This window comes from Sciurus vulgaris (genome assembly GCF_902686455.1).
Source record: "Sciurus vulgaris genome assembly, chromosome: 1".
NCBI lineage: Eukaryota > Metazoa > Chordata > Mammalia > Rodentia > Sciuridae > Sciurus > Sciurus vulgaris.
This window is the reverse complement of record NC_136461.1, coordinates 169,887,202-169,959,290: the sequence shown is the minus strand read 5'-3', so window position 1 is coordinate 169,959,290 and position 72,089 is coordinate 169,887,202. Positions and strand designations below refer to the sequence as shown.

At 38.9% G+C, this 72,089-nt stretch overlaps 1 protein-coding gene and 2 long non-coding RNA genes across 3 annotated transcripts; 1 reads left to right on the top strand and 2 right to left on the bottom strand.

The window, feature by feature from the left end:
- Positions 1-26,233: 26,233 nt before the first annotated feature.
- LOC306655361 lies at positions 26,234-28,007 on the bottom strand. The gene is made up of 3 exons (XR_013762250.1): positions 27,619-28,007; positions 26,922-27,583; positions 26,234-26,811 (listed from the first exon to the last, which is right to left on the bottom strand). It is a non-coding gene; the product is annotated as an uncharacterized lncRNA (long non-coding RNA).
- Positions 28,008-39,357: 11,350 nt separating this feature from the next.
- LOC306647632 lies at positions 39,358-42,033 on the bottom strand. The gene is made up of 3 exons (XR_013760143.1): positions 41,738-42,033; positions 41,335-41,613; positions 39,358-39,766 (listed from the first exon to the last, which is right to left on the bottom strand). It is a non-coding gene; the product is annotated as an uncharacterized lncRNA (long non-coding RNA).
- Positions 42,034-42,351: 318 nt separating this feature from the next.
- On the top strand, positions 42,352-65,496 carry CFAP418 (cilia and flagella associated protein 418). The gene is made up of 6 exons (XM_079117105.1): positions 42,352-42,527; positions 45,762-45,849; positions 48,833-48,897; positions 49,440-49,505; positions 59,761-59,856; positions 64,356-65,496. Exons 1-6 carry the CDS (start codon positions 42,376-42,378, stop codon positions 64,507-64,509), a joined length of 621 nt encoding a protein of 206 aa, XP_078973231.1. The 5' UTR covers positions 42,352-42,375; the 3' UTR covers positions 64,510-65,496.
- Positions 65,497-72,089: the final 6,593 nt, after the last annotated feature.

Below are 72,089 nucleotides of genomic sequence, written 5' to 3'. Positions count from 1 at the left end.
AGAACCTCTTAATCCCTCTACTTCCTATGTATTTAAGTCCATTGTTCATACTGTAATAAAATACCAGAAGTTAGGTAACTTTGTAAAGGAAAGAGGATTATTTAGTTCATGGTTCTGAAGGCTGAAAATCCAAGATTGGGAGGCCCCGTTGGTTGAGCAATCTCAAACTCACTGTTAGGTGAGGGTCTAACAGTGAATGGTATCATGGCAGAAGCACATGTTGAAACAAGACAGGAAGCCAAAGAGTGATTCAGGAGTCAGGCTTCGGCATTTATAACAACTTTCTCTTGCAAGAACTAACTGGGGGTCCCACAAGAACTACCTTAATCCCTTCTAAGGGCACAAACCCCAAAACCCAGGTACCTCCCACTGGGCTCCACCTCTTAAAGATCCTACCACCTCTCATATCACCACACTGGGGACCAGGTCTCCCACATGTGACCCCGTGGGGAACAAACCATATTCAAACCATAGCACTGTGTACTGTCCCTTTCACCTCAGACTCTGGTATTAAGGAATCAGCTCAGGAAAGGTTCTTACTGCTCACGAATGAACACAAAAGTCATGAGAATGTCTTCCCTCCTTTTTTCCCTGGATCTTACCTTTTATTTTTCTTTCCTTCCCTCTCACCCTCTCACCCAGACCCCCTGTGCCTCTTCTAAGTCATTTTCCTCCTTGGTAGAGTCTACCTAACTTGATAATTCACATAGAAGTTAGTAGATAGTAGAATCTCAGCAGAATCTCATATGCCTATGAATCAACGGTAACCAGCCATTATGATAAGGTCACAGACATGGACGGGAGGTCTTCCAGCTGATGTCTGTTTCTCCTCATACAATCCTCCATGGATCCCTATTGCTTCTCAGGGCACCTCAGAGGTTCCACAGAAAACTATTTGCCAAGAAATAACAAATAAACTAAGACATCATGCCATTTCTTTGCCTTTATTAGACTTCCTCCTGAATTTCTGGTTTGGAAATAAAAGTACGGTGACTTGAGAAAAAGTATGAAAACAATGTATAGTCCAACTTTCCAGTGTTACAGATGAGTAAACTGAGTCCAGGGAAGACAAAGGAACAGGATGAAAGTAAGAAAGGTCCTCAGGATCTATTCGGCAAGACCAGGATGTGAGTAAAACTTTGCTACTGACCTTGAATTAGAGCCGAGACCATAGATTCATAGACTTTTATCACTTTGGGTTGAGGGTCTATAAAGACCATTTGGGGTCCCTGGGAATGCAACCTTGCCATGAAACCCATGAAGCACCCTTATACTGAATTGACTGCTGTAGGGAGCCTTAACAGCTCTGGTTCCTGTGTAAGCACATTCAAAGAGTCCTTATCTATAGTAAGAAAAACTGAAAGTAGCCCAGATGCCTGTCCATGGACAATGGAATATTTCTAGCAACAAAAAGGAGAAACACTTTAAGACTAAAACAGAATTATCTCCAAGGTACGGTTGTACTGAAAACATAAAACCAGGATGGTAAGTATGTGTTTATAAATACACACACACACACACACACACACACACACAAAATATCTCTAGAAAGCCATGGGGAGGGGAAACTGGTGCCAAGTAGAAAGGAGTAGAAGTCTTCTTTTCCTCATAAACCTTTTGATTTGCATCACATGAGCATATTTTCCCTGGTCGAAAAATAATTTCATTTTAAATTAAAAAGCCTCAGCTTCAAAATCTGCCTTGGATTTGTGTCTTTGTATCTATGACTCTTTTAAAATCTATAATTTGTTTTCTCTTTATTCTCCATGGGCACCTCAATTTCCGTTCCTTGACAAAAAGAACTCTTTGTCCCTTCTTCATTTGATTTTATAATAAACTTGCTGCTGGCTTTAAGCTCAATTGCCCAACATCCAATAAAATATCCCAGTCAGCATAGAAGATAACTGCTTCCTGACATTTTAAAACACTCAGCTTTCATGTTGCTGGCTCCCCAACATCCCTCAATCTAAGGCTGCCAGATCCTTCTTTCAGTGCTCTGTCCAAATGCAGAATAGTCGCACAGCGGTCCTGTCTAAACGGTTTTCCCAGGGACAATCATTAGGGCCCAGGATTCACAGCCTTCTAACACCCAGTCAGAATGCATCCTACATTCTTCAATTAAAACTTCCTTCTTTAGCTAATCACATCCAAGAGCTGAGATCTTAAATTTGTAGCTAATCTCTCAGCCAGTATTACTGTAGCTAAAATCTATTGTCGCTAAAATAGGTGTATTATATTCCATGCTTCATGTTCCAGTAACTTTTTATGGGCGGTGGCTCAGGGAAGAGCTAGGAATCTCGCCCTGCAGTGCCCCCTACTGGTCATAAAAGGCTAAGAGGGAATGGCAGTGGCTTTCCAAGGTGTGCTGAGGGAATGATCTATGTCATAGTGTTTTGTTTTGTGTTTCCACATACCTTTCAAACTGGGTATCGTTTTTGCACACATGCCATCCTGGTTATAAGCTTACAGAATGTCTCTGAGTCACATTGGTGACAACCCAGTGTCAACAGAATGAAGAAGCCCTTCAAACTACAGGGGCAATAGAAGAAGGTCCCTCTAGGGAAAGAAGCAAAATGCCTCCAATCTTCTAAAGAGCTCCCGGACCTTGCCCCAGCTCTAGAGACCCCAGCCACAACCAGACATCACTTGGGACTCATCTGCCAAAATCTCTGTGCTAAAATTCTCCTTTGGGTATTCTTCCCCCGCACCCCACCCCGTGAATTTTCTCCTTTTTTCAACATGTAAATAACAATTAGAGGTTTAACGTCATTGGTTTTGCATTTGTTTCAATGTGATTTCCTCCAACCAAATTGGTTTTGTCTAACAACTAATGGAAAATCCCTTGGTTTGGGGTTCATGAGGACTCAAGAATTGAGACTTCTATTAAGGAGTTCAAGCATGCACAACGAGGGGGTCCCGAGGCCTCTGGGTTTCCACGTATCCTGCAGGAATTGCCTACAATCCCACCTTTGTGAACACTTAGCCTGACCGTGGTGAACGCAGAATGTTCAAAAGAACTCTTCCCATCTCAGTATCCATAGCATGTCCCAAAGCTGAGACAACAGAGGTCAAGGCCACCCCTGCAGGGTTTGCCAGGGTAGAACCAAAAACATTGCTCAACAGATGGGAACCCTTCACCCACCCCTGACAATATGAAAGAAATGTCAGGATTCATTAGAAGAGGTAGAAGCCAGCAGGCAGCTGGAATTTTCTTGAAGAGAGCTGTGAATATTCCAAGATTCCTCCTCACCAAGGGAAAAAACTTGGTGCTGCCCACCTCCACACCTTACGCCAAGTGCGAAGTTCTTTAGAGGACAGCTTGAAGAGTCTGTCATTGGTTCCCTGGAGACTGCACACTGACACTGAGTCGACCCCCAGGTGTGAACGATGAGAGGCCACTGGACCACCCCACCTAGCAGCAAAGAGGCAAGGAAAAGGGAACACCAGCCTTTCCAGAGTTTGGTGGAACAAAGGCATTCACAAGTTTCCCACTGAGCAGCTATAAATCCTGTGGAAGAGAACCAGGCCTGGGTTGTCTTAAGTGGATGCCCTGGAGGGACAAGATGAACCCCAACAGAGGAACAGACTGCCAAGAGCTGGGGACTAGGAGAAAGCCAGAGCTGGCCAGTGCAGGAGCCACTGCTCAATCAAGGGAGCCGCAGGTGGGAAACTGCTAGGGACAAAGTCGCTGGAAACTCGCTGAAAGCTTCCTTCCCTGCCAAGAGTAAACAGCAGCTCTCCAGCATCAATCCACCCCGCTGCCCCAATGCCAGATTGCAACCATCTTCTCCAGGAAGGCCTCCCACCCCACTCCGGGTTGTCCTCCCCAACCCCACACAGGCTTCCTGCCCAGAGAGCCTGAGCTAAGGAAAGAAAAAGGTTAACTTGAGACTTTGCAATTGTTGTAATTATCTATTTATTTGTGATTAATAATGAAGGGAGAAAAACATAGGCACAGATTCTAAAGGTCTCGCATTTTGCACATGCCTGTAAATAGAACAGAAAACAGAAGCAGCCAGGTGTGGTGGTGCACACACCTGTAATCTCAGTGACGTGGGAGGCTGAGGCAGGAGAATCACAAGTTCAAGGCCAGCCTCAGCAACTTCAAGAGGCACTAAGCAACTAAGTGAGACGCTGTCTCAAAAGAAAAAAATTAAAAAGGACTGGGATGTGGTTCAGTGGTTAAATGCCCTTGGGTTCAATTCCCAGTACCAAAAAAACAAGACAGATGCCTGACATCCCACAAGGTACCTGATTTAATCTTCTAGGAAACAGGACTTGGGAAGAAAAATGACCAATATTTAGATAGCATTCTGTAAACCACATTCATATACATGCTACCACATTTAATTACCATCCTCAAGTCAGGTGTGTTAGCCCACATCTGTAATCCCAGCCACTCGGAGGCTGAGGCAGGAGGATCTCAAGTCCCAGGCCAGTCTGGACATTTTAACAAAACCCTGTCTCAAAATAAAAAATAAAAAGGGCACATAGCTCAGTTGTAGAGCACACCCAGGGTTCAATTGCCAGTACCTCAAAAGAAAATTACCATAATTATCCTCATTTCAAAGATGAGAAAACACGGGTTCAATAACTTGGCTGCAGGATCCAAGCATGCTAGTAAGTGAATTTAAATCTGGTCTATCTGACCCGGAAAATTCTAGGAATTCCCATGGGTACAAAGTGCAAGAGACACAATGTTTATGTTCCCAAAATTCATATGTTTAAATCTGCCCTGCCCCTAGGTCAGTGATTAGGAGGTAGGAATTCGAGGAGATAATTAGATCAGTGCCCTTACCAGAGACCCCTTCCTGAGGTTACCGTGGAAAGATAACCAACTAGGAACCAGAAAGTGCACTCTCTCCAGACACCAATCTGCTGGTGCCTCATCTGGAATTTCCCAGTTTCCAGAACTGGGAGGAAATAAATTTCTTCTTTATAAACTTTATTGTAGTTTGTTTACAGCCACCCAAACAGACTAAGACACAACAAATTTGGTATTTTATTTCATAACCACCAATCCATACATGTTACCTAGCAGCTAAATACTAGTAAGCCTTGCCAATAAAAGATTCTTAAAAAAAAAAAAAAAAAAATACTGATTTTTCTTGTGCCTTCTTGAATTTCCTAAAACATTCCTCCCAAGAATTGATCATTCTCAACTACTTAAAGTTCCCAGAACATCCCTTCAACCTTGACAAGCGCTACACCTCTAATTGTACCTTTTCCCAGAGCCTGTGCATTGGTCTTCTCAATCATTTTGCTGCACAGGCAATTACAACATCTAGAATGCATGTTTGTCCATAACCCACCGTCAGCTGTGGTCATGTCTCACAGCTGAGATAGGGTATTTTATTTAAAAAAAAAAAAAAACCCAGGGCATATTGTTCCCATAACATTCCCATTCCACTAATTTAACATTATATGTGATTTTCAGTTATTTAGGTCTCAGTTGTAGCTTTCGGTTTTTTGTTTGTTTGTGTTGGTGACGGTGCTGGTGTTTGGCAGTGCTGATGCCTGACCCCCAAGCAAGCGCTCTGACCCTGAGTCACAGCATGGCAGGTTTCATTGTATCAGATTGTAGGATTGTAAGATTTCTTGCATTGTGGGTGAGGGAAAGGGTTTCTGTAAGAAACTTATTTAATAAAATAAGCGCAGGAGACCATTATCTTTCTAAATCGAAGGGGCTGTGACGGATTGAGCCATGCTAAGCTCTGGCTTCTGACAGCCTGAAGGAGCCCACCTTCCCTTTATTTATAGTCGTACAGGTAAAGGGGGACCAGGAGGAGCTGCTTCTGTGGGGAACAGGATGGGGTGGAGTTAAGGAAGCCATTTGCTAGCAGGTCATCCCGGTAGCGTGAGCATGTCCTCAGGAGGTAGGCCACTCTGCACACAAGTCACATACCGCAGGCGGTCAAAACACTCCCTCATGACCGCCAGTTCCTGGGAGTCAGACTTCCGGGTCCCGTGGCTCAGCCAAGCCTGATTCTGCTAGTCATGGGTGGCTCCCCATATCAGATTATTGGCCATTTCCCTCTCTTTTTCATCAAGAGAAAAGAAGAATAGAGGGGAGAAAGGAAAGAAGATCCAGTCCACCGCAGGAGTATAGAAAAATAAACGCTTTTAAAAGGCAGGGAGGACTCTTACCTCCGTCCATTCCCCAGGGTACAAGGTCCCACTGATAGAACAGCATCTGTTCAGAGATCCAAGATGGCTGACTAGAGGGAGGCTGCGATCCTTGTCACTCCGGCAATGCCGGATTCAAGCAGAGGATATCTGTTTCTCGGTGAGGCAGTTTTTGCTGCTTATCGATCGCCTGCTCTTTACCCCATTTGTCTGCTGTGATCACCTGCAATCTGCCAGCATATTGACGCCTTTTTTGAGAGCAGATTGCTCACTGTCAGGCATCTATCATTTGCCTGCCTCTCCCTGGTCCATCGCCTGCCTTACCCCTATCCATCACCCAACGCTCGAGGTTCACCTCCCGATCGTCCCACACCTGCCAGCACACTGACCACAGACCGCCAGCGGAGAACCAGCTGCCTGCTGCTGCCTGGAAGTTCACTGTCACAGTACCTGCAGGTTTGATTACACGTGGCTGCCGCCATTTTGAGACAACAGCCAGGCCCTGTAGGACCCCTGGTCGGACTGACTGAGTCCCGTCTCCAGGATACCTCAGCCCGACCGATCACTCCCTGCCTCTGGGGCCCTCACATCAACTGACTGCTCCCTGCCACCAGGACCCTCAGACCAACTGACTGCACCCTATCACCAGGAACCCAGACTGACTGATTGCACACGGCCTCCTGGATCCCACAACCACACCAAACACACCCGACCTCCAGGACCACTGCCGGATCAACTGCATCCTGTCTCCAGGACCTCCAGCTGACCACGTCCACCCCTGAGCTGCAGCTCCCCATTTGCCAACATATTTGGAAGCCAGAGCAGCCATCTTGGATAATCCTGGAAGCCTTAGCTCTGATCTTCTGGTGGGGCAAATCCCATCCTGAGACGCCTGCTGGAGGCTTGAAGCTCATTGTCAGTACCTCTCATACATCAGGCTGCTGAACACTAGGAGGTTTCATTACTATATGACTGTTATACAGTAGATTTTCTTTTTTCTCCTTTTTAAAAAAAAATATTTAAGTTTTTATTTTTTTATGTTTCTTGCTTTCTTTTCCTTCTGTTTACCTGTTCCCTCAGAGTTGCTTTCTCCCTTATTTACATGCTCACATCCGATTTCTTTTGATTATACTCTCACCCTTTCTATTTTCTAGAACTTCTGTATATTCTTTTATGATCCCATTAACAGCCATATTCTTCATCCCTCTGCATCCTCTTTGTCCTCCATTAGAAACTGCAGACATTATTGTAAACCTGTTTGTTTTACCAAAGATAAAATTTGACCTCATTTTGTTTATTATGGCAAATTTGTTATTGTCCCCATAGGGGCTATTTGGTCTAGGATTGCATAGTGTCTGATTTGGGCACTGTTAATATTGATCTCCCCTTAAATAAAAGGTTTTGGAAACCTATAGAGCCACTATAAGCCTATAGGGGGAAATTTGCAATACCCCAAATCTGCAGCGCTAGAGGGGAAGATAGATGAACAACATGAAAAAACAAGGGAAGAAAATGATCCAAACAAATCTAGATTCTATAGTAATAGAATCCAATGACAGTATGTTAGAAGAAATGTCAGAAAAGGACTTCAGATTATACATGATTAAGATGATTCACGAAGCAAAGGATGAGATAAGAGAGCAAATGCAGGCAATGCATGATAATACCAATAAGCTGAAAGAGAACCTGCAGGAAGCAAAAGATCATTTCAACCAAGAGATAGAGATTCTCAAAAAAAAAAAAAAAAAAAAAAACAGAAATCCTTGAAATGAAGGAGACAATAAACCAAATAAAAAACTCAATGGAAAGCATCACCAACAGACTAGACCACTTGGAAGACAGAACCTCAGACAATGAAGACAAAATATTTAATCTTGAAAATAAAGTTGCCCAAACAGAGAAGATGGTAAGAAATCATGAACAGAATCTCCAAGAACTATGGGACATCATGAAAAGACCAAATTTAAGAATTATTGGGATTGAGGAAGGCACAGAGATACAAACAAAAGGAATGAACAACCTATTCAATGAAATAATATCAGAAAATTTCCCAAACCTGAAGAATGAAATGGAAAATCAAATACAAGAGGCTTACAGAACACCAAATGCACAGAATCACAACAGATCCACACCAAGGCACATTATAATGAAAATGCCTAACATTCAAAATAAAGATAGGATTTTGAAGGCCGCGAGAGAAAAGCATCAGATTACATATAGGGGGAGACCAATATGGATAGCAGCTGACTTCTCAACCCAGACTCTAAAAGCTAGAAGGGCCTGGAACAACATATTTCAAGCTCTGAAAGAACATGGTTGCCAACCAAGAATCCTATACCCAGCAAAACTAACCTTCAGATTTGAAGATGAAATAAAATCCTTCCATGATTAACAAAAGTTAAAAGAATTTACAAATAGAAAGCCTATGCTACAGAATATTCTCAACAAAATATTCCATGAGGAGGAAATGAAAAACAACAATGGAGGTCAGCAAAGGGAGGCACTACCTTAAAATAAAAACCCACTCAAAGGAGAAACCAAGCCAACTTAAAAACCAAAAATAAGCCAAATGACTGGGAATACAAATAATATCTCAATAATAACCCTGAACGTTAATGGCCTAAACTCATCAATCAAAAGACATAGACTGGCAGAATGGATTAAAAAGAAAGACCCAACAATATGCTGCCTGCAAGAGACTCATCTCATAGAAAAAGACATCCACAGACTAAAGGTGAAAGGATGGGAAAAAACATACCACACACATGGTCTCAGTAAAAAGGCGGGGGTTTCCATCCTTAGATAAAGTGAACTTCAAGCCAAAGTTAGTCAGAAGGGATAAAGAAGGACATTTCATACACTTAAGGGAACCATAAATCAGGAAGACATAACGATAGTAAATATTTATGCCCCAAATAATAGTGCATCCTTGTACATCAAACAAACCCTTCTCAATTTCAGGAATCACATAGACCACAACACAATAATTCTGGGTGACTTTAATGCACTGCTGTCACCACTAGATAGATCTTCCAAACAAAAACCAAAGAAACCATAGAACTCAATAACACAATCAATAATCTAGACTTAATAGACATATATAGAATATTCCATCCATCAACGAGCAGATTCACTTTCTTCTCAGCAGCACATGGAACCTTCTGGAAAATAGACCATATGTTATGCCACAAAGCAGCCCTTAGGAAATGCTAAAAAATAGAGATACTGCCTTGTGTTCTACCAGATCATAATGGACTGTAAATCAATGACAAAATAAAAAAGAGAAATTACTCCAACACCTGGAGACTAAATAATATGCTATTGAATGAAACATGGATAACAGAAAACATCAGGGAGGAGATTAAAAAAAATTCTTAGCGATCAATGAGAAGGACAATACAACATATCAAAATCTCTGGGACACTATGAAAGCAGTATTAAGAGGAAAATTCATTGCATGGAGCACATTCCAGAAAAGAATGAACAGTCAACAATTAAATGACCTAACATTACAGCTCAAAGCCCTAGAAAAAGAAGAACAGAATAACAGCAAAAGTAGAAGAAGACAGGAAATAATTAAAATCAGAGCTGAAATCAATGAAATTGAAACAAAACTAACAATTGAAAAAATTGACAAAACAAAAAGTTGGTTCTTTGAAAAAGTAAACAAAATAGACAAACCCTTAGCCACACTAACAAAGAGAAGGAGAGAGAAAACTCAAATTACTAAAATTCATGATGAAAAAGGACATATCACGACAGACACCACTGAGATACAGAACATAATGAGAAGCTACTTTGAAAATCTGTATTCCAACAAAATAGAAACTACCAAAGACATTGACAAATTTCTAGAGACATATGCTCCTCCCAAACTGAACCAGGAGGACATACACAATTTAAACAGATCAATATCAAGCAATGAAATAGAAGAAGCCATTAAAAACCTACCATCCAAGAAAAGCCCAGGACCAGATGGATTCCCAGCCGAGTTCTACGAGATCTTCAAAGAAGAACTCATTCCAATACTTCTCAAAATATTCCAGGAAATAGAAAAGGAGGGTACCCTACCAAACTCATTCTATGAAGCTAATATCACCCTCATACCTAAACAAGGCAAAGACACATCAAGGAAAGAAAATTTTAGACCAATATCCTTGATGAATATAGATGCAAAGATCCTTAACAAAATATTGGCAAACCATATCCAAAAACATATTAAGAAAATCCTGCACCACGATCAAGTGGGGTTCATCCCTGGAATGCAAGGATGGTTTAACATCCGTAAATCAATAAATGTAATCCATCATGTCATTAGACTTAAGGATAAGAGTAATATAGTTATTTCCAGTGATGCAGAAAAAGCATTCAACAAAATACAACACCCCTTCATGCTCAAAACACTAGAACAAATAGGGATAGTGGGAACATACCTGAACATTGTAAAGGCTATTTATGCTAAGCCCATGACCAACATCATTCTTAATGGAGAAAAACTGAAACCATTCCCTTTGAAAATAGGAACAAGACAGGGAGGTTCTCTTTCACCACTTCTATTCAACCTTGTCCTCAAAACTCTAGCCAGAGCAATTAGGCAGACTAAAGAAATTAAAGGGATACAAATAGGAAAAGAGGAACTTAAGCTGTCACTATCTGCGGATGACATGATTCTATATTTAGAGGATCCAAAAAACTCCTCCAGAAAACTTCTAGATCTCATCAATGAATTCAGTAAAATAGCAGGCTATAAAATCAACACACATAAATCTAAAGCATTTTTATATGCAAGCGATGAAACAGCTGAAAGGGAAATGAGGAAAACAACTCCATTTGCAATAGCCTCAAAAAAAATAAAATACTTAGGAATCAACCTAACCAAAGAGGTAAAAGATCTCTACAATGAAAACTACAAAACATTGAAGAAAGACATTGTAGTTTTCTACAATGAAAACTACAAAACACTGAAGAAGACCTTAGAAGATGGAAAGATCTCCCATGTTCTTGGATAGACAGAATTAATATTGTCAAAATGGCCATACTACCTAAAGTGCTATACAGATTCAATGCAATTCCAATTAAAATCCCAATGACCCAATAATGTACCTGACAGAAATAGAGCAAGCAATCATGAAATTCATCTGGAAGAATAAGAAACCCAGAATAGCTAAAGCAATCCTTAGCAGGAAGAATGAAACAGGGGGTATCGCAATACCAGAACTTCAACTATACTACAAAGCAATAGTAACAAAAACGGCATGGTATTGGCACCAAAATAGATAGGTAGATCAATGTTACAGAATAGAGGACATGGACACAAACCCAAATAAATACAATTTTCTCATACTAGACAAAGGGGCCAAAAATATGCAATGGAGAAAAGATAGCCTCTTCAACAAATGGTGCTAGGAAAACTGGAAAACCATATGCAAAAGAATGAAACTAAATCCCTATCTCTCACCCTGCACAAAAATCAACTCACAATGGAACAAGGACCTTGAAATCAGACCAGAGACCCTGCATCTTATAGAAGAAAAAGTAGGTCCAAATCTTCAACATGTCGGCTTAGGATCAGACTTCCTTAACAGGACTCCCATAGCACAAGAAATAAAAGCAAGAATCAATAACTGGGATAGATTCAAACTAAATAACTTTCTCTCAGCAAAGGAAACTATCAGCAATGCAAAGAGAGAGCCTACAGAATGGGAGAATATCTTTGCCACTCATACTTCAGATAGAGCACTAATTTCCAGAATATATAAAGAACTCAAAAAACTCTACACCAAGAATACAAATAACCCAATCAACAAATGGGCTAAGGATATGAACAGACGCTTCACAGAAGAAGAACTACAAGCAATCAACAAACATATGAAAAAATGTGCACCATCTCTAGTAATAAGAGAAATGCAAATTAAAACTACACTAAGATTCCATCTCACCCCAATTAGAATGGCGATTATCAAGAATACAAGCACCAATAGGTGTTGGCAAGGATGTGGGGAAAAAGGTACACACATACATTGCACTAATTTGCAGCCACTCTGGAAAGCAGTGTGGAGATTCCTTAGAAAACTTGGAATGGACCCTCCATTTGACCCAGCTATCCCACTCCTTGGCCTATACCCAAAGGACTTAAAATCAGCATACTACAGAGATACAGCCACATCAATGTTCATAGCTGCTCAATTCACAATAGTCAGACTGTGGAACCAACCTAGATGTCCTTCAATTGATGAATGGATAGAGAAACTGTGGTATATGTATTACAATTGAATATTACTCAGCTATACAGAATAATAAAATTATGGCATTTGCAGGCAAATGGATGAAATTGGAGAATATCATGCTAAGTGAAATAAGCCAATCTCAAAAAACCAAAGGACAAATGATCTTGCCGATAAGGGATGATGACACATAATGGGGGGTGGGGTGGGCAAGAATGGAGGAAGGAGGGACTGTATAGAGGGAAAAGAGGGGTGGGAGGGGTGGGGGGAGGAAAAATAACAGAATGAATCAAACATCATTACCCTATGTAAATGTATGATTACGCAAATGGTACGCCTTTACTCCATGTACAAACAGAAACAATATGTATACCATTTGTTTACAATAAAAATAAATTTAAAAAAAAGAAAGACCTTCCATGTTCATGGATAAGCAGAATTAATATTGTTATAATGGCCATAATACCAAGACAAATATACAGATTCAATGCAATCCCCATCAAAATATCAATGACGTTCTTCACAGAACTAGAAGGGAAAAAAAAGAAGTCCTAAAATTCATTTGGAAGAATGAAAGATCCAGAATACCCAAAGCAATTCTAAATCATAAAAGCAATACTGGAGGCATCACAATACCTCACTTCAAATTATACTACAGAACTATTGTAACAAAAACTGCATGGTTCTGGCATAAAAACAGACACATAGAACAACAGTGCAGAATAGAAGACACAGAGACAAACCCACACAGATACAGTCATCTGATTCTAGACAAAGCTGTCAAAAACATACATTAGAGAAAATACACCTTTTAAACAAATGGTGCTGGAGAAACCGGTTATCCATATGTAGAAGAATGAAACTAGATCCTTACCTCTCACCTGCACAAAGTCAACCTAAAATCCATGGGACATGTAGGAATTAGACCAAAAACTTCGACACTCCTAGAAGAAAATGTGGGGTCAACACTCCAACACATTGGCAGAGGTAACAATTTTCAAAGCTCAGGAAATGATGCCAAGAATTTCAGGGTAACAATCAGATGTCAAACATCAGAGTGAGAAAAAGGCAGTGCCTCTGTCCAAACTGGGAATACTGAAAAGAAAATTTAGTTTGACAGTTTAACCAGTGCCCATGTCAACATCTGATGCCTGCATCTCACTGGCACATAAACAAATCGTCTAAATTTTCAGTAGGAGTTAGGAAAGTCTAGAATCTATATCAGTAGCCAAAGAAAACTCTTGCCCTTCTGCTTTCGTGACTTTTCCATCCCGGCCTTTCCACCCTCCCTAACCCCTACACCTTTCCCCTGCAGGACACTCAATCACCATGAAGTAACCCTCCTTGGTCAGGAAACCAAACTCTGACCTATGTAGTCAGTAACTCAAAGTGTAATGAAATTCAAACAGCTGGCGGGGGGCAGGGAATATAGTTTGTCCACCTTGCTACTAATGAGATTTTTGTGAGAACTTATGTTTACAGGAAAAGGGGACATAAATGTCATTGAATTGGTAGTTATTTCAGTCCAGTAAAATGAAACAGGCTAACACAATGGATAAGGAAGAAAGCATGAACAGTACGTGTGTATATTTGTCAAATGCACTTATTCTAGGCTAAACAATTTTAACTGTGATTTTGTTAAAAGCCCATAGTAGTTCATTAAGGGCAATAATGCATTAGAATAACAAGGCAGTGGAATTTCTAGGATTGAATCAAACCCAAAATCAAAGTCAGTAGCTAGGACAGAACTGTACAGGGTTAAAGGTGGCACTCTCAGTAATGAAGTAGTAAGAATCAAGAAACAATGGACTCATTTCATGTTTATTGGGCACCTGCTGTATGCTAGACTCTCTTCTGGCAGTGGACAGCAAGAAAAATCAATCTCCCAATGCTTACCTAAGGCTGTGTTGGAAAATGGGAGCAACATAACTTTCCAGTTCAGGCAAAAAGACCCAAATGTTGTTAGGTCCTTAAAAGTGAAAGGGATGTAGTCACGCAAAAAATACTAATAAAGCATAAAGGACACTCAAATCTCCTCAATTGTATTGTAATAGCATGAGTTCATAGTGTTTTCAGGAGTCGTTATTTTTTCTTCTTTAAAACAAAATTAGCTTATCCCTTGATCTTAAAACTGTGAGAAATAAAGAACTGTTGTTTGAAAAAAAAAAAATAATTCAAGCATTTTTGTGGTGATGGAAGAGTTGATCCTGGTGCAGTGGTTACACAAATTCATAAATGAGAACGTTGCAGAGATCTAGTCACACACACACACACACACACACACACACAAATAAGTGCATATAAAAATGGTGGAATCTGAAAAAGATCTGTGGGTGGCACCAATGTACATTTCCTGCTTTGACATTGTACTCTAATAAGGCAAGATAGTATCACTGGGAGAAAAAAAGATGGTATCAGAAGGGGAAACTGGGTGATGGGTACGCAGGGCCTCTCTGAACTATTTTTGCAACTCTCTGTGAATCTATAGTTATTTCAAAAAAAAATCTTAAAGCAATTTAAGAGTAAAGTTGTTCTATTGTAACTTGGATTCACTCAAGACTGAAGGTGGTCTGATTCTAGGACCAAGGTCAGAGTTCTAGGCACATCCTTAGAGGAGGGAAGGATAAACTTTCCAGTTTTCTTGGCATCTTAGACACCAAGAAACCAAGTCTCCCTTTTGGCAGCTCCCTTAACCAACCACAGGATGCCCACACCAGAAGCATACATAATAGGCCACAGCAAACACTGGACTCCGGCTCAGGGAATTCCTCCAGAATGCCTCCCATGGCCTGCTGGGGCCTCCTCAAACATCACATGGGATTCTCAATCCTCTCGGCTTCTCATCTTGGCTCCATCTTTGCTTGTCGCCCAGTCTGGAGCTGGTCAGACTCTTGGCTCTAATCTGGAACTTCAGGGGACAAGACTCAGGCATCACCCCCGAGCCCCAAGTACTCACACACCTCTGAAAAATTAGTCTGAAGCCATGTGTCCTAGAGACCAAAGGAAGCAGCAGTGCCCTCTGGTCTCCTGGTCATCCACACCAATGAATATTCTTACCTGTCTTTGTTCTGGTTGTACATTCCTCTAGCAATAATTTGGCCTTTTAAGTGGATTTGCTCATTGGAACAGAATGACCAAAGGAAGTAACCAATGTTTATTATCATTGTTATTACATCTCTCAGAGTTAAGTACGTAAATCAATTTCTACTCTGGCTTCAGCATGAGTTAAGTCAGTCCCTCAGTGGGATATAGTAGTTAAAAATTCAGAACAGACTGGAGATATAGCTCAGTTGGTAGAGTGCTTGCCTCGCAAGCACAAGGCCCTGGGTTCAATCCCCAGCTCTGCAAAAATAAAATAAAATAAGATAAAATAAAAATTCAGAACAAGTCTGCCTGGGTTTAAAGCCTACTTGTACCCTCCCCAGCTCTAGGACTTTAGATATTGCCATTTACTTGCTGTGGACCTTAAGCAAAAAATTCATCTCCCTGAGGATTTTTCTGTTTCCCCATCTGTGAAGTGGTTGTAATAACAAACCTATCTCCCAGGGCTGCTAAGAGCATTATATGAAGTAATATATCTAAAGCACATAAAGCAGGGTCTATGTGCAGCAAGGGTTATAGAATAGCCATTATCAGTGCCTGGAAGTTATCAAATAAATTTTGAAGTCTGTACATATAAGAGGCAGACTCCATATGGGTAAAGAACTAGGTTAACCTCAAGTATGCACTAGCAGGCCCAACTGAGACATAAGCCAGTCTCAGAGACTTCTTTTGCCCCCAAGTCCCTGTAGAATTCGTAGGTAGTTGACTTGGTGATAAAGGGCACCGACCTGTGGTAAGTTTTGCCCTTCAGGTACAAAACCACCCAAAAAGTGATTCAAGGCAGAGAAAACCTGCTCTGCTGCACTGATTCACACACAAAAGAAGAGATGCAAAGACAATCTATGTGAGGGTACCTGAAAACATCTCAGGTAGCAGAGTTTTAAGAATTTCTTGGGAAAGACCCACAAGCAATGAATACTTTGCGTGGAGTTAGGAGAAGTAACTGTTCAAGGCTCTATCTGTGATAGCAGACCGATCAACTATTCAAGCAAAGTTGACTGATGGAACAAAGAAATCAATCATTTCATTCAATTAGGTTGCAAGTTTAGTGAGTTAATTTTGTGTTCAGTCATCTCACCCCAATTAGAATGGCTATTATCAAGAATACAAGAAATATGATAGGTGTTGACAAGGATGTGGGGGAAAAGGCACACTCATACATTGCTAGTGGGGTTGCAAAGTGGTGTAGCCACTCTGGAAAGCAGTATGGAGATTCCTTAGAAAATTTGGAATGGAACCACCATTTGACTCAGCTATCCCACTCCCTGATCTATACTCAAAGGACTTAAAATCAACATAATACAATAACGCAACCATATTAATGTCTATAGCAGCTCAATTCAAAATAGCTAGATTATGGAACCAACCTAGATGCCCTTCAATAGATAAATGGATAAAGAAACTGTGGTATATATACACAATGGAATATTACTCAGCCATAAAGAAGAATAAAATTATGGCATTTGCAGGTAAATGGATGGAGTTGGAGAATATCATGCAAAGTGAAATAAGCCAATTCCAAAAACCCAAAGGCCAAGTGATTTCTCTGATAAGTGGATGCTGATACATAATGAGGAGGTAGGTAGGGGGTCAGGGAAGAATGAAGGAAGGATGGAGTGTGTAGAGGGAAATGAGGGGTGGGGAGGGGTAAGGGGAAGGAAAGATAATAGAGTGAGACAAACATCATTATCTTGTGTACGTGTATGATTACATAAACGGTGTGACTCTACTTCGTGTACAATTAGAGAAATGAAAGTTATGTACAATGAATCAAAAATAATAATAAAAAAATTTTTTAAAGTGAGATTATACTGAATGTAATCAGTAAAACAACTTTTCAAAAATTAAATGTTGCTCTCTATAGCTGAGATTTGATATATAATTATACTTCATTCATACTTATTTTTTTAATAAAGAATTCAATTATATGAAATAATTAATTAATTAATTTAAAATAACTTAGAAAATCAAGCTATAGCATCTGCCAGTACCATTATATTTATGGTTGCACCAAAACCTGATTCTGACTAAATGGCATGAACAAAAAGACAGACACTGAAGGCTGATCAGAGCACAATTAATAAATACTAAAGTAATGGCTGAATCCAAGAAGGTAATGGGGGTAATTAGGCAGGACATGTTTAGGGTGATGATTCTCACTGACCCGTGAGTCCGTGGGGGGAGTAATACAGCTATTTCTCTAAAGAGACATAGACATTGTGGCGATCTCTGTTGTTTTCCTGCCAAGAGCCTGTTGGCCCCTGAGAGTTCCAACTGCAAAATTCTGAGCCTATTATGCATAGATCTCAGGAGCTGCCAAAACAAAACCAGAGATATGAGGGAAATGATACAATTCCAAGGACTAGTGTGGCCTAATAAAACTCTCCTACCTTCAAGAGATGGGAGTGTTCTATTGCTGGGGGTTTGGAGAATAGAGTTAGAACACAGAAGTGCCAGATAATAACAGTCAATCTCTATTGGGTATTTACTGTGTGCCAGGTACTCTCCTAAGCTGTCCTGTGCCTTGAATCACTGAACTCTCAGGAAAATGGTATTATCAGCTCCATTTTACAGATGAGGAAACCGAGATACAAAGAAATCAAGTAACTTCCCCAGATCCACAGTGAGTAAGTAGCAGTGTTGAGATATTTTATCCAGACAGTATAGCATCAGAGTTTATTTGCTTGAATACTCATTATGGGGCCAAACAGAACTTCCCCTAAATAATGCATTATGGGGCCAAATAATAAGCAAAGGAACCTATCCAGCTCCCTTCAGCTTAGAAGTGTCTATACCATTAAATAAGTATACAAAACACTGTCAGTGCATTTGGCCAGGGTTGCTAAAAAGCAGGCATTTGGGACAGTGGAACAACCCATGAACAGCTCCCTGCTCCGTTGTAGTAAGAACATTTGCCATGCTCTACTTTCTTAAGAAATTGTTTTACGTGTTAAGTGTACAGTGCATTATTGGTGACTATAGGTGTGATTGCTGTACAGCAGATCTTAGAGCTTATTCATCTTGCTTAACTAAACCTTTATGGGTTTAGTTCAATGGGATTAATAACTCTAGATTTCCTCTTCCCCAGCCCCTGTCAACTACCATTCTATTCTTTTATACCTCATATAAAGACCCCTGAGCATTATGTCCTATTAGTCTTTCTGTAACTTGCTTATTTCACTTAGCACAATGTCCTCAAGTTTCATCCCCACTGTTACATATTGTAGAACTCCTTTCTTTATTAAGAGTGAGTAGTATTCCATTGTATTGTATATGCTACATTTTCTTCATCCATTCATCTCTCAGTGGAATCTTGGGATTTTTCCACATCTTAGCTATTGTGAATAGTACATCCCTGAACATGGGAGTGCTACTACTATCTCTTTGTAATCCTGATTTTAATTATTTTTGATAAATACTCAGAAGTTGGATTACTGAATCACATGCTAGTTCTATTTTTTTAATTTTTTGAGGAACATTTTGAGGAACCATTTTTCTGAGCAGTTGCACCATTTTGGATTCCCATCTACAGTGTTCAGGAGTTCCAATTTCTCCATATTTTTGCCACTTGTTATTTTATATTTTTCTTAGTAGCCACCCTGACAGGTGTGAGACATATATAGATCTATAGAGAGAGATATATAGATATAGATACATCTCATCATAAGGAAAAGACAGAGCCCCTGAAAAATCAAAACAGTAATTATTTGAGAGAAACAAAATAATGGTCTGGTAGCAGAGAACCAGCAACTTAGTGTGTGTCTCATGTAACAGTCAAATCTAGGTAGAGGAGTTATAATGTCGGATTCATTCTACTATCCTTACTACCTCCATACCCGCTTCCCTCTCTTCACTTCTCCTAACTTATCTAAAGTAAATCAATTCTTCCCTACTCTCCCTCCATTGTGAATTAGCATCTGCATATCACAGAAAACTTTTGATTGTTGGTCTTTTGGGATTCTTATTTCACTTAGCATGATATTCTCCAGCTCCATCCACTTACCAGCAAATGCCATAATTTCATTCTTCTTTAAGACTGTGTAATATTCTATCATATATAGATATACATGTGTGTGTATATAGGTGTGTAAATATATATGTATACACACATATATATATACCACATTTTTTATCCATTTGTTATGGTTTGGATTTGAGGTGTCATGTGTGAGACAAAGCAGAAAGGTTCAGAGGAGAAATGATTGGGTTGTAAAGTCTTAACCCGATCAGTGATTTAATCCCCTGATAGGGATTAACTGAGCGATAACTGAAGTGGCAGGGACTGGCTGGAGAAGACTGGAATTCAGGCGTGGCTTTCGGGTATATATTTTGTATCTGGAGCATAGAGACTCTCTCTCTGCCTCCTGATGATGTGAGCTGCTTCCTCTGCTACCATCTTCCACCTCGTTGTTCTCCCTCACCTTGAGCCCCAAGGAATGGAGCCGGCCTTCTATGGACTAAGATCTTGGAACTTGTGAACCCTAAAATAAACCTTTCCACCTTTAAAATTGTTCTAGTCAGATCTTTTAGTTACAGCAGCGAAAACGCCGACTAAAACACCATTCATCTGTCGAAGGGCATCTAGGCTGGTCCCATAGTTTGTCTGCTGTGAATTGAGCTGCTACAAACATTGATGTGGCTGCATCACTGTAATATGCTGATTTTAAGTCCTTTTGGTATAAATCGAGAAATGGGATGCCTGAACCAGACATTATGACCCCATGTACATATACGATTACATGACAGTGGTATTCTACATCATGTACAACCCAGAAGAATGAGAAATTATACTCCATTATATATGATGTACCAAAATGCATTCTACTGTCATGGATAACTAATTAAAACAAAAAAGTTAAATTTCATAGCAACAATTTTAAAAATCTAGATAGAGATTGGAAAAAGAACTAGAGTAGAGATAAGTGGAATTAGTAAAAGAATTTTATTTCTTAAAAAATCATCAACCACAGTTAAAAGCAGCTGCAATCTGAGAGTGTGTTTGCAGAGGAAATGGACTGGAAAACAAGAGAGGTATCTTCTGTCTACTTAGAGTTTTCGTTGAATCCCTCCAAGGAAGAGAGTGGCGCTTTCTGTCCTTTATCACAGGAAGCAGTGTCCTGAGCAGGGAGAGGCTGCATCATCCAAGCCAGATGGGGCTTTCAAAGGAAAAGGGAGCGTGAAGTCAGACCAGCTGTTTCTCACTGCATTAGGGAAACTTCCACAAAACCCCACAGAACTTTTTAAATGATGGAACACACTGAACACACCAAAGAGAAGGGTCCCATTGGGGTGAGACTGGAGGGTATTTTCCCTTTTTACTTATAATGATTCAAACACTGATGGATGCCATCAAAAAATGAGGAAGCAGAAGGGGCAGGGGGTCCTGGTGGAGCTCATCTATGCAACATATGGAACAAGTTATTGAAGAAACTGGTTCTAAGGGAGTCTGTAAAAGTTGAGGAGGGGCCTTACACTTCTTTTGGAGACAAAGAAGATTGAGGGTGTGGTGAAAAAAAAAATAGCAAAACGGGATTAAGATAAACCAAAACAGAGGAGAAATATTGGGCCAGATGAACTTTCACTTTCCCTAAAATGATCGATGTACTTAGGAAGCACTAGACTGGACTCCACTGCTGGGTGTGAAGGTGGCTAGCGAAACCTGCATGAATCCATCATTTCTGCTAGAGCTCTGGGCAGAGCTGCCCTTTCACAGGTAGAGCCAGCGGTGACACCTGAGGGTTAGCGCGGAAGTGGAGCAAACTGCGGCCAAGTCCTGGACTTGAGCACCTCACTCCGAGGAGGAGGAGGAGGAGGCAGGATCCGAGGAAAGACCTGCCTAACTTTCATAAGGCTCTCATTTTTTCCATCTCTGTTCTAGAAAAGAATAGTTCCTCTCTGTTCCATTTATGGCTTATCGGCGTCAGAAGTCCAAAGGGAGTCAAATTTGACTAAAGGCCCCGTGAGAAGCCAACAAGAGCTAACCAGTGGGTTTCATAATAGCTTAGGCCACAGAAGGTCGGGCAGCACAAAGTTTGTTAGCACTTTGGTGAGCTTAAGGTCAGTGTATCTGACTTTCACAAAAGAAAACTGGCGCTAGGATTTCCAAGAGATGAAATATAAGACCGGGAAATTTTATTGGGTTGCAGGTGGTGGTTGGAGAGGTTGGAGGAAAAAAATACTTGTCAGTTCCAAGGTCTAAAGAGACAGTTGAACATTGATTCTGAAAGTTGTACTAAGGGTTGGTATCTATGGAAGGGTCTTGAAGTCATAGAAGGCAGTTTTTCCCCAGAATGTTAAAAAATAAAATAAGATGGGATAGAACAGGATATGTTGAGATAAGACATAAAATAGCCTGTCCCAGATTATACTAGAAGAATGCATGGCCCTCTGTTCTGAGGATAGGTATTGTGTAATGGAATTTTTAATTCAGGGGTGTGTATGTGTGTGTGTGTGTACCAGTTCATTATATAAAATACACAGCTTATCCTTGACTCAAAAAAATATGAAACCACTCATAAGAGGAGCCTCCTGGGAAAATAAAAGGAAAGTATTATAAAAATCATAGTTGTTAACAAATGCCACAACAGTTCTATCCTCTTTCTTAAAGAATGGAAGCCCAAAGAAATAAAATTCTTCATGGCAGTGTAGAAACTGGTATATTCATGCCATTAGGACTCTCCCCACCCCTAAATTACAAGGGAAGGTGAATGAGAGGCAGAAGGAGAGAGAGATCCTGCATCTGATTTGCTTCTTGTAATTAGAATTCTCCCCTGTGCCATCACCTAACAACGGTACCTTGGGTAGTTACTCGGTTTTCGTAACTCCAGGGGTTTTCCTCTGTAAATTGACCTCCACATGCTTTCTTTACAAAAAAGCATTTCATCTGCAGCCCCGCCTGGCCTAAGTAGACAGGATTTTTCACATCCTTCAGCCAACTGAGGCAGGGGCAAAGTCAGTCAGTCAGTCAGTGTAGGGGGTAGAGAGCGGATGATGACTGCTTCTGTCACATGTATCTAGAAAGAACAAATGAATTTTTAGAGAAGAGAGGGAAATGGGTTGCTAAGGGTAACCTCTGTGATCTTGCTTCTGGACACTCTAAGTTAACCTCCTCACCCCTGTTCTTGACGAAGTACGTGGAAGAAAGAGAAGACAATAATTAAAGAGGGTGGTTCTGGGGCCTATAAAAAAAGTCAGTCACACCCCCTCCCATGGGCTTTCAGCTCCAAATCCCCAGTTCCCTTTGGAGAAGTCTGGCTCTATCACTTTTTTAAATAAAACTTGCTCTCTACACAAGCCTCGGCGTCTCTCAGGGGTCAAATACTCAACACCAGGGAACAAGAACCCGTTCCAGATCTGCAACAAACTGGCAGCATAATGAGTTGAGTAGCCCCAACTGCTAGAAAGAGAGTTTTTACTATCCTAAGGAAAAGTAGCCTTGGTTGGAGCCGACGCCAGGAGAGTGGAGAGAATTACCTGATGCTCATTAACCTGCAGTTATGGTTTAGATACAAAGGATCCCCAAAACCTCATGTGTGGCACAGTGCAAGAAAGTTTAGAGGTGAAAGCATTGAGTTTTGAGAGTTTTAACCTAATCAGTGTATCAATCCCCTGATAGGGATTAACTGGGCAGCAATTGTAGGCAGGTAGGGTGTGGCTGGAGGAGGTGAGTCAATGAGGAAGTCTCTCTTCTCTCTCTCTCTGTCTCTCTCTCTCTCTCTCTCCCTCCCTCCCTCTCCCCATGCCCTCCTTCCTGGTTCCAGGTCCTGAGCTGCTTTTCTCTGCCATGCTCTTCTGCCGTGATGGTCTTCCTCACCTCATGCCCCAAGGAATGGAGGTACCTATCTATGAACTGAGACCTCTGAAACCATGAGCCCCCAATTTTCCTCCTCTAATTGCTCTTATCGGGTCTTTGGTCACAGCAGCAAAAAGGCTGACTGAAAGACCTGTTTTATCAATAACCCTGCGATCACTACACCTCTGGATTTCAATTTGAGACAATTATAACTTTCCTCACTGCTAAATGCAATTTGGATCAGATTTTCTATTGCCTGCAGCTGAATAAATGGCAATGCAGTGAGGCTGAAGATTCAAAGATAATCTATTTTCAAGCATTGTGTAAACTACAGACACTGTATACAAATGAGGGCTTTTCCCAAAATCATGAGGTTTCATGAACCTAGATAGAAGGGATTCTTAGGAATCATCCTTGACTGTTGTAAGCCTCACTTTTTCCCTATGGGGACCCTCTTGCCCTCTTTTCTGGTCTCTGAGCACAGATTGTATTCTATACAACACCTAGTGCATTATCAACAGTTAATAAATGCAAAATAATGTTGTGTTAACTAACAAATTGCCACCAGATGTTCTTAAGGCTTTGGAACCTTCAGGTCAAACTGATCATACAAAACAATAGTTTAATTATTACATCATCCATCTCAGTAATGGTGAGCCTCCGCCTGCCTTATGGCTAAAGCCTCATGTTAGACCACTGCTGCAGTGTTTACGATTGAATGCTCAAAATGTGGTCCCTAAAGGCATATTTTGGGAAGAGCCAACATTCAATTTCTCTATAAATCATCATCTTGAATTATTTTGTTCAAAGACAAAGTTCAACATCCAAAACAAAATGTGCATCAACAAGATGCCAAAAAAGAAGTTTCTGGGTGAAAAGAGTTTTAAGAAGACAAGCACTCCAGCAGTTGCAGACAAGTATCCAGAAGCATCATTCCTAAGTAGTTAATGAGAAGATAGGATGTTTAGAAGAGCAGAAAGGAATAAGGGCATCAGGAAAGGAACTCTGCATCCTCAAGAATGTTCCTCCCATTCAGTGGGTCTCAATCCTGGTGTGATTGCAATTATTATAATTGGGGAGGGTTTTGGTGTTTGGTTTTTTGTTTGTTTGTTTGTTTGTTTATTCATTTGCTTGTTTGTTTAGAACAAGTCCCTGGACCCTAGTTTCACCAATTAAATCAGAATTCCTTCAGAACTCAATCTATAGATGCTGAACCAATAACATTAACATAACCCAGGAACTTGTTAGAAATGCAAACTCTCTAGCCCCTGCTCAACTCGCTGGATCAGGATTTGCATTTTATAAGATCTTCAGTTGATTCTTGTGTCCATCAAAGTTGAAAAAAATGCAGACGTCAGGGACAAAGAAGTTTATTTTTCCTCATATAACAGTTCCAGAGTGAGTCGTGCAGGAGGAAAGCCCTGCTTCAGAGTCATTCAGGAATCCAGGTTCCTTCCTTTATGTTGCTGGGTCATACCCCAGGACATTGCTAACATCTGCTTGGTCAAAACTGGACTACTATGGGGTTCCAACCAGCAATGGGAAAGGAAGGCTGAAAGGACACCTTTCTACTGTCCTGAGGCCCAAGCCCAGAAGTCCTACCCCATGTTTCTGCTCTAGATGTAGTCAAAGGGTCACATCTAATGAAAAAGAGGATGGACAGAAGACTTCCTTCTGTGTATAGAAAAAAGGACAGGACAATTTGGGTAAACAAAGAAGAGTTTCCATTCCATCCATGTAGTAAGTGTCCGATAAATGACAGTTATTAGTGTTAGCTAGAACATATGCTTCACCAGCTCAAACAGTGTTCATTTATTTTATTTTTCTTGTTTTGCTTGAGGCCAGAAGAGTTTACCAGCAGGAAGCTGAAATTTGTTCCCTGAAGTCTTTTCTAATACTTTACCCCCACATGGTACAACATCCTAGAGTCTTTCTTTGTTCTAGAGAGTCAGTTTTACCACCGAATTCCAGGTGAAAGAAATGAGTAGAGAGTTTCACTAACCCACCCACGCCATTCCTTTGGCAGCTACCTCATGAGCATACTAAACTCTGGCTTAACTCAGTCCCAGGGCTGATTATCTTCACTATGGAGAAGTGTTTTCTGCTTTTAAGTGCCAGTCATGCCTTCACTTGTACTTTTTACCATTAGAGTTATTATTCCTAAGCATGAAACTGGGCCCAGCTAGCAGATGTGGAAGGCTCCTGCCTCAGCCATTGCTATGAAGGAAGTACCCGCTCCCCATGAGGTCCTGACCCAGTCCCAGTGCAAGTCACCAAGCCAGACCTTCCCTGGTGAATTCCATCCCAGAACCCCTAGAGTTCTCTCTTTCCAACAAACTTCAATCCCTCCCACTTCAATACATCATTGTCTAGCCCGCAGAAAAGAAGGATCATGGATGTTATCCCTTTCCTCGTTCCCTTGGGAAAACTGCCCAACCCCTATTCAGGAGCAGTTCTCTACACTAAGGGCAAAGGTGAGGGGGCCACCTTTGTGAGACCACAGACAAAATCCCTTAACAACATTCCTCCAGAGGTAAAAGAAGTCCACTCTGCTTACATTTTTTGTAAGGGATGCACTTAAGTGATTTTTTTCTTATTATCGTGAAAATCTACTCCAAAGTTGCTGCTGGATATTAAAGAAACTGGCACCACTTTTTAAAATGTCATCTCACCAATTCTCAATAACATCTTTCTCCTCAAAGCAAGTATCATGATCTCTGAAACCATCCTAGCAATGGAGAATTTAAGGGACTTTCTAGTCTCCATAACCACAGACCAGGGAAAGTGAGACCAACTCTTTAAAATATATATACTTTGTGTGTGTGTGTGTGTGCGTGTGTGTGTGTACTTAAACACTGTGTTTGTGTGTAAGTACTTAAATGTAGATATATTTAAGCACATTGCACTTTCTATTCACAAGGTACTTTTAAAAAATAATTTATATACAGAAAAATACACAAATCACAAGTATACAACTTACACACCCATAACAAGAAACACACATTTATACCACCACCACCCCAAAACCACTCTCATGCTACTTTCCAGTTATTCTCCTTACCAAGGTAGTCATTATCCTGCTTTCTGGTTTTGTCTGGTGTTGAACTTTAGATAAATGTTGCATGTACAGTTTGTTCATTTTCACTGTAGTTTAGTAGTCTGTTATGTAAATATACTGCAAATTACTTATCATTCTACTGTTGGTGGGAATATAGATAGTTTCAAGTTTGGGAATATTACAAATTTTACTACCATGAACGTTATAGGACTTATCTTTTAGAAAACATGCATTCATTTTTGTTGAGTATATAACTAGGAGGAGAAAATCTAGTCATAGTATATATATTGGATTCCACTGGTAGGTACTAAACCAGTACTATTTAAGTGTTTTCCATGTATCAATTCAATCTTATAATAGTCCTTATGATAGAGATACTATTATTAGCCTCCATTTTTACAGATGAGGAAATAAAGCTACAGAGAGTCTAAATAGCATAACCAGTCAATAAAAGAGTAGGGTTTTAAATTCAGAAATTCTAGACCCTAAACCTCATTCAGAACCACTACCTTACACTTTTTTTTTTTTTTTTTTTTTTTTTTGGTGCTGGGGATCAAACCCAGGGCCTTGTGCTTACAAGGCAAGCCCTCTACTGACTGAGCTATCTCCCCAGCCCTACCTTACACTCATATATCAAGATTTATTCTCTAAATATGCCATCTGTTATTTGCACTATCTCATTTCCCTCTACCATGTATTAATGAAGAATTAGTGTGCATGTGTGTGTGCACAACTGCATGCACATACACATAGACAAGAATTAGAGTGCAAACACGTACATATATACATACACTATATGTATATGTAATGACAGTTATCAATAGCATGGATATCATTGATACAAAACCAGCTACAAGTTGATCACTTAACACTGGCAGTTTATGTATTTATGAAAGGATCAGATTAACCAAGGATTACTTTTACTCATTTCACTTATAGTAGAATTATAAGATATATGGGAAAAGGACTCTAGGAAGATGACTGAGTAGGAGACACTAGGAATCTGTCTCCCCACTAGACAATAATTGCACTGGCAGAGTCTGCCTAATATAACCACTTGGGAATTGGCATTTATTGGAGCGTGGCAACTTCCAGGGGGCAGGAAGGCTTGTATCATCATAAAGTGGGGTTAATTTTGGTCAAGTTCAGCTATTAACACAGGACTAGCAACCCCCACCCCAGATCCCCCAATCCATGGAAGGCACGTGTTCTGGAGCAACCTGTATGCCACTTCCTGGAGCCAGGGTAGGCAAAAAGGACTGTTTTCCAAACATTGGGAATCTGTGCTCTGGTTGCTGATCACTGCCTTTGGTCACAGAGGTACAGAGGCAGGTGGCCATTGTTGCTACACCTCCCTGCATTGTTACAATTCCCACTCCCTTCAGCAGAAGTGACTTCCAGGGAATTTTAAAAGATAGTGCCCTTTTTCTTTTCATCTTCTTATTTTTCTCTTTTTCCCCTTTTGGTAGCTGGACATTAAAGACCAGGATATTCAAAAACAACTGCATATACTGAGAAACTCAGAAAGCAACCACACACCCAGGGAAATAAGCTCAGAAAAGATCAAAGACATTAAGTTTACAACTTAGAATGATTCTTGGCACAGAGATGGTCTATGAATAAAAATAATCAATAAAAATTTTTAAAACACAGCAAATTCTGGGGAAGGGAGAGACTCTGAGTTTGTGTGTTACATTAGAGTCAAATGTTCAGTTTTCAACAACAACAAAAAAATGATGAGGCATACAAAGAAATAGGAAATAATGGCACTTTAAAAGAAAAAATAATCAAAAACTTGTCCTGGATGATCTACTAGACAAAATCTTTAAAAATTATCTTAAAGATACTAAAAGAACTAAAAAAAAAAAAAAGTAGAGAAAGTTGTTTTAAAAATGATGTATGAACAAAATTAAAATACTAATAAAGAGAAAGAAAATATAGAAAGAAACCAAAAAGAAATTCTAGAGCTCAAAGTAAAATAACAGGAATAAAAAATATGACCAGAGGAATTCAAAGGCATATTTGAGCAGGCAGAAGAAGTCAGCAAACTTGAATATAGGACAATGGGAATTCAAGTCTGAGGAAGAGAAAGAAAAAAGATTGAAGAAAAATAAAGAGACATGTGGCATATCATCAAGTGAGTGATCATATGTATTATGGAAATTCAGATAGAGCAGAGAGAGAAAAGGGAAGAAATAATATTTGAATAAATAAAGACTGAAATTGTCCCAAATTTGATAAACGACATTAATATAAACATCCAAGAAGCTCAGTGAACTCCAAGTGAGATGAATTCAAAGGTTCCACACCAAGGAAACATGCACTCAAACTTTCAAAAGACAGAGAACCTTGAAAGCAGTAAAAACAGAGTGCCCATCATACAGAATAAATCATCAATGAATCATCAGTAGATTTCTCACCAGAAACTTTCCCAGCCATCAAGCCATCCAATCCAAAAATGGGCAAAGAATCTGAATAGATTTTTCTAAAGAATTTATACAAATGACCAATGAACATATGAAAAGATGCTCAGCACCACTAATCACAGGGGAAGATACAAACCAAAACTACTTCCCCACTCACCTACCCTACTGCCCCAAAACCATTAGGATGGGTACATCAAAAAATAAAATAACAAGCACAAGAAATAAAAGCAAGAATCAATAACTGGGATAGATTCAAACTAAATAGCTTTCTCTCAGCAAAGGAAACTATCAGCAATGCGAAGAGAGAGCCTACAGAGTGGGAGAATATCTTTGCCACTCATACTTCAGATAGAGCACTAATTTCTGGAATATATAAAGAACTCAAAAAACTCTACACCAAGAATACAAATAACCCAATCAACAAATGGCTAAGGAAATGAACAGACGCTTCACAGAAGAAGATCTACAATCAACAGATATATGAAAAAATGTTCAACATCTCTAGTAATAAGAGAAATGCAAATCAAAACTACACTAAGATTCCATCTCACCCCAATTAGAATGGCGATTATCAAGAACACAAGCAACAATAGGTGTTGGCGAGGATGTGGGGGAAAAGGTACACTCATACATTGCTGGTGGGGCTGCAAATTAGTGCAGCCACTCTGGAAAGTAGTGTGGAGATTCCTTAGAAAACTTGGAATGGAACAACCATTTGACCCAGCTATCCCACTCCTTGGCCTATACCCAAAGGACTTAAAATCAGCATACTACAGAGATACAGCCACATCAATGTTCATAGAGGCTCAATTCACAATAGCCAGACTATGGAACCAAACTAGATGCCCTTCAATTGATGAATGGATAAAGAAACTGTGGTATATATATACAATGGAATATTACTCAGCTATAAAGAATAATAAAATTATGGCATTTGCAGGCAAATGGATGAAATTGGAGAATATCATGTTAAGTGAGATAAGCCAATCTCAAAAATCCAAAAGAGGAATGATCTCACTGATAAGCGGATGATGACACTTAATGGGGGGTGGGAGTGGGACAAGAATGGAGGAAGGAGGGACTGTATAGAGGGAAAAGAGAGGTGGGAGGGGTGGGGGGAAGGAAAAAAAATAATGGAATGAATCAAACATCATTACTCTATGTAAATTTATGAATATGCAAATGGTATGCTGTTACTCCATGTACAAACAGAAACAACATGTATCCCATTTGTTTACAATAAAAATAAATTTTAAAAAAATTTAAAAAATAAAATAACAAAAAAAAAAAGAAAGAAATGTAACTAACTACTATTCAGTTCCTGCAAGGCATGACACTCAGAAAGGGTCCTTAGAGACCAACACAGATATAAAAGTGTGTATCCATCTTCTGTTAATTTCATAAAGAATGTTTATCAAGTTTTTTTTGTGTGTGTGTGTGGTGCTGGGGATTGAACCCACCCAGGGCCTTATGTATAAGAAGCAGGCTCTCTACCAACTGAGCTATATCCCCAGCCCTATCAAGTTTTGTAAGAGATCTTGAAGACTTTTTTCATATTTCTTATTGGTGCATGATAGTTGTACATAACAGTGGAATGAAAGACTTAATAGGTATTTTGCAATTACTCATTATACCATTTAAACCCCTCAAACTTCAGGGAGTATCACAAGAGTTACCAAGAATAAGATGGTCAACATCTGAAACAATGTGTTTTAATCAACTCCCTATTTCTCAATAGGGGTTCAAATTATAAGATATGTGGAATAATTTTTAAAAGGTACATTGGAGACAAATGAAATAAATTGTATTAGAGATACGCTGGGTGCCGTGGTGCAGGCCTGTAATCCTAGCAACTCAGGAGGCTGAGGCAGGAGCATCGCTACTTCAAGACCAGTCTCAGCAACTTAGCGAGACCCTATATCACAATAGAAAATAAAAAGGGTTGGGAAACTAGCTCAGTGGTAGAGTGCCTCTGGGTTCAATCCCCAATACCAAAAAATTTTTAAAAGAATAAAAATGTTTTTGAGATAATGCTCTGCATTTAACTTCAAATGATTAACTGCAAAATCAATTGCTCTTAAACAAAAACAAAAAAATAAACAAGACAAAAAAATAAAATAAAATAAAATAACAGAAAACAACAAGTGTTGATGAAGGTGTGGAAAAATTAAGGTCCTTGTATTCTTGGCAGTCGTATAAAATGATACAGTTGTTTTAGAAACAGTCTAGTAGGTCCAAAAATACTTAAAAATAGAATTGCCATAATGGACCCAACAAGTCCACTTCGGGATATATATCCAAAGATTAGTGCCTTTTAGAAGAGAACTAATCCTGTTCATGAGGATGAAGCCCCCATGACTTAATCACGTCCCAAAGGCCCCCACCTCTTAATACTATCACGTTGGCTATTCATTTCCAAAATACGAGTTTGGAGGGACGCCAACATTCTGACATGACAATGATCCAACATATTATTTTCACTAGATATTTGGGGGAATATACCTGAAGTGAACCTGTTTCCCCATCCTCATATGTCTCACATTCTTGTAAGGGACATTAGAAATAACTATGAATGACAAAAAGGGTAAGTGCAAAAATGTGGTTATAGGGTTATAGATACTAAATAGAGGAGTGGAACAATCTCATTGATCAATAAGGTCAGACTTTAAGGTAGTGGTACCTTTAAGCTGAGTCATAAAGAACAGATTAGATTTCCCCAAAAGGCAGTAGGGTCAAGGAATAATAATGAGCAAATACACAGATGGAGGGGGGCAGTAAACGCTTCTGGAGAACAGCCAATAGTGGAGTACATAAGGAACCGGAGCAGGCATGGGGCAGAACCTCCCTGCTGATGTTTGTCACATGAGTACTATGTGCACTCTCATTGACCCCATAAAACTGCCCAGCAACCTGAGCACTATTCTTCACTATTCCAGGTGAAGAGACAGGGGTATAAAAAAATTAACTTGTCCAAGGTGACAGCCCTGGAAAGTGTCAAAGACCAGTCTTCAATTCTGGCCCAGCTGATTCCAAAACTCCACTACAATCTTCTGCTTCCTGCCAGAGGTCATAGGAATGGATCTGAGAGGCCACCATGAGCTTCCCAGGCAAGGAATTTGGAGTTTAGATGAAAGGCAATGTGAGGCCATGTACATTTGGTAAAAGACTAAAGATATATTTACAACAATGCCTTAAGAACAGAATAGTTCAGCTGTAGGCCACTACTTACTAATGGGTCAGAGATTCTATTTAATGACCAGCACATTTTCTTCAGATAAAAGGAAAGAACAGAATAGAAAATATTGAAATACTTTTCACATAGATTAAAATACAGCTTCATAAAACTGTTGCCCCCACTTTAGATAGATAACACATCTGTGTAGGTAGATGATTGAATATTGATGTTTTATTCAGCTATTTTGTTACTATACCTAAAAGACTCATCCAGAACAATTTTAGGGGAGGAAAAGTTTATTTGAGGGCTCAGGGTTTCAGAGGTCTTAGTTCATAGAAGGCCAGCTCCATTCCTTGGGACTTGCAGTGAGGCAGAATATATGGAGGAAGAGTGTGGCAGAGGGAAGCAGCTCACCTGGTGATTAGGAAGGAGAGACAGAGGTCTCCACTTGCCAGATACAAATATATACCCTCAAAGCCACGCCCCCATTCCTACCTCCTCCAGCCACACCCCACCTGCCTCCAGTTACCACTCAGTTAATCCCATCAAGGATTAATTTACTGGTTAGGTTAAGGCTATAGCCCAATCATTTCTTCTGCAAGTCTTGCATTGTCTCACACGTGAGCTTTTGGGGGACACCACATCTAAACCATAACAACTGATGAATAGATGACAGATGAAAGCAGTAGATAAGAAAGAATGATACTAGGTAGATGATTGACAGATGATGGATAGAACATACATAGATAGATAGATAGATAGATAGATAGATAGATAGATAGATAGATAGACAGACAGCTGTATATGCATACCATGCTGTGACATAAAATGTATTTCATCTGTGACTTGTGGTTAAAAAGTGTCAAAGCCTCTGAACTAAGGACATTGTCAGGAGTTCATCTGTAAAGATCTGATTGAAGAAAGAGTCTCTGGAGGCAGGGGAACCAGTTAGAGGATATTTGCAGATTGTGGGAGTGGGCAAGAGTTTGAACTGGGGTGGTGGCAGCAGAATTCAACAGAAAGAGTTTTGTGCAATAGATTTCTTTTTCTGACATAATCTATAGTGAAACATTCTTCACCAGTTCTCTCTGCTCCCAGAAAGGATAACCAAAGCCCCTTCTAAGTTACCTACCTTCTTCCTCACTCTGAGAGGTTTAACTGCCATCCTACACCCCTCTCCTGGCCTTCAGCAAGTCCCTGATGTATGGGTTTGTTCGGAAGTAATGAAACTAACCCGGATCTGTCTGCTACGAAGTAGAGTCCTGACATTGAAAGAACACAACAGGCAAGTCCAGTAAGGGTGTTATGCAGTTGAGGCTGACCTTTTCCTCCTGGGCTCATTCTAGAAAACTTCCTGGCTCTGAGTAGCTCCACAGTTCTATTGCCTCCTTTTTGGGCTCTCCCATTTAGCGCCACAACATCCCTGCCAGATAAGTACTGAGTTACTCTCCTTGTTACTTACCAGACAAAGAAACTGACAGAGAAGATAGATGATACCTTCAAATACCCACCACCACCGCTACCCTGTGCTAGTAAATGTGGGAAAGGAGTCCCATGTGATTTCTAAAGCCAAGTGTCCATTACCCATCTTTCATTAAGTTATATTTCCTTTAGATTAAGAAAACTGGGACTAGAGATGTAGCTCAGTGGTAGAGCACTTACACCATTAATAAAAAGAGGCAAAAGAAGATAGTTTTCTTAATCTGTGTGTGTGTGTGTGTGTGTGTGTGTGTGTGTGTGTGTGTGTGTGCAAGGGCGCGCGCATGCATGCGGGCACGCACATGTACGCACACGTGAATTGCTAAAGTTCTAATCCAGGGTCTTATGCATCCTAGACAAGTGTTTTACTACTAAGCTACATCCCCAAGGAAGTTGTCTTTTTAAAGTCTCTTTTTGTATATTATACCATGGAAAGTTAAGGTATGGGAATTATATCAAACATTTACTAGCCACAACTTACAGGGAAGACTGAAAAACAAAGAGCCTTCTAATATTATCCAACATTATAATATATTAAGAAGACTACAATTCAAACTAATAGAAAGGTCCAGTGGCTTAAATAGTTTGGGTGCTAAGAATTCTAGTCAAACTGTACCGAAGGCCTGGAATATTGGGTTGAATTTCAATAGGCCAGTGTATAAGTTCGGTCCATGACTCTGTCCTTGGAATTCAGACTTTTGAAGTTCTCCTGGCTGATTGAAATGTTGGCATTTTCCGTCACACTCATGTCTCATCTTCTCTGTGTCGATGAATGGCTACTGGAGAATGTTAAGACAACAGACAGATTCTGTACACTGTGCATGGCGGTAAATTACCATAAATGTAGAACAATGCAAACTGGGGCAGGTGCATTACACATTTACATACACTGATGTATCTAAACTTGAAAGATTCACCACTGAAAAATCTAAAGTGTCGGGTTGAGTAAATTTGCCGATTCAAGTCCTGATAAGTAATTATTGAATAAAACTAATCCCTACCCCACCTCAGGTTTTTTTATTTTTTATTTTATTGGTTCTAATTAGTTATACATGACAGTAGAATGTATTTACACATTTTGATAGATAAGAGAATGTAACCTCATTTTTCCAATTATACACATTTTATAATAAAAGGAAGAGATGATAATAAGATACCTAATTTTAAAACACATAAAATTATAATGCAGCATGGTAAGGTCAACATGAATTTTGCAGTACACCCAATTGCAAAACCCAAGGTATATGACCTTATGCAAATACTTTACTTCTATGTCCCAATTGCTTCAGTTATGACTAAGGTAAGTACTATAGAGAGCTCAAAATATGGTAGGTGAGCAATAAAGTATATTATGGACTTAAGAATACTATACAATTGTTGCTATGAAACATTTAAAATGTAAGCCATGGATCATGAAAAAAAAAAAAAAAAAAGAAGAACTTAATGTTAGAGAAGACAATAGAATCCATTCTAGTATGACTCGGGTTAAGAGAGCTGACCTGAATCGGAGAAATAAGTTCATTAGGCTGAGTTACAGTATCTAAAGGCAATGTTAGGTCTAACCAGTCTGTCATTTATATCCAAGGGGCTGGAACCAGAGGCCTAAAAAGGCAATAAAAATGTGATAGTACTTAGTTAACTGGATAACAATTTAATTCCAGGCAGACTCACTCATGTTAAAACACAGCCTTGGCCATTAGTCAAGACCAAGAGAGACAAGGAATCAATCCCCCAGGAAGAGGGTTTACACCATGCCAGGAGTTGGTCAGAGCCCTTGTGGTAGACTAGAAAATGTACCCCCTCCACCCCAAGAAAATCTACATCAAATCTTTGGAACTTAATGTGACTTTATTTGGGAAGAGTCTTTGCAGATATGATTAAGTGAACGGACTTTTTAAAAGGATCCTGTAGTGAATAATCTGGGTAGGCCCAAAATGTATCCTTATAAAATGTATCACTTGAATCCTTATAAAACAGATACACAAAAAATAAGGTAATGGGAAGACAGAGGCAAAGCTCGGAATGATGGCTACAAACCAAGAAACACCAAGGAATTCTAACGGCCCCCGGAAGAGACAAGGAACAGATTCTCCCTCAGAACCTTCTAAAGGAGTATGCTCCTGGCCACACCTTGATTTCAGGTCTCTGGCCTCCAGACCTGAGAGAACAAATTTCTGTTTTCAATGGCAATTTGTTATGGTAGCCCTGGGAAACTGCTACAGCCCTGGACAAGGGTTTGACTTTCAAAGTTTCAGCTCATCAACAGAAGTTGGAGTTCAATCCAAAGACAGGATAGAAACCATCATACAAGATTTCTTGAGAAAGACAGCAGTGTGGCATTTTGCTCTCTGGATACTAGACCTAGGATATCCAATTCCAGATCTACCCATGATGAGGAAGAGCAAGACCTGGGTTGGCTCAGGAGCTAATGGGTTCATTCTACACTTGGAATATCTCAGTAACCACAGCCAAGCAGGGCAAATCAGAACTGATACAGCAGACAGTGACTTCTTGGCGCTAAACGATGAATATCTTCTAGAACCAGACCACATGTTGTCAGAGATGTCAGTTTCAGAACACAATATTCAGAAAATAGGCTGCTTCTACTGTGGAAGGGATCTTTCCCATAGTCCTAGAATGCTAGCTCCCTTCCTTCACTGGTCAGGCACATGCCAGCACAGGGGTGCCAAGAAGAGCCAGGCCTTCCCCTCTTGAGCTCACCAGCTGCCCTGGCCCTTTTCTGTAGCCCCCATCGCCCGCTCTGGAGCTAAGACCTTCCTGGATGCTCAGGAAGACTTTTCTTCAGTCAAGAGCTTCCGTGACTTGAAAAGACCATATGTCCTTGTGTTAGTAAGAAAGGAGAATTGGGGGAAGGAGGTTCTGTTATCACTGGAGGATTCTGACTCACAATTCTAAGAATCAGCCTGCTTATTAGCATACAACAGGGATTACCTACTCCCTCCCCCCCAAAAAAAGGACAATATAATTTCTTTTGTTTAATTTGTTCTAATTAGTTATACGTGACAGCAGAACACATTTAACACAAATGGAGCATAATTTCTCATTTCTCTGGCTGTACATGGTGCAGAGTCACACTGTTCATGCAATCACACATGTACACAGGGTAATAATGTCTGTCTCATTCCACCAACATTCCCACTCCCACATCTCCCCTCCCCTCACTCCCCTCTGCCCAATCCAAAGTTCCTCCATTCTTCCCTAGCCGACCTCCCATCATTATGGCTCAGCATCTGTATATCAGAGAAAACATTCGACCTTTGGTTTTTGGAGATTGACTTATTTCACTTAGCATGAGAACTACATCCATTTACCTACAAATGCCATAATTTCATTCTTATTTAAGGCTAATATTCCACTCTGTATATATACCACATTTTCTTTATCCATTCATCTGTTGAAGGGCAATCTAGGTTGGTTCTGTAGTTTAGCTATTGTGAATTGAGCTGCTATAAACATTGATATGACCACATCGCTGCAGTATGCTGATTTGAAGTCCTTTGGGTATAGGCTGAGGAGTGAGATAGCTGGGCCAAATGGTGGTTCCATTCCAAGTGTTCTAAGGAATCTCCATGCTGCTTTCCAGAGTGGTTGCACCAATTTGCAGTCCCACCAGTAATATATGAGTGTATCTTTTCCACCACATCCTCACCAACACTTATTGTTGATTGTATTCTTGATAATTGCCATTCTGACTGCAGTGAGATGAAATCTTAGTTTTGATTTGCATTTCTCTAATTGCTAAGAGATGTTAAACATTTTTTTTCATATATGTGCTGATCAATTGTATTTCTTTTTCTGTGAAGTGTCTGTTCAGTTCCTTAACCCATTTATTGATTGGGGTTTTCGGTGTTAAGTTCTCTGAGTTCTCTATATATCCTGGAGATGGGTATTCTATCTAATGTGAGTATGGTAAAGATTTTTTCCCATTCTGTAGGCTCTCTTCACATTATTATTTCCTTCACTGAGAAGAAAATTTTTGGTTTGAATCCATCCCATTTATTGATCATAATTTCTTAAAAATCATGCTCCTTCCTCCCTTTCTAGGCACTATTATAAGGGAAATAAATAAGCATCAGTTATAATCCTTGTCCTTCAGAAGCTTGAGTCCTCAAAATAGTATGAGGTCTATACATAGTCACTAATCTACAGAGTTGTGGGTGCTCTATAGTGACACAAGCCAATGGACTTTTAGTTGAGAGGATGAGATATTCTTTCATTAATGTTAAGTCAGGCACAAAAGGATTCTGAAATATGGCAATGTGATATTAAGTTTATATAAGCAATAACATGTCATATGATAAAAAAATAATACAATATGTAATGCAATGAAAATCTCCAAAGAATCAAAGAATATCTAAATTATTTCATCTCTATGGCCTTGATTGCTTCATTTGTAAAATGAAAAAAGAAATTTATACCTAATCACTTAAGTCTTTCTAGGCCTCCAAATATTCCTTGGACAGTTCATTGTAAGGTAGATACCGAAAAGTTCCTTTATTAAGACCAGAAAGATTGGTTAACATGTGGAAGGGCAACTGAGGAATAGAGCAAGCTGATCTGCTTAAAATCCCAGGTTCCTCCCTGAGAGGCAATATGGCCAATGGAAGGAAGTGGAAAATTGTTAAGCACCAAACCTAAGTGCGGGCCTATGAAACATCCCCAATCACCTCCGCCAATTTGGTTCTCTGCTTTCATTATAACACCTGGCTGAAACTCCTACTCTCCTCCCATATTTCCCCAACCCATTCCTTTTTCTTTTTCTTGAATCAAGTTTTAACTTTTTAAAGGTTAAAAATCGTAAAGCAAAAAATGATGTGAAATGCAGAGGGGGGAGACAGAATGATACTCACAAAATTGTAGAATTTAAAGAAATATTTTAATACAAACCCCTCAGAAAGAGGTTGGACTACTGACTCCTCAGAGGATTGATGGTAATGAGTCACATACATTAACACTTGCTTCCTCAAGCTGATTTGTTTGTTGGTTGCTATGTGGTTGTTGATAAAATATTCACTTTGGTGGGGTCAAAAATTATATTACACTCTTAGAGCACATCTGTGCATCCTGGCCTTTTGAACAAATGACCATAGTTCACTAGGCCTCCATGCTGTCAGAAGCTGCTTCCCAAATACCAACTTTGAACCTTGCTCTGCCATATGAATGTAAGGATCAATGAAAAATGGTGTCTTAGGGGCCCCAAAGCATGAGAAGTTCTGGCAAAAAGTGACAGATTTTATCCCGACTGCTAAAGAGAAATGTACTGAGACTAGAAAGACTAAGGAGGTGCACGCCTTCAGAACGTGTCTGTGGATCGAAATACACCCTCACAGATTCTTGAGAGAGCCCCTGGTGGCCATGTTAACCTTGGCATTGCTATCATTATGAGAGTAGGCTCATTTTTGGCACCTAACATTGGACACACTGACAGCAACGGGGTTGATGGAAGAGGAAAGAATCTGTTTTGCAGTTTAAAAAAAAAAAAAAAAAAGTTCTCCGATTTCTCAAGCCATTTGAAATCATGCCAGAGAAATACTTGATTTCAGCATTCTTCAACTCTCTGCGATGATGCCGCAAGTGGTGTCCCCCACATGTGATGATGTATTTCAGAGCCAGAGTTTTCTCAAGATGTTCCAAGCCTGCAGGCTCCTGATCCTTTTTCAAATTACCAAGATGATAGTATCCCAGTGAGAGTTGTGATTAGTCTAAACTCTCCACAGCTGTGAGAGACGAATGTACAAATTCCAATAAAGATTCTGCGTGTTCTGGACTGAATTTACCTACATGACAGCGAGGCCTAAACCAGGGACTGCTTAAAAGAACTGGAGCTGCCATAATGCTATTCCATTTCTTCCCCAGCATCAGCTGCTTGGAGGGTTCAGTTGTTCCAGGAGGATGTCTCCCTCACAATAGTGTCACTACCCAGCCATGGGTATTGATTAAGCAATCCTGTGATGTGTAGGGAGAAGAGCAGGGTCGGGAAAATTAAATCTAAATACATAGGAATTCAAAGAGGCCTTGCAATTCATTATATGAATAGCCAGGAGGATTATAAAACACCTTGTAACTAAAGGGGTTGGCCCAGAGCTATAGGGGACAACAGAACCAGCTGTATCACCACCTCTAATTCATTTATAAGAATGCAGACTCAGGGTATTCTTCAGTTACTTGTAAAAGCCCACAGGGCTTTGCTCCTTTATTTTTGAGACCTTTTCCCTAAAATATTTCCTCAGAATACTAAGTGCATACAGGACATGCCCCCTTTTACCTGTTGAATCATTATATCATCTGAAGGCACTTCATCTTTTCCTTTGTGAAACATCTGCAACATACTTTCCAAGACTTGGAATGAGGATTCATAATTGTCTAAACACAATACCAGTTTTAGAAATAAGAAAGATCACTCACTTTGGAAAATAAAACCAAAAACCAAAAGGAATATATACATTTTTTAAAATTGTATTTTAAAAAATACATTTTTAAAATTGATTTGCACAAATGTAGAATCTTATAAAGCCATGCCAACATTCATTGTGTATATCTACCTACATTGCTTGGAGTCCAATGAAGCACAAGCTAGTATCACTTTTGACACCTGGGGATTTTAATAGTGTGCCATCATTTTATAGTTTATCACAGGGCCATATCACACATTTATGTGGCATTTTTCCTTATAGACACTGAACTTGACTTTTCTCTCTCAAAAGCAAAGCAAAAAGAACATGACTGAAGTCAGGAGATCTGCTGAAGAGCCAAAAGAGGGATACACAAAATTCTCAAAATACTGAATTCTGAATGATCTACACGATTTTTTTCTTAAAATGGGGAAAGGTTAGAACAAGATCCATTTTTTTTTTCTAGTGTTCATACAGACAAAACACACAAACCCAGTAACACTTCCTTTTTTACCTTTCCATGGTCTCTAATTGCAAATCGGCTACCTGCTAAGATATTCTTTTAACTACTAGTCTGTGTCACCTCAGATTTCATCTTTTCTAGAGAAAAATCAAATCATTAATTTAAGTCTATCAAACCAGACAGCAACTATGCATTACTTCTTCTGGAACCAAGTTGCAAGGGAAGCATTTTCAAGTGTTTTGTTTTTTGTTTGTTTTTGTTTTTTCCCTTGTCTTTCTGCTGGAGGCCAGTTCCAGGTACACTGGAATAGCAAGGCAACTGGGGTAGGGTGGGGTACTTTAGAAAATGGATGGGAAATCCTACAGTGAGCCAGGATCCTAATAGCTAAACTACAAGGAGAATAACCAGAGCTGCCCTGCAGGAAAGAAGGCTGTTGCTTTCCTAGGAATATTCAAAATTGGTCCAATAGTAACAGTAATGGTAGGCTAGTAAATGTTTAACAACCAACTCTTGAGGGCGGGGAAGCCATGTGTAGCATTTTCAATTCCCTGGCGTAAATACACCCACCATGGTTGATATCAAGTTCTCAAGGGACATCACTGAATGGGAAGGTAAGAAGAAATGCAGAATAGCAACTTATTCTATAAAACTTCAGGCACAAAAATTAAAAACAAACCCTACACCATAAATCATAGTAAAATGGAGTGAAATAACTAGAATGTGGGTCTGAGTTTTACCCTGTTTTTAATATAATTTAAGTGTAAGTCTTCATAATGTAAATTTTAGTAACGGCTGCATTTAATGATTACTTCCAAATTTATCGTATTTTAAAGATGGGCTCTAGTAAGCAGGTACCATTCTCCAGCATATTATGGCATGTTGCTCTTCAGGGACAATAAAGATATTTTGACTAACAAACTAAACAAATGAAACTAGTAAATCATTGGATCAAACTATTTCCGGAGGTTCCAAGTGTGCAAACCTCTGTGCTAATCCCACTTTAGAAACACTACGCAAAGCACTGGTTAGGTCGTGGAGAGTGTAAGGATATCATTAGAGACAACATTGTAGCTTACATTCGTATCGTGCGTTACACCTTCTCGAAGTAGTGTTTTATGGCGCGGTGCTACATTTAAATAGGTAGGCAATCGTATTTTAATTCCTAGCGGATGAAAGGAGTCCTGGGAGCTGTTTGTCAAAGAGACTGGCGGAGGGATGGAACTCCTGAGGGTGGTCTCGGCCCACGGTTTCGCTCCCCTACTAGAAACAGTTCAGCAGTGTGCAAGCAATCCTGGGCGTTTCTCTCTCGCTCGCTCTAACTCTGGACATGGTTAGACTTCTGTACTTCTGATGGACTAGAAAGAATTGGATGGGACATGTTCTATTAGTCTTTTACACAGCTAAAATATAAGAGCCATAACATTCGAATATGCTCTTAAAAGAACAGCTTAGCAATGTTTTGCTACAGATCTGACCTACCTGTTACTGCAGCATACGCTCATGCTTAGAGTCTACATAGAATCTCCCTGCTAAAATTAACATCAGCAGTAGTCGTGGCCGAGTGGTTAAGGCGATGGACTAGAAATCCATTGGGGTCTCCCCGCGCAGGTTCGAATCCTGCCGACTACGGGAAGATAAAGCTTTTGCTGTAATTTACTGTTTTGCCTTGGGACTGTCATCCCTATCTTACGCAGAGAATACACTGATAATTTTAAGTAATTTATGAACAACTGGACCACATCGAGAATCGAAACGGAAAAGTCAATAAGGGTACGAGGAAGAGTACTTGTGGTTATAGCTTGGACCAGGAAGGGAATGGAAGGAGACTCGCCAAACTAGAAGGAAGAAAAAGCAAACAAAGCAAAGCTAGGCCACACTGCACTGACAGCTCCGACATCCAGCTCTGCAGGAAGCCCGGGCCTAGCTGACCCAACCGCACACTCCCCGGCTAGCCCCTCTGCCCACCCGGCTCCCGGCAGCCTCCGATCGCAGCACGGCTAGCGCATGCGCGGGGGCGGGCCAAAAAAAGAGGGCGCGCGTGACGTGTCCCTTCGTTGCCCCTGGAAACCACCCGGCGCCACGGCCAAGAGAGCTGGGGAAAGACGTGACGATTCAAGATGGCGAAGGACCTGGATGAGCTCTTGGATGAAGTCGAGTCCAAGTTTTGCAGACCCGACCCACTGAGACTGGGCATGGGCGAGCCGCCCAGAGGCTACGGCGGCACCCACGGCAGCGACCGGAACCGAGCCGAGGCGAAAGAGAAGCTCAGGTTAACGGGCGGGAAGGGTGGGCTGTTCCGGTCAAAACCCCAAAGCCGCCCGGCCGCCGCTGCACCCAAAAGAAAAGTGCCCGCGACCTCCCGCCCGCCTCGGGTTAGGGCTCAGACCCTCTGCGCCCCACGCTCTAGTCAGCGCTGGCCGGGTCCGCGGTCCACGAGGATTCGGGCTTCCCTGCGCCCGGCCCAGACTCCGCCCCCGGGCAGCGCCCCGGGAGCCGGGCCGCCGACGCCCCGCCCCGACGAGCTCCCGGCCCGCGCGGTCCCTGCCAGCCCGGGTGCGCGCCGCGCAGCCCGCGGAGCCCTAATCCCGGCGGGGCGCTGACCTCCTTAGCTGGAGAGCAGAGCCGCCAGGTTTTGGTGTCTGACGCAGAGGTTCTCAGACCCTGTGAGGTACCTAACGGAACGACCTGTTGCCTCTGACGTCTCTGCCCGGCCCGTGCCTGGTACGTCTGTCATGGAGGGAGAAAACGATTCCGTTCTGTCCTGCCATTACCCGAATTTCTTTAAACTCAACGAGTTAGATGAGATTAGATTCATGACAAAAATGTTAATTATTATCAACATTGTTTTAATTAGCTCACCAAGTTAAGGAACCCAGCAGATGTCAGGCATCCCCATGTCAGGCATCCCCATAGAAATTTGGGGACGGTTCTTTAGTTTTCTGGGTTTTGACCCAAAAAACTAACTTTCAAGTTTACCAGCTTTTTAACCCCCGTATAGTCATTAAATTATAGGTCACCCTCGTTTGCTGCCTCTCCAACCCACCAACCTAAAAAAATTTTTAAAAAACCTCCAAAATGTTAGCATCGTGTGAGTATTGTCCTTCGAAGTGATGTCGTGGGAGGCCCAAGAAGGAACTCATGCTAGAATCTTTTGTAAATTGCCTCTTGCTTAGAGTATTTGGGAAAGGCTAGTGAAATTACACAGAAGCAGTGTTGGATCAGTTCAAGAATGTCATTCTTGCTAACTTTATGGCTACATGTGTTGTTTGGTTTGCATTTGTTGTTTCTCGGAAGAGTCAGCTCAGTCCATTGCTGCCCAGTTCACCAGACTTACCTACAATGACATTTGTTTATAAAAAGTCACTCTCAGAAGATAAAAACATTGAGAAGATCCTAAAGGAATTCAAAATCAAAAAGGTCTAAAAATAAGTTGAGTACCAAGCAGCATTTTACAAAATAAATGTAGAAACAACTAAAATGACTACTTTGAACGGATCCACTCCCATTTGGTTGAATGTGTATGAAAATATCACTGCGCTCATTAACTTGAATATTATCTTGCAGGCTGGAATTCCTTATGTACCCTTGACAGCACATCTGCACCTACCTGCCCTTCCCCACCGCAGTGTTATTTGCGATTTCTTTGTTTATTTGTTCCTTTAGGGGATGGAGAGAATTTATCAAAGAGCTTACCAGCCGTGTTCTTCTTAGGAGAACTAGCATGCAGCCGGATAGGGTGTCTTAGAACAGGCAGCTCATAATGGAAAGAACCATTACCTATGTGGATCCTCTCCAAGCACAGGTTCTTTTATTCCTGTTTGCCCTATTGAAATTCATCTACATCCTTCCAGTACCCCATCCCACCTTAATACAGTAGATTTTTCAGTCAGTACATTTGTAAAAGTTGCAGTGAATCAGTATGTTGTCATTTATGTTAACACTTTTTATCTAGCAAGGTAGTTGGAAATTATGCAAGACAGCAACCAAGACCCTAAATCTAATACCAAATGCAATCTGTACCTGGTATACAATGTCACATTAAAATTTTACCTTGAGTCAAAATTGATGTTTAAAAGCAAGTAAGCAACTTATGTTGTGAATTTATTAATAGGAGATGGCCTACCAGTTGTACAGCAATATAAGCTGTCTTTTATGAGTTAAAATACTAAAATTACCTCTTGAAACAATAGCTCTGCAGATAATACAGTAAATGACCATGCTGCATCTGAATACCAAAAACAACCGCTAATGTAAAAGATTTTTAAAATGCAATTTGTGAAAGTGTTAAAAATGATTTAAAAAGAAATATGTGATTAGTTTTTCCTTTTAAGAAAAGGGTTAAGTAAAACTTCAGTAGTAATAATGTGGTTCAGAATGATACATATGAAAACATTTTAAAATAATATCATAACCTCTTAGTTAAGAGCTATAATAATAACTAACATATTATTGAGTCTTGTCCATGTGCTAAGTGCTTTTATGTGTCATTTAAACTCCACAGCCCCATGTGGTGAATACTATTATCCTCTTTCACTGACCAAATCAAATAGTTACTTTTCCAGTCATATTACCAAATTAACAAGGACATCTTAGCCAAGCAGAATCAAAGAAGGGCTATATTCCTGATATTAAGAAATTTCACAGTGAATACATTTCTAAAATTGGAGACATTGACCAAAAAACTTGTGTTTTAAAACAATTCATTTTAAGTTCCAAATGAAGTTGATATACAGTATCTGTAACATGAACTCTGAAGAAAGTTATTCTGCTATGGTGTTAGGTGTATGAACTGTCCTATATTCCATTCCAAGCCTTTTCTTCCTTGATTTGTATGACATTGAACAAGCTTCTGAGTCTCTCAATGCCCTTTCTTCACCTAAAAATTGGGATAATAAAGATGTCTTCTTGTAAAGCCTAAGGATAGTACCTGCCTAGCATTTAGTAAATATTTAGTAAGCATCCTCTGTCAAACAGAAGCTCTGTGCATGAACAGTTTGTATTAATAATCCAGTGATGACTTTGGCTGGAGAAGGTAAAGAGATATTTTAGATATTCTAACACATTGCAATTTTTCCCCCTTTGGTCATTTGATTACATGACCTTTGACTCTTGTAGTAAAGAGATACAGTTATTTGATTTACAGTGGAACCCTTTGTTTACAATATCAGGTCCTACTTAAAATTCTACATATTTTATATTCTCTAAATAAGTGCTTAATGAAATTTAGAAAAGTACATTCCCAGTTTTCTCTTGAATATAATGTATAGGTTTAAATGTCATATACTAAGTATGTAATAGTAAAGTACATTTGTTAATTCATACTGATAAACTGTTTCTTTGTCTCAGCAAACTTAGGCTGTGTCCATATCAGGAAAAATAATTAACAGCACATATATCCTTCTGTTATCAATTGTAATAGTGGACTTTATACAAAACTCTTCTGATTTTGAGTTTATCTTAAGCTTCAGGTGGAGGAGTTTTCTTTGTGTGTTTTTCTTTTCAGATCAACAGAAACATTAAAAAAAGAAGATGATCTTGACAGTCTTATTAATGAAATATTTGAAGAGCCCAACTTTGACAAAAAGAACTTTGTAAGTCAAGTATTATAAAAGTATAATAATTCTTTCATTATTTCAAGACATTTAGAATAACATGAAAACCTAAAGAAGGCACAATAGCTATCTGTAGTCCTTTAAATTCTGAGAAATGTAATTACTTAAAGAAATCATTCCACTTAAAGAGATGTATAGATCTGAGTGTGGTGGTACAGCCTGTAGCCACTCAAAAGGCTGAGGCAGGAGGAGCACTTGAGACCAGCATGGTCTTTAAAAAACCAAACAAAAAGAAAAGAAAAAGATAAACTACAACAAAGAGTGAGAGAGGAAATAAAATATTTATAATATTGAAACTCTCACTGAGTGTTTCCCTCTTCATTTCTTAGCAAGAATAAGAAATTAGAAAAGCTGTTAGTGTACAAGTCAACTCAGATGAAGTTGGTCACTTGTGTATGTATTTGTAACCTCCAAGAACACCTTTGGCACCAAAACCAGGTTTCACTATAGGGACGTGCTTAGCATTTTAGGTGCAGTACTGTTGCTATTATTACATGAACCAATGAATAAATTGTGAATATTTTAACTTATTAAATGTTTATGTCTCTTTTAAATGTATAAAAAGTCCATAAAATAATATGACAGCTGCCTAGATTCTGAACATAACAGCTGCCTAATTATGGATATATCTTAATGTTTTGCTGTATTTGTCTCTCTGGACTTTTTGGTTTTGTTTTAAGAAATGAAAATCAGAGATACAATTTTAGATGCCTCCAAATCCTATTTTACTGCCTCCCTTCCCGGAGGTAACCACTATCCATACTTTTGGATACTTTTATAACATATACATAAACCATAAACAGTTCTATCTGTCACAGTTGTCCACTGTGTAACTCCGCCACAGTTTATTTATCCACTTCACTGTTGATAAGTATTTAGATTATTCCCAGTAGTTTGTTATTACAGACAGTGCTTCATCAGATATCTTTACATGTCTTTGTTTATGCATGTACAAAAGTCTCTAGGATATATAAAAAAAGAAAAGGGATTCCTAGGTCCTAAGATATATTCATCTTCACCTTTTCTACCAACTGCCTAATTGTTTTCTAAAGTGACAATATCATTTTATATTTTTCTCACTAGCAGCTTATGAGTTTATATACTTTAGTATTTATTGGTACAGTATGTGAGAAACATTTGTTAAAATTGAGAGACCAAACATATGTCTAATTTACAAAGAACGCAAAGAAAAAGTATCTAAAAAAATAAATGTTATACCAGGACTTTTTTAAAGGTGTAGGGAAGATTAAAATAAGACAGCAGACTGAAAATCACTAGGTTATAGTAGTATTAAGGATATCAGTAGGGACCACTTGTATTTTTGTCAGCCAGACTAAAAATTAAATGACTAGTAATAGATTTTAAAGTCTGAATTTCTCTAAATTGAACATTTTCAGTTCATTTGAGTTAAATTAATAAACTGATACCTAGTTGATCATGTCAACACAATAGCAATATTAAATATTCTGCAGACTACATCCTAAGTGCAGATAAGTATATTATGTGTGCCAAATAGTAATGCTACTTAGTCGTGCTAATTAATAGCAAAAAAAAAAAAAAAAATGTTTTGGGATTATTCATTAATCATCTAAGCAATCATTATTTATTTAACTACCATAGGGTACCCATCTGTGTATGAGATATTATCTTCATTTCAAGGTGTTTCTGAAAGAGAAAATACATACTTTTCTGTTTTAACTTTGAGAAATACTAATTTGGGAGTAGTGAGGGAATAGCTCAATGGTAGAACACTTGTTTCGTTTACACAAAGCCCTGGGTTTGATGCCCAGCACCATGCACGTGCACAAGCATACACACACGAGGTACACGTTTATATCAGTTTTCCAGCCTTCAAGAATGAAAGCAGATCTATGTAAAATATTTATTGGATGTGAAAAAGAAGTAACATGAATGAGTGATCCATACCCACATTGTCCTAAGGGACCATATTATACCCTGAAAGTACTGTTTCTACCCATCCTCTGCTTTCCCATTGCATTTCTAAACTGCTTCTCAGACGCACACCAGAAGGCCCAGAATCCAACAACAAATATCAGTGTGCCAACTTAGAGTCACAGTCGTGAGCCTGGATGAGACTTGAAACATGCTCCCCAAGACAAAAAGAGACTCATGCACATTATTTTTTAGACTTGCACCAAAATATTTTCTGATTCTGTTTAGCATCAAATAAAAGAGTTAAGAGAATGTAAACTGAAATAATATTTTTACCTCCATTAAACTTCCTCACCCACTAGGTAAAATGGAAACATGGCTCTGCATAGTTTAAATTGCCTTTTTTCCATCTCACTTCCTTCTCCTTGGCGGTGGTCCTAGTATGTGGTTGGTTCATCTTGTTTGGTACCATATACCAGTTAACACGTAATAAATGCTTGCTAATGATATGATGTTATATTACCATATAGGAACTACTGTGTGGTTATGACTAGGTAGCTCTGCATTTCCCTTGAACATCTATTAGCTGATACCATTCCAGCTGATCAAAATTAATATTTCTGAAGTTACACAGGAGTTTGGTTAGTTTATTTTTAGTTCAGATGAGTACTGTTCACAGCTGTTAAAAATGAGTCTAAGGGGTTTTTTCCCTCCTCAATTGAATTTTTCCAGAATGAAGTTTTAAGTAGAAGGCCTTTCGTATTAAATCATTGAACTCTGATATTAACTGAAGAGTTATAAAGTGACTCTAAATCTTAGCTTGCTAATAATGGCAGTATATCACTTTCCTAGACTAAAAGTTAGCATAGTAATTTCCAGATTCCTCAGGGAGTTCTACTTCCCTGTTGCCTTTAAAAGCTTTTGAACCTTGTTTTTATTTCAGGTACTTAAAAATGATGCCACCAAAATTTTTATTTAAGTCATTAAAAAAATCCTTGTTGTAAAGAATATTAGTTTTCACTTTACATATCTCTAAGTTACCCTTGGCCTTTTATTGTTTTGTTAACAGAAATTAAAATCTAAATCTTCAGGTAACACATCTGTCAGAGCTTCCATTCAAGGCCTCAGGAAGAGGTAAGTTGAGATTGCTTTGATGATCACACTCAGGCAAACAAACACTATAAGCATAGTCTAGTCTATTTTGTTACCATTTAAACAATGACATTGAAGAACAAAGCACTAGTTTGGGCCTTCAGGAGAAAGACCTACAGCAATATCTTTATTGTTCTTATGGTCTGTGACCCCTTAGTGTAAAGGAAATTAAATGGGAGATTATTGCTATTGTAAATACTTTTCTGCCACGTTAGAAAAAAAGTGTGAACAGTTTCTCAAAATTAATGTTCTGTTATATTCTTTAGTATTTACTTTGTCCCTTACATTATTTGGCAAACACATTTTTCTGTGACTCATTTTAACTCCTGAGTGTTCCAGAATGTACAGGTTATATCCAATAAAGCAGTGATCCTGTAATAAATACTGCTTCTTTGAAATAGTGGGCTTGCTAGGGAAAATATACAATTTGATTACAAGAACATAGAGTCAATGAGGCCAAATTAACTTCTCATATTTCTTTTTTGTTGTAATTTGATGTTTCTCCATCTGTTGAACATGTCTAGTTGCAGCCCAGTGTACCTTGGTGGAAGCACTATTCCATTTGGGATTGGAACAAATACTTCACAGAGGTAGGATGTAACAAATATATACTTTCTTTCTAGGTTTTTGCAGATTGATGACCTGCTGTTAAAATGTAGTTCTTATCATCTTGACTTGCATACATTTTATAATGAGAGCTTTATTTTATTAGCCAGACACTATATTGAAATATTTGTTATTCTTGAGTGGTAGCTGTTAAGAGCTAGGTACTGGGTACATATTGTTTATTGTGTCAATGTCCTTTTCTTTCTTTTTTTTTTTGTTTTTGTTGTTTTTTCTTTATTTTTACAGATGCATTTTGATTCACAGTACACAAATGGGGTACAATTTTTCATTTCTGTGGTTGTACATGACGTAGATTCACACTGTTCATGTAATCATACATGTACATAGAGTAATGATTTCTGTCTCATTCCACTATCTTTCCTTCCCCTGCCCCCTCCCCCCCCATTTCCCTCTACATAATCCAAAGTTCTTCCATTCTCTTATCCCCTGCTTCCTCATCTCTGTGATGTATCATTATTCACTTATCAGTGAAAACATTTGGCCTTTGGTTTTTTTGGGATTGGCTTATGTCACTAGCATGATATTCTCCAACTCCATCCATTTACCTGCAAATGCCATAATTTTGTTCTTTATGGTTGAGTAAAATTCCATTGTGTATATATATCACATTTTCTTTATCCATTCATCTATTGAAGGGCATCTAGGTTGGTTCCACAATCTAGCTATTGTGAATTGAGCTGCTATAAACATTGATGTGGCTGTGTTACTGTAGTATGCTGATTTTAAGTCCTTTGTGTATAGACGGAGGAGTAGGATAACTGGGTCAAATGGTGGTTTCATTCCAAGTTTTCTAAGGAATCTCCATACTGCTTTCCAGAGTGGCTATAGTAATTTGCAACTCCACATCCATGTCAACACCTATTATTGCTTGTGTCCTTGATAATTACCATTCTAATTGGAATAAGATAAAACCTTAGGGTGGTTTTGATTTGCATTTCTCTAATTACTAGAGATGATGAACACTTTTTCATGTATTTGTTGATTGCCTATATATCTTCTTCCATGAAGTGTCTACCCAGTTCCTTAGCCCATTTATTGATTGTGTTCTTTGTATTTTTGGTGTAAAGTTTTTTAAGTTCTTTATAAATTTTGGAGATTAGTGCTCTATCTGAAGTATGTGTGGAAAAGATTTTCTCCCACTCAGAAGGTTCTCTTTTTCCCCTTATTGATTGTTTCCTTTGCTGAGAAAAAGCTTCTTAGTTTGAATCCATCCCGTTTATTGATTCTTATTGTTACCTATGCTAAGCCCACAGCGGACATCATTCTAAATGGAGAAAAATTGAAAGCATTCCCTCTAAAATCTGGAACAAGACAGGGATGCCCTCTTTTACCACTTCTATTCAACATTGTCCTTGAAACACTAGCCAGAGCAATTAGGCCAAAGAAATTAAAGGGATATGAATAGGAAAAGAACTCAAGCTATCACTATTTGCTGACAACATGATTCTATATTTAGAGGATCCAAAAAACTCCCACCAGAAATCTTCTAGAACTTATAAGTGAATTCAACAAAGTAGAAGAATATAAAATTAACATGCATAAGTCTAATGCATTTCTATTCATAAGTGATTAATCCTCTGAAAGAGAACTTAGGAAAACTATTCCATTCACAATAGCCTCAAAAAATAAAATAAAATACTTGAGAATCAATCTAACAAAAGAGGTGAAAGACCTCTACAATAAAAACTACAGAACACTAAAGAAAGAAATTAAGGAAAACCCTAAAAGATGGAAAGCTCTCCCATGTTCTTGGATGGGCAGATTAATATTATCAAAATGGCCATACTATGCTGTACAGATTCAGAGCAATTCCAGTTGAAAGAAATCCCAATGACATTCCTCATATAAATAGAGAAAGCAATCATGAAATTCATCTGGAAGAGACCCAGAATAGCCAAAGCAATCCTGAGCAGGAAGAGTGATACAGGAGGTATCACAATACCAGTCCTTACTACAGAGCAATAGTAACAAAAACTGCATGGTACTGGCACCAAAATAGACAGGTAGACCAATAGTACAGAATATAAGACACAGAGACAAATCCACATAAATATAATTATCTCATACTAGACAAAGGTGCCAAAAACATACAATAGAGAAAAGATAGCCTCTTCAACAAATGGTGCTGGGAAAACTGGAAATCCATATGAAGTAAAAAGAAAATCAAACCCCAACTCTCACCCTGCACAAAACTCAACTCAAAATGGATCAAGGGGAGCTAAAGAAATAGCGCGTGTTGGAGAGCGCTCACCTAGCAGGTGCAAGGTCTGTGGTTCAAATCCCTGGCCTCTCAGAGGCGGGGAGAAAAAAATCCAAAATGGATCAAGAACCTAGGAATTAGACCAGAGACTCTACACCAAATAGAAGAAAAAGTAGGCCCAAATGTTGTTTTTGTTTTGTTGTTGTTATTGTTTGTTTTGGTTTTGGTTTTGTTTGAACCCAGCATCTTAGGCAAGTGCTCTAGTACTGGACTACATCCCCAGCCCTTTTCTGTGCCCTTTTCTAAGCCCCACTTGAAGTGCCTGCATCACTGCAGTAGTAGCCTGATTGATTTGGTTTTTTCCAGAGCGAGGGACTGAACTCAGGGCTTCACTCATGCCAGGCAAGCACTCTATCACTGAGCCACATCCCCAGCCACCCAGCTGGATTTTCGCAGGTACCAAGAGAAGGAGCTTCTTCCCAGCAGTGGAAACCAGCGGGTGAAGCATGCGAAGCAGCACAGCTGCACAGCTTCAAAGGATGCCTTAGTCACAAAGATTTGGCCATAAGTTAGCATGAGAAGCTACAGGTCTGTGTTACTCAAAAAGTTCTCAAGGCTGGGTCATTTGATTGCATGTGGACCGCGTTTCTGCAGGGCTGTTTTACTAATTGAAGTAGAATCTAAAAAGACATCGTTGGAGAGTCATGGCGGTATTAGCTTAGTTCCTAGAAAGACAGTAGGACTGAAGTGAAACCGGGAGTCTGGGGGGCCCCAAACAGAAACTCCAGGTAGCAAACAGGCTACATCCACTGGGGTAGTGCCTGCTTTAAGTGCTCCTTGTAAGAACTGATAGTAGTTGACATCGTTTGTTGATAGTAGTTAAACCATCATTTAAACAAGGAATTCGGGATACAAACTGGCTTAGAGCAGAATGTTGGCCTTGTTGCTGTCAATCCTGAATTACCTGTCAGCTCAGTTGGACTCATCTTAGTCATTTCCAGAGCCATGCCACCTCGAATCTGGGCTTCTGTCAAGTTACCCATGAACTTCAGCAGCTTCCCAGTAACCATCCACTTCCAACTTCTCAAACTTCACCCACATATAGCATTCAAGATAACATTCCCAAAGTATTACTTTGAGCACCTCTCCCTATTCCAAAGGCAAATGAAAGTTGCCGTTTGTCTCTCATTAACTGTAAACTTGCTGTTTATCAAATTGTATCCTGCTCCCTCTTTCTCTTTAGTTCCTTCACCTGCAATCAAAGCCTGAGCCAGCCATTCCACTTCCACTGGAACACCTGTCGTCCTCTTCTTGCCACTTGTATTTTTCTGCCTCTGAGTGTTTTTACATGTGTTCCCTGTCTGGAATGACCCTCCTTTCTCATGCATATCCCCTGCTTTAATTCACATACTACCAATTTGTTTTCTCATTCCCTCTGAACTTCTTTTTTCTTTTCTTTTTTTCAAGTGCACTGAATGTCTAAGCCTTGTGCTAGTTTACAAAACAAAAAAGTAACACACTGGTCATAGAGAAACAGATAAAGAAGCAAATGATAGCTGGGGTGTAGCTCCCACAGTAGAGCCCTAGCCTGGCATGTGAAGGCCCTGAATGTGATCCCCAGCACCGCAGGAAAAAGACGGAAATCATGTAAAAATGGTGTATACATATTAGTAAGAACCAAAAGGGAGTGAAATATTAAGCAATCTAAAAAAACACAGAAGCAGCAAATAATCACACCGGCACGAGAAGGAAGGGCTCTGATGACAGAACGCCACGTCACTCTGCCACTCAAAAGCTGCCAAGCCTTGAGAAGAGACGCCATGTTCTAAACCCTCAGCTTGCTTTTCCCAAAAAACTAACCATGCTTCATGGACATATTGTGAGGATGAAATTAAATAATATTCCATATAATAGCTGTGCCCACAGTGTAAGAGACAGCTAACTACAGGTATGCTGGTTTGTCATTATCTGTGTCTTTCTCATCCCGTGGTCCTGCTTTCTTTGCTGTGGTCTCCCGCAGGGGCAAGAATCCTATATTCTCCTACTACTTTTCCACTTTATCTCAGGAAAGAAGTACTTACTTATAGATGCCTTCTGATTTTAAATAGGGTCTTTTAAAATGGTATATTCTACTCTATATCCAAAGATTAATATTGCATTAAGATTTTTATATATAGTACATTTTGTGTGTGTGTGTGTGTGTGTGTGCATGCTTTGCTATAGTTCTACCATATAGGAGTCTTATTTTAGATGAAATTTCAATTAACAAAAGAACAGCCTATTTTTATAGCTTGGAGGTCCTATCTCATAGTGTTGATGACTGAGGATGCCAAAATATATCAAATTCCATTCCTACAAGGGAAGATACTGTGTGCTTATATATGCACAGATCTTTTCTTCCTCCCCCATCAACTGCCCCTTTCATTACAGAATCTGCACATATAAAAAAATACATTTATTCACATACACATAAAACATTCTATGTGTGAAGTCCCTTCTACTGTCTAGAGCACTTTTTATATATGCATGTCGGTTCACCTGCTCCACAGAAAAAGCCGAACATGCAGCTAGAGAAAGAATTTTTAATTCCATTTTATAAATGAGATTAAGGTACTGGTGTTAGATTCATTAAGCACATATTTGCCACCAGCTAGGTCCTAGGGATTAAATGAACAAATTATAGTGAACAAATTAATGGATATTTCACTGCCTCAATGAACTTTCAGTCTAGGTGATGAGATAAACTGTAGATATTTTCAAAAATGTACTTAATTTCCATTAAATGTATGGTATAAAGGGAGAGTATGGGATGCTATAAGCATAGATAATGGACACCCTAACTGTTATGAAGGATCAGGGAATGCTTCCCCAACAGATAACATTTAATCAAACCACAATATGAAAAATGAGGAGTTAGGCAGAGAGGGGACTATCAGAGCCAGAAGGTGTACCATGTTATAAGATCCCTGAGATGGGAAGGAGCCGGGCATGTTGAAGGAACATGGTGAACTGAAGTATGGTGAGGAGGGGAAGTAATGGCTCCTAATAGGGCTGGAAAGTCAGAGACATTTGGTGTAGGATCCTATAGTCCATTGAAGAATTTTAGAAAAAGTAGGTTCTAGATGCAGTTGAAGCCCTTGGGGATTTTAGGGGGTGTTTTGTTTTGTTTTAGGCAAATAGAGGTGACATAATGTGATTTGTGTTTTGAAAAAAAAAAAAAAAAGTCATTTGGGCTGTTGTATGGAGTATGGCTTGTACTTTGGAGGGTTGAAGATAGAAAAGGATGTAGGGAGACTAGTCAGCGGGCAGTACTTGCAGTGGTCTAGGAAAGAAAGAATGGCTGCCAGGCACGGTGGCGAACACCTGTAATCCCAGTGGTGGGGGAGGCTGAGACAGGAGGATCTTGAGTTCAAAGCCAGCCTCAGCAAAAAAGAGAGGCACTAAGCAACTCAGCGAGACCCTGCCTCTAAATAAAATACAAAATAGAACTGGGGATGTGGCTCAGTGGTTGAGTGCCTTTCGAGTTCAATCCCTGGCACCACCCCCCCCCAAAAAAAATGGCAGCTGTAACCTGAGTGGTGGCATTGGCTATGTGGAAAACGTATAAAATTTGAGTTATTTAGAACATAGAGGAGCTGAAGAAAGAGCTCATTTGGAGAGCGCTCGCCTAGCATGCTTAAGGACCACGGTTCGAATCCCTGGCCGCTCAAATGAGGAAAAAAAAAAAAAACTAGAACATAGAATTGGCAGACTTCCGTAACTAAATGGCAATAGTAGATAAGGAGGAAAGTTATTAAGAATATCTCCCGGGTAGTGTAGTGTGCTTTGCCCAGGGTCACATCCCTTTTCACAAAGCAAGGACTCAGATTGGTAACTTGATTCCTAACCCATTACACTTTCTAGTATACCAGTTTGCAGCATGTAATATATATAAGAGGAAAGACTCTAAACTGCTTTTGCTATTGCAACTGCTGTTTTTTTCAAACTGTCCAAACATCAAGACTCCCGAGTCCCATTTGTATCAATCTGATAGGATTTACCTGAAAACCAGAGTCTGGGAGAAGATGATATTAAGCTGTGTTCTGGGCAGTCCCACCACAAACATCTTTAAAGCCACATCTACTTAGTAGGGCAAAAGGACAAAGCTGTTGGTGACACCTTCTTCATGTATTCCCTCCATATTTGAGAAGGGGAAACCTGGTAATTTATCTTTCACTGGAATCAAAAATTTATATTAGATAAGTTTTTATTTACAGATGGTCTTGATTTGCATCTTAATTTGCAATTAAGATTTTTCAACTTTACAATGGTGCAAAAATGATCATATTCAGTAATTATACTTAAGTTTTGAATTTTGATCTTTTCCCAAGCTGGCAATAAGTGGTGTGATTGTCTTTCAGTGGTGACAGTGGCAGTGAGTGACAGCTCCTAACCAGTCACTAGACAGGAGGGTGAACAACCAGTACTCTGCAGTATACTGTGGTGCTGAGCTGTCTAGTAGGTTAAGTGTGTTAAATGCATTTTTAACTTAGGATGGGTTTATCAGGATGTAACCTCTTTGTAAACTGAAGAGCATCTGTATACAGTTATGAAAAAGAAATATCTTAAAGCCCTGAAAATCAGCACTGATATGTACCCATTGTATAATTTGAGTCTGTTTGTCCTATTTGTTTTATTTATTTATTTGATTTCTAGATAAAGCTCTGGGGATAATGGGGATAATGCTGAACACTTTGGAGTAGAAAATTTTGAGTCTCTTGCCCAGTTGTGGAAAAGAGAAATATAATTGAAAGTGTGGTGATATTAATAAGTGGTATAAATAAAAATCAAGGCAGTATTTTCAAGCCAATCAAATTGTACTCTAAATTATTTTTAAACTACTTACAAGACTAAACTATGCCATAGACCTACTAATTATGATCTAATAGAGTGAATTGTAGCAGTGGAATGATTTCTTAGGTGCAAGTTAGTTTTATTTTTCTCACAGGACAGTGTTTGTAGGAAAATATGGTAGTGTGAATAGATTTGAATAAACTACTAAATTTAAATTAAAAAGCTGTATTTAACATTGTGGTTAAGATTTTACACACACAAAATGTCAGGAAATTCTAAATAATAGTTCCCAAACAGCAATAATTCAACCAAATTGCACATATGTATTAAGGCATTAAAGTTAACACTCTATGCAGTCATGTAATGAACTATATATGCATAAGAAAGCAAGTTATGGTACCTTTGGGAACCATCATTTTCCATTTCCTGACATGTACATTCAAAATCTGAGTTCAAATAGGTACCAATGTAATTGTGTTGAATTTTCATATGTACAAATACAACTGCATAAATTGCTAACAGTTTAAAAGAAAATAGAGAATTGCTTGTGAAACTTATATAGGTTTTTAGTGTTTCATTACCATTATTAATATTTTTAGAAATAGGAAGCATTTTCAAGCTTTCAGGCCAAAAATATTTGCAATTTTGAAATTAACATATTTAAGTTTTAGAGAAATAAGTGGAAAAAATGTAGTGATGGATTTTATTTTTGTTTCAGAAATATATGCTTATTGAAAAAATTGAATTTTAAAATATATACAGAATATAATAATCTTCGTCCTTCCTCTTCATTCCCGTGACTCATGAGCCAACCAGTATTGGCTATGTATTATAACTTTCTACCTTGTTCTTACTACTTTTTGCCATTTTTTTTTTTTTTTTTGTGGTGCTGGGGATCCAACCCAGGGCCTTGTGCTTGCAAGGCAAGCTCTCTACTGACTGAGCTATCTCCCCAGCCCTGCCATGTTCTTATTAACTTAAAACCACCTCTACAGGAAATTTGTTGTTGTTGTTGGCTTTTCCCAAAATAGGATCATGCTATAGCTTAGGTTAGTTGCTATGCACCTTGCTTTGGATGTCCCTCCAAGTCAGTGGATAAATCTAATTCACTCTTTATCAGCTGCCTAATATACCTTATATAAATATACTGCATGTTATTCAGACCTCTCGCTTTTATGTGTAGGGAAGGGAGATTCTGAGGGTTGAACACAGGGCCTTACACATGCTAGGGAAGTGCTCTAGCAATAAGCTATGTCCCCAGCCCAGTCTTTTCCCTTTTTGATACATACTCAGTTGATATTATTTTTTTTTAACCTACTTCAACAATAATGTAATAAACATTATTAAGGTATGTACTTATATATGGGTGCTTTATTTAAATATGTAATGAATTTCCCAAAACAGAATTAGTAATACAACAATTAGGTATAGTTTTAATTTAAAACATAATGCCAATTTTTTCCCAAAATGTTATAGCAAGTTATGTACCCTACTAATTTTAACTTAATTGGTTAAAAAGATGTATCTCATGGTTGCTTTACATTTTAATCCTTTATGTTTTAACCTTTTAATGAATGCTATCTGCCAGGCACTGTTATAATTATTTTACCAAAATTAACTCATTATGTACTCATAATAATTCTATGAGGTATATAAATATCCCCATTTTACAGATAATAGAAACCAGTTCACAAAGAAGTCAAGTTGCTTGACTACAGTTGCACCACTAGTAAATAGTGGAATCAGCATTTGAATCCAGGTGCTCTGTACCCAGAATCCATGCTCTTTACTATTCTTTGCTGCCTGTACTAGTGTGATGATGATTCTTATACATTTTTTTTTCTTAGTTGTCATTTATAAGCACTTTTTGTACAGGACAGAATTTGACCATGAATTGAAAATGTTTTCAACTCTATTATTGATATCTTAAAAGTTCTTATTTTAATTTTTATGATCAAATTTGTTTGTTCTAGCTTTTAAACACTTCAAACAATTGAGGCGATTTCTTGAAAGTAAATCAGAATTACTATACAGGTCAAATTGTTTACATCAGCAAGTCATAATTGTTTATACTTGCTTATATTGTCATTTTACTCCTAAAGTTACTATATAGTATATACATAATTGTATTTTAAAATTGCTTATCACTTCATTTTCTCATATATTCACTGAGGACATTATGTGTGATACAGAATATAATAATAGTTCCCAAACAGCAATAATTCTATCATTCTAGCAGTTCTGTCCTCTTTTCTAACAATCATCAGAATTTTGCTGTACATTGCATCTTTACTGTCAGTACACAAACATGCTCTCTCCCTCCCTTCTTAAATAAAATCCTCTTTAAATGAGAAGTTTTTAAAGAAACTACTGATTTATCTTCTCAGTGAGGTCTAATACAGACCACCTTATTTAAAATTGCAATCCATCCCCTTCCAGTATTCCTAGTTTTCTTTACCCCAATCTATTTATTAGTTCATTTAATTTTCACCTTTTAACATACTGTATAATTTAGTTTCATCTTTTACTAGAATCTAAGCTCCATGAAGACAAAATCTCACAAGCACATAGTGGGTTCTTAGTAAATAGTTTTAAGTGGGCAAACGAAGGCACACATGCCAAGTAGTGGGGAATCAGAAATAAGATACTGTGCCAGCACTGAAGTCGTTTGTGGGAGAGAGGGATCCATTGCAGTGTAGTGTCACACGTTCTTTGATCCAGAGGAATCCCTGGAAATTTCAGTAGGAAGGGAACCAGTTAAATAAATTAGCTTAAGTGAAGAGTTGCCTCCAACACAATTTTAAAACCCTTGAATTGAATTAAAACCACTTTATTTTATGTATATACAATATGTATGTATGCATGTATCTATCTGTCTCAAGATGTTAGTAAAATAGGTGTGAACAAAAAATCTGAAAGTTTAGAGATATAAACAATTTTTTTTTTTTTTTTTTTTTTTTTTTGCGGTGCTGGGGATCGAACCCAGGGCTTTGTGCTTGCAAGGCAAGCACTCTACCAACTGAGCTATCTCCCCAGCCCAACAATTCTTAACATCAGATGAATCTGTACTTTTCTGTAGTTTATTCAGTAATCTGTAACATGGTATGTTCCATAAATAAACCACCATATTTTGATATTTAAGCATACCAATAATCTTTAATACATATTTCTTTTTCTCCAAACAGAGCATGTGACCATCTGCGTTGTATAGCCTGTGATTTCTGGATAGTGAGCTACAATGATTGTATGTGGGACAAATCATGCGATTATCTGTTTTTTAGGTATGTTTCTAAAGCACTTCATTCTATGAAAAACAGTACTAAGGACTTTGTTTTTCGTTTTGCTGTATTGTCTTTGGTAGATGGTTAGATCATGTGACCTGCACTTTTCCAGTCTTTGTCTCATCCATCTCTTCCTTTCCATCTGTCTCCTGTCTGCCTAAACAAGGATGTGTTATTTCTTGACAAGAGCACATAGCCTCCTCACTGATTTTCATGCCTACAGTCTCTTATTTCAAGCCATTCTTTCCTTGTTCAGAATTAAAGCATAGCTCTGAGTATGCCATTGTCCTGGCCAACACCCTTCTGCTCAGAGAATAATGTTCAAATTCCTCAGCAGGCATTCAAGACCCTCGTTATCCAATCTTTGTCCAGCACAGTATACTTTTACCTTTGCAAGATTTTACCTCCATCACAGTACTGAGTGCCCCCATTCCCTCTGACTTTTTGAGCTCCTCACTTCCTGGGACAGCTGCCCACCATTTTACCTACCCTAACCCTTCCTGTCCCTTAGGGACAATTTATCATGCATGTTCATGATTCCCTCACCCTTCTCAACGTGGAAGTAAACTCTTCCTTTCCTTTGGTCCTCGACAGATTGGTATATGATTACCTTCCTCCTTATGGTCAGAACAATGGCTTCCTCATTTTTATAATTTGGACATTTTCATACACTTCCAAAATACTTAACATTTTTAAGGTATTAAAGTTATAAAAGTGTGTATAGCTATATATTCATATTTTCAAATAAAAATTGAGTTAAAATTAATAAGTATGTATATCATGCATTTTTGGCTTCCCCCAGACCTGTGTGGAAACACAGACTGTTTTCAGATACAAGTAATCAATATATAGTAGCACCTTCCAGTTGCATAAAGTAAAAGATGAGAGGGATGGGGGTGTAGTCCAGTGGTAGAGCATGTGCTTAGCATGAGCACAACACCTGGGTTCAGTCCCCACACTATCAAAAAAGAGGGGGAAAAAGAAGAGGATGAAGGGGCTCCCTTCTCCACCTCTTCTGGCAGCCATCGTCCTCAGTAAGTTCATTAGCATCTCCCCTCATTTATCCTTTTTAAACTTTTTCACTTCAGAGACTACTCTGAACATCTTAGAATGCTCTGAATCCTTTTCACTCACACATGCACTCACATACACACACACACACACACACAAATTCACATATACAAATGTATGGGGAAATTATAATTTGAGAGGTTTCACAGTCCTCACCCCATATAAAACCTAGTCCAGTCCCCAAATTCCAGGTTCAGAACCCCTACTCTTAGATTCATCCCATTTTTTATTCCCATAATTGGAAAAGTTAACTTAATCAAATTTTGTTTTGCTTTTCTGACTTCTCTAAACCTTCTGATATTTACTGTCTTCTGGCCAATCTAATAAGTGATTAATAATCCAATAATCTAATAAGTGATTAACAAGTGTTAACATAATTAATATGTTAACAAGATGGACCATGAATTTTTACAAAACTAGCATAGGATAATAAGATGCAAGTAACATCAAAAAAAAACAAAATGGCCAGCACAGGCATAAAGTAAGCAAGTGGGTGACTTCATTGGTACTTGAGGAATTTGCAGTATCTCAATCTGAGTAAAAACACCAGTTGGTTTAATCTAGATTTTTAGCGCCTGGCTTAAAAAAAATCTGCATACATTAGATAAAAAATAAATACTAGAAAATTTATTATACTGTTGGAGATAAGTAATTATTCTTTAAATCTGGAAAATACAATCTCAGCCCTCAAAATGCTTAGGAATATTTGGGAGATAAGAGAACAGAACAACTAAGCAGTAAGGCCATCTCAGACAGACATAGATCACTGATATATTTATTTTGCACAGCTTATTAGCAGTTCATTATCCAAAAAGTAGGCTCATAAAGTGAACAGGACCAGTTTTTGCTCTTAAGTAATGCACGGTTCTGAGAGGGAGACATCACAGATAACATCAGAATGGATTTGAATTTTTCAGAGATAACTGACTATACTGTGGGAACCAAGCCAGTTGAGACTCATGGGGATTAACGAAGGGATATTGTGGTAATCAACGGGAAAGAAATAAGGATCCGAATTATGATAGTGAGGAGGGTAGAGAGGAGCAGATGTGATGTATTTGAGAGAGATTGTAGAGGTTGTCCTCTACAATCATGGAATCTGAGAGACAGGTTTCATTTAGATGAATCCTCGGCTTCTATCTTGGTTTACATAGATGGACTCTGATACTGTCCATTGAAATTTAAGAACAAATTTAAAGGAAGAAGCTATATGTTCATTTATGGGAGCTGTTAAAAACTGTCTCCGACGCTCACAAAGGAAAGGTCATCTGTAAAGTGATAGTTGAAGCCATTGGACAGTATTACCAGGAGGGCCACTTGGAAGACTGTCAGTGAATGCAGAGTTAAGGTCGTCTTGTTTGAGGGTTCTGTTGTAAGGGAAAGGGCAGACATGGGTGGGGACAGGTGTTTGAGTAGAAGGGTTCTAATCGCTGATGGAAAAAGGAGCCTTTTGAAATACTCTGTCTATACTTAATCTGAGTGGACTGTGCTTTAGTGAATGTATAAGTGGTGGATTTAGTTTCTGAAATTAAACTTTTTACTTGCAATTTTCAAAAAAAAAAGAAAGAAAGAAAAAGAAGCCTTGACTAGGAAAAGGAGGACCATTTCCTCTGCACTGGAAGGAGGGTGGGAAGAAACGGATGTATTCAGGGAGAGCTCACTAGGAAATGGAAGGCTTTTCATATCTCCTGGCCTGATTTTGAGAATGAGGATGTGACCTGCTGAAAGTAAAGTTGTGGAGGGTAAATGAAACTCAAGGAGGGATGGGACCAGTCACTGAGGGAAGCCAGAAGTGGGCAAAAGACAAGACCAGAGACAAGTAAAAAGATTTGCAGAGTGCTGTCGAATGTCCCCTGGAACATAGGGAGCCATCTATTTCCAGTGGAGTCAGTCTGCACGTTTGTCACAGCATGAAATGCGTGCAGTCGTTGTATTGCCCTATTTTACACAAGTGAAATAGATGTATCCTAGCTTTGACGAGTTCTAGAACTTTATGAAAGAAACAAGCTATGCTTATTGACACCTTGCCATTATAACTACATAAAATGTTATTTTTCTATTAAATTGTGTGTTTTAAGGAAAAATAATAGAACTATTCTTAAACTTTTAAGATATATGCTTCTAAAAAAGTACCAAATGGCCTAGCATGTATGATATAATGCCCAGCACTTGGGGGGAAGAAAAGAGAAAGAGAAAGAAAACCACTTTAAATGTATTAATTAACTTCCTGGATAGGCATGATTTCTATTCCTAAAATCTCTAAGTAAGGATTCAATCAAGTACTAAATGTTAAAGTTGTCAGAAAAATATTGTAGATTAAACAAAGGACATAGTTCCTCATGTAACCAACTTAGTTTTGATGGTTTTTTTTTTTTTTTTTCCTTTCCGATAAAACTTTTCAGGTCTTCCCTCAGTTCACCATAACCTTATCTAGGGCACTTATCTGCTCAGAGTCTTAGTTTACTAAAATCAGACAGGTGGTCTAGAAAATTAGGTTTTCTTACCTTGTAACCTTAAATTGTGCCTGGATTTTCTAAGATACAGTGCTGAACGTTTTTCCCAGTGACCACCAGAGGGCACTTTGGAGCCTGCCATCTATTGCAGTGATAGCCACCAGTAATGGATACCACTATTTTTTTTTTTTTTTAGTATTTATACAGTATTTTATCATTTCGCTTTGTATTTTTAAATTATTTCATTTTAATTTGTCCATTTTTCTTTGCCATAGACTATTCATGTAAATTCAGCACATGAATTATTAAAATCATAATTTATTTTCTTTAATAAACAATAACTTCTGTATCCTTTTGTATCATAGCCTCAAATCTGGTTATCATTTTTATGATAGTCTTGCTCACTCATTTAGTTATTTTAACATCTTTATTTCAGGATAGCATTTACTCTGTTGCTGATAGTATAATAAGAAAATCATTGAAACAGATGAAAGATATGGTCTGAGACCAATATACAGAAATAACAGGCACTTTTTCTGTGCTAATGAAAATTTCCTATAGTTAATTCATCAGAGAAGCCTGTTGCCTCCACGCCTCTTGTGCTGTCTGCGCTTGCCATAGTGTAGACTTTTGTAGCGGAGGTGTCTGAGGGAGAAGGTACATCACCATTCTTCCCATTCTGTTCTCACTCATGTTGGGTCTGCTAGGACAGATCAGTAATTCATCCCTTGCTGTTTTTGTGTTCTACCACAGCATTAATAACCAGGCCTAGGGGCTCACCTTTAAAAATACTGAATATGCTAGAAATCCTCCAAAAAGTGAACACTGAAGCCTAGTTTCTATTAGTGCGAGGGCCAAGGTCATTTTAGTGTTTAGCTATTGTAAAAATAGGAAAACAAAGCAATTATAACCGTTTTTGTATAATTAAGCCCTGAATAAAGCCGCTGTGCTAAAACCTTCCTGTTTTACTAATAGGAACAACATGCCAGAATTCCACAAATTAAAAACAAAGTTGGTAAAGAAGAAGGAAGCACGGGCATATGCATGCCAGTGCAGCTGGAGAACTGTTGAAGAACTGACGGACCTGCAGACAGATCACCGGCTTCGGTGGGTTTGTGGTAAACATTGAGAATGCTCCCTTTGACATTCCCACAGATGCCTCTGTGAGAGCAGCCTCCAGTCGTCATCTCGTTTAGGTAAAGGCACATATCATATTGTACCCTTTGGAAAAAGACAGTGAATTTCATTTAACTATACAAATTTTTGAAGATCAAGTGGGCTGAGGAGATAATACAACACTTTAGAATTATTCCTTTCTGATGATGGATGTTTCACTTAAGTAAGTAAGGTAACAAATATCCAAATTCTTCGTTTGCCTAACTCCTGTTAAATGGAAGTTTAATGATAGCATTTCATACTATCATACAGCCTTTCATTAGCAACGCGACACTGACTGCTCACTTCCAGCAGTTAAAGGGGGGGACCTGACCCGGGCACAGAGGTCTTTGTAGAATTGGTTTTGGCACTTCCTCCAGTCACTTCTGCTGTTGCCAAAGATCATAACTTAGACATCTCAAAAACTGGATGCCAAGTGACTAACAGAAGGGCTGTCAGGAATACAGGATGTTATAAAACACTGCCTTAGACCTCACCAGCTCAAAACAATGTATGCACAATAATGACAAATATGTGTTGCCAGTTTTAGCTTATTTCTCCTCCTTTTGTTCATTTAGATTTTAAAAATTTCTTCGCAAATATCCATTTATATACAGAAAGAAATTGTTTCCATGAACCGAAAATCACAAAAATCCTGATACAAATAGGTGATTGTTGGATTTTTAAATGCTCTCTAGCCTTTAATGCCGACAATTCTATCAAGCAAGCAAGTAAGATGATTTTTTCAGGCAGCCTATAAACTTTTCTGGTAGAATCAGATTGATAATTATTAGATGAGTACATGAAAAGGGACATAAAGCCTGATGACCCAGCAGGTATCCTGTTAGGCTCCTCCTTGATATCACTGAGCAGCGTGTTCAGAAAATCATTTACCTCACAGTTTCCAGTTCCTAGCACCCTTGAAAGATTCTGAAGGCTTTTTAATCTGCCAGAAACTACCGCAAGTAAGGGCACACTGAAAGGGAGTAATTTTTAGCACAGTTATCTTCTTCTTGATCTTATGCTGACTCTATTCCAGCTGCTCTTCTGAAGCAAAGAACATCTACATAGCCATTTAAAGCCTTTCCTGGCCATGACACGTTTGCCTACGTTAGTTAAGTAGTGTGGCAATAAACAAATCTCATCGTGACTGATACTCATATTTTTGTATCAAGGACATGTCTATAGATTTTATCTTTCAATAAAATTTTTTACTCCCCAAAATTATATGTCTCTGTAATTGTGTCAGAAATATAGCAGGATTTAGACTGAAGTCATCTCTTCCAAAAAATTGCAAAACAAGATTCATATTCAAAATTTCATGGGATTTGTCATGTTAGTCATAATGATGATGACTTCTGTTTAGGCCAGTATTCAGATTTGCTGAATCATCAATTTAAAAAATATTTTTAACTTATTTTCCTTTCAGATGGATGAAAATATCCCTTCCATTTTTCTTTGTCATTGTAACTATCCTGAAACTGGGACATATTACCTGTGTATGGCATTCCATAACATAATAATCATAATAATTCTGTAATGTCAGAAATGTCTCTACGAGTTTCAGTTTTTATTGTGAGTTTATAAGCTTTTTAGTATTGTACTATTTTAATCTAAAATGTAGAAAGAATATTACATTTATATGTAAATACCTATTACAATTTAAGCTAAAATGCATCTACTTTAGTATCAATATAGAAGAAAAGAACCAATATAGAAGAAAAGAAGTCAACTATAATTTCAAAATGCAAAGTCTATAAAAGTTTTAAGATAATCCTATTTTCAACATTTATGATAATCTCCTACCTTTAGCAGGTATCTGTTATGAAGCCAGGTAACTACTTTCTTTGAACTGTATTATACTCTCAGACCCTCATGCTTCCTAGAAATGAGTATTCTCCATTTATTACTTTTTATTTTATAATAAAGTATTCATATTGGTATTATTTGAAATAATTTTGGTATTTTTTAATGTCAACAAGAAAGTTTCCAGCTATCTAGTTGAATATTTACATGAGGTAGGGAGCAGCATGCCACAATTGTTTTTAACAGGAATAAGGAATAAAACATACATGCATGAATTTTCAGACTATTAATCCATTCACTGCACTGGCATTTCCTGGTAAATTTGAATCTATCCATACTCAACAACACAACAGTTTTTTTCCAATTTGTACAAAATTTATGAATTGTTAAAAACTTGGTGAAATAAACAGAATGATGCCAACAACATCAGAAAGCAAACTAGAATAACTCAAGTCCCATGAACAATGGAGTGAGTGATAAAATTCAGTGACATACACCCTTACACCGCAGCAAATATGCAAGCTGCAAATAAGAAAGAGTGTGTGTGCACCTGTACATGTGTGTATATGCGTGCATAAAAGAGCATGGCCAGTCAAAGGAGCAGGTCCAAGTTCAAGAACAGACCAAGTTGATGTGATATGCATCCAAATGTCAAGAAACTTAGAATCCTCCTTTTCTTGGGCCAAAGGTGGTAAAAGACTGTGAAACAGTATCACTTCCCCTACTTTTCATGCTGACCTAGTATTTTTCAATATGAAAAAAAAAATCTTTGTATCCAAAGTACTATGATGAAGCTCAGCAATAAATTTCAGGTAGTGTTTTCCTCAGCTGTTATGTTTTTGTTTTGTTTGTTTGGTCCTGGGGATTGCACACATTACCAGGCAAGTAGTCTGCCACAAGCTACATTCCCACCCACCCCCCCCCCCTTTTTTTTTAAATAAAGTATCTCACTTAAGTAGCCCAGGCTCAAACTTTCTACCCTCCTGCCTCAGCCTCCTAAGTAGTTGGGATTACAGGCATGCACCATCATACCTATCAGCTGTTAGGTTTTAACAAAAGCTTTTATCAGACAACATTGTACCCAGATAACTTGTGTCAGTTGTTTAAAATAGTCCTGGAGCAAAGAAAAAGTTCAAAATACACAATTCCTTTAAAGGTTTTACTTCATAGTATTTTGGGTTTGTGAAACAATTGTGTGCCCTGTTTTAATAATTAAATTTGTCTTCAAATGTCTTGAAATAATGGATGACAAAATGTGAAGTGTTATTGAATCAGAGTTGAGAGTCATGTTCCTTAGAAAGCCATTTGACTTTTGGAGCTATTTTTGCCTGCTCTGTATGAATAGTAGATCTCTTTAATAAGCTCTTTGTAAGGAGTAAACCATAAAACATGAAAATGATAGCATAGTGTTTGATTCAAAATAAGTGCTTAACAAATGTTCTCATTTTTCCCTTCTAAAATAATTATTGTCTAAATTATAGTAATAGTGCAGCATGGTTCTTGAAACAGATCATTTGACATGTTTGCTGTTCATTCCCTATGAGAAAGACAGCAATGCTATCATTTTTATTTTACATCTAGTAAATGTAAACCTGGCCTTTTTGATTTTATATAAGTTGAAGCTATTACTTTCCTTTAAAAAAAGAAAAGTGCTCCCTTTAGCTTACCTCTTCCTTTCTGACTTAAACCTATGTGGCCATCATGAGAGCACTCCAGTCCCTCCACAGTATCCTTTAGCTTTATCTTCCCATTTCCCCCTGCTCCTGCCAAACTTCCTGCCACTGTCCCTCAGACACACCTTACATATTACTGTTCTCCCTTATCCTTTCAAAATACAAATCATTCTTCCAACCCTGATCTTGTATAGCATTGATTCTCAAAGTGAGCTCCACTCTTAGGGAGTCCCCACTCTCATGGAGCTAAATTTATTTTTCTAGCCGTCAGACATGAATTGCTTTTTCACAGTATGGACGTTTGACTAATGATGTAAATGGAGGTCAAACTGCTCTGGCCCCTAACTTAGCTCCATTTAAAGCAGTGGTACCATGCAAGCACATGCAGTTTTAAGAAAGCCAGTTTCATTTAAGAATGTTCATGCAGTAAAAATTGTTAACCTTATTAACCTCAGCCTTCAAAAATATCTTTCTGATATTCCATGTGACTAAAAAGTTATATACATATTGTGTGATTGTCTTGTGAACTGAAAAAACTGCTTTTCTCAAAAAGAATAATTGGCAAGCTATTGGAATTTGGAAAATTAATAAAGTGATTCCTTCCAAATAAATAAATGACAGTATTATAAGCCAAAATAAGAATTTTGGAAAACTCGTATCTACCAGTGAGCATGACAGCTTCCCCAAAACGTAAATTCTTTCCTGATGAGACTAGTGGTGATAGTAATGAGTGATTTTTTTTGTACTGTATAACGAAATGTGACAGTATTTGAAAGATCTATATAATCAGCAAAAATATTGCTAAAGGACTACATGATATAACAAAAGTGTGCATTTAAATGCAGGATAGAACAATGTATTTTAACATAACAGAGTACTCAGGTTCATTTGATAACAGTTTTGGGTTTCATTGCAGCTAACTGTAAAGAAACTAGCACTTGTTGAGGTTTGACATAGTGTTGAAGAGTAGCCATGATTATCTGAAAAGACTGTTAAAATACTCTTCTTTTTCCAACTACGTGTCTCCACAAGGCCATATTTTCTTCAAAGGCTTCCACCAAAACACCCTACCTGAAAGAGAGTGATTGCAACAATAGATATGAGAATTCAACTGTCTGTATTAAGCCAAAGTTTAAAGAGAATGACAGAAATGCAAAACAAATGCTTCTCTGCCCGCTACATTTGTTTTGGCAAATATAATTATATTTCTAAAAATTTGATATTTTTATTATTTTCAAGTTAATATAGTATAACTATGTATTGTCAATGCTGTTTTAATTTCTAACATATATATATGTGTATATATATATTTCTAATGTTATAAATATTACATAATCACAAAAAAAAAACCTCTTTGGGATTCACAATAATTCTTAAAAGCTAAAAAGATGCTGAGACTAAAAAGGTTGAGAACTATTGTATTCAATCCTGATTGTCCTCCTACTCACAGCCCACCTCTGTTTGAAGGTGTGATTTCTTCCCCTTCTTTCTGCTTTCCCACTATTTCTCATATACTATCTCACATTGTGGTTACTTGTGTGCTTGCTGTAGACCTCAAGCTCTTCAAAGGCTTTCAGTGCCAGAGGGGAAGCTGAGACAATTATGCCACTAGCTTCCCGGGGCACTGTGAGCCACTGTGTCTTTGGGTTCGTCTATAAAACAAAAATTGGATTTAATGACATATAATTTCCTTGATATGAATACTGTTCCTCTAAACAAAAACAAAAACTAAACAAAACACCTTACTGGGCTGAGCATGTAGTTTAGTGGTAGAGCCCTTGCCTAGTGTGCTCAAGGCCCTGGCTTCCATCCCCAGCACCTTCAAAGAAAAATTCAAAATTAACACCTTGATGAGGGCTGAGGCTGTGGCTCAGTGGTAGAGCGCTTGCCTAGCATGTGTGAGGAACTGGGTTTGATTCTCAGCACCACATATAAATAAATGAATAAAATAAAAGTCCAGTAACAACTCAAAAACAATTTCTTTAAATACCTCAGTGAACTCAGCATTGTGCTAGCTGCAGCTTGGAAGATGTGGTATGTGTAGTGGGGAAGAGACTAGAATCAGAAATTAGAGAGACAGGGATTTCTAAGTGACACCAGCTGTGCCCTCTCAGTGCTTCCAGTGAGTGGAGAAAAGAAAGGCACCACCTGCTCTTGAGATGAGCAGCAAGTTCTCACAGACACAAGTCAGTGCCTCTGTACAGGGGACAGGCATTGAAGTCAGGTAGGAGAGAAGTCATTTATTCCTCCTTCTTAAGTTGTCTCATGAAGGCTAGAGAGTTAATAAGGAACCAGAGCATTTTTTGAAAAGTGAAAGAGCTGGATGATGCCTGCCTGTAATCCCAGCAAACCTGGAGGCTGAAGCACATCAAGGCCAGCCTGAGCAACTTAATGATACCCAGTCTCAAAAAATAAATAGAAAAGGGGATGCAGCCAGTGGTAGAGAGCTCCTGAGCTCAATCCCTAGCTACTGCAAAAAATTATAACATTAAGAATAATAAATAAGGAACAGCATGCTCTGAGGCAGCAGACTGCTTGATGTGTTTCAGGAACCACCAGTAAATAGATTAGGCTTGATTTTCACACTGCATGTGGGCAAATATGATGGTAAGCACCGAAGCTGTACTAGTGAGGTAAGTAGGGTTGAATTAAGAATTAAACCTGTCCCATGTAGTCCCACAGATACAAACTGGACTAATTAGAAGAAGCAGTTGAGAGAAAAAGATGACACACGTGTTTTTCAAGTGACACATACTCCAAGTGTGGCTCTTATATAGGAAGACGGTGGAACTCAAGAATGACATGCCAGGGAGTTAGTCCTGAGAAGCTTCATTCAGTCACGGCAGAGGGTCAGGGCATGAGGAGTCATTCACCATGAGGCGGGCATTCCGTAGGCACAGTAAGCAGCGTTGGTCAGAAGGCAACAGAGGGAAAGGCGGGGGAAGCAGGAGATGGCAAGAAATGGGAAGAACGGGGCAGTATTGCAAAGAGAGCCAGAAGGAACTTGTATTTCAACCAAAAAGACAACAGGGATCAAAGCCATGGGGCATTGACCTGCTCAAAGATCTAACTGAAACTGGTCTCTACTAGAAAGAGGAGGGTTTTGTGTCTGTGACATAGGCTCAGACCCACCCTGGGTGTGACCCAGACTGCTAAAATATAGTTTGTTGGGGCTGTGGGGGGGGGGGGTGCTTTTTGTTTTGTTTTTCAAGATTGATTTATTTTATTTTGCATCCAGGCCAACAGACTATGTCCTTTGCTCTCAATTTGTAAATAGAATTGATTTCAATAGGATCCAAATTGTTAAGAGACTGTATAGTTCACCTCTGGCTACAGAAGCACACAGCACCCAAGAGAAAAGATGGGCCGACGTATAGTCACTGTCTCAGACAGCCGCGTCCAGGCAGTGGGTGCGTGAGCCAGCGGCCGAGGATCCTTATCAAGGATTTGTTCATCAGAACAAGTTGGTACCAAGGGACTGAGAGGATTGTGAGTCAGCAGATAAAGAAGGATGGAAAAGATTGAGGGCCCAAGCGTCAGTTTTGCTGGAGATCAAAATCAGAGGAGGCAAGAAAGAGGGACCCGTGCAATAGTCTCATATTATTTGTACTTACACATAGAGACACTAAGGCACAAAGAACTTGTCCCAAGTTATGTAAGTGGTATATAGCAGAAGAGCATTCAAACCTAGATCCATCCAGCTCTGCATCTGTGTATAAAAGGAAGGAGAAGTTGCTCTGTGAGACGAGCTGGAGCAGAACCTCAGTTGAGTAACATGGGGCTTTTTCCCGGGTATGGCCCTGCACAGCCCTGGTGGGCTAATAGGTGCATTCCCTGGGCCTCAAGAATGTACAACCCAATTTGACCATAAAAACATTTTCACACATATTTGTGTGGTTTTGTTTAGAGGAAGCAAGATACAGTGCTCATGAGCTTGGCTTCAGGCTGTCTCCCGGTGCCCATGAACAGGATGAGAGCAGCCCCTGTGCTGTGCAGAAGAGTCCTGTAACCACTGGCCAAGCTGCCATGGGCTCGGGAATGGGGAGATTGCCATGGATTTGACAACTGTGGGACA

Bases quoted from the DNA above. Each gene is read 5' to 3' on its own strand.
- CFAP418 (XM_079117105.1), top strand. From the start codon at position 42,376: ATGGCGAAGGACCTGGATGAGCTCTTGGATGAAGTCGAGTCCAAGTTT. The intron at 48,898-49,439 runs GTAAGTTGAGAT...GAACATGTCTAG, and splicing joins ATTCAAGGCCTCAGGAAGAG to TTGCAGCCCAGTGTACCTTG. The intron at 49,506-59,760 runs GTAGGATGTAAC...TTCTCCAAACAG, and splicing joins GGAACAAATACTTCACAGAG to AGCATGTGACCATCTGCGTT.